Genomic DNA, 72,089 nt, shown 5'->3' on the forward strand with positions numbered 1-72,089 from the left:
TCTGGATTTAAATTTCAGCTCTGCTACTTTCTGACTGTCTGATCTTCAGTGATCCATAAACATCAGAGTTGGTTTTTTTTAGGTTTTTGCAAGGCAAATGGGGTTCAGTGGCTTGCCCAAGGCCACACAGCTAGGTAATTATTAAGTGTCTGAGACCGGATTTGAACCCAGGTACTCCTGACTTCAAGGCCGGTGCTTTATCCACTACGCCACTTAGCCGCCCCTAACATCAGAGTTTTAAAGGACTTGGAGACCATTTAGACTAATCTCATCATTTTTACAAGAGAGGAAACTGAGTCCTACAGACATTTCAAGATGATTTCAGAAGGATAGTGGGGGGGAAATTCTGGTGATTTTATAAAAGACATTAATAAAGTTTTATTAGAAATAAATATATTTAATATATTTTAATATATTTATTATTTTTTTAGACATCCCATCCTAAATCTTTGCAGAGGTAGAAGACATGGTTTATATTTTCAGACTTTTTTCATCGGTTTCATGAGTTTTTCTTTCTAGAAGATAACAAAAATCTTGTTGTAAAGTAGTTTGGAATCTCTGTAATATTTCATTTGGTTAATATATTGGTTTACCATGTATATTCTCTATAGCCCTGCTCATAGTCACTGGCTAGGTTGGACACCCCTGACAAAAGATGGCAGAACTGGAATCAATGTGAAGAAGCAGAATTTATCTTCCCCAACCCTATTTTCAGTTTCTCAAGTTGAGATGGAGTTTCAGAAAGCCAAACATATTCCCATTTTCCTAACTGAGAGGAAAATATTCAGATTACAATGTTGTCGACCTTTAGAAGAGGTTCCAAACATTTTCAGACCAGAGATTAAGAGCCATCATTTATTGACTCAAAGGATGTTGCATAGGCTAAAGAGCTCTGCAGGTCTGGTTTTTTGGGGGGGAGGGGGTTGCAAAGCAGTGAGGTTAATGTGCCCAAGGTCACACAGCTAGGTAACTATTAAGTATCTGAGGTGAGATTTGAACTCAGATCCTCCTGACTCCAGGGCTGGTGCTCTATCCACTGAGCTACCTAGTTGCCCAGAGCTTTGCAGATCTTAAAGAAATTTATAAATGCTAGTATTACTATTATTTGAAGAATGAAATTATTTAAGGGGAATGAGTTTCTGAACTTCAGACTGAATTCCTGGCAGTCTTCCAGGTAGATCTGAAGTCATGACCTAAGAGATTATATATTATGTTATACTTTGGGGTATAATTCCATTATACTCTGCCTGATCTGAGTCGCCCCCCCCCCACTACTTGGTGTAGTTTTAGGATCACCATTTTAGGAAGAACGTAGGCAAACAGGGTCACATTTAGAAGAAGGAAATCCACATGACAAGAAGATTAGAAAACTAGCCAAATGTGGATGTCCAGAAAGAATGGGCAGAGATTATTCTGGGGAATAAAAAAAAAATGAATGGAATCTCAATAGCAGTCTTCAGGTATTTGGAAGAATGTTCCATGATTAGACTCATTTTTCCTTCGTCCCAGAGAATAAAACTTTGAGTCAAAGGTGGACGATTCAGAGATTTTGGGTCAATGTAGAGGGAAATTTCCTACTATTTAACACTTACAAAGGGGGACCGAGATGTCTTGGAAGGCAGAAAATCTCCCTCAGTAGGAGTCTTTAAGGAAAGACTTGGTGCTCAATGGTGTAGATAGGATCTTTGCTCAGAAGTGGTTCTGGTGGCCTCTGAGTTGTTTGTAAGTTTGAGATTTTTTGATTCTGAGAGTATTTGGTAGAGACACATCATAGCTCTAGGACTGGAAGGGACCCCATAGGGCAGGAGGAATCCATTAGTCAGTTCCAGAATCGTGGAATATTTTAGATGGAAGGGGTTTCAGATGCCATCTTGTCAAGCCCTGTCTTTTTACAGAGGAGGAAACTGAGGCACAAGGTAAGTGACTTGCTTAGAGTTGCAGAGGTAGTAAGTTGTCAGGAATGGAATTGGAACCAAAGTCCACTGACTCCAAAGCCAGAACTCATTTTGACTCAATAGAAGGACAAGCTTCTTAATGATTAAGAGAGTTGACCCAAAATGCAATGGACTATCTCAAGAGGTGAGAAGTACCCCCCCACCAGATGTTGGGAATGCTTATATGTGGCCTCCATTATTCTTTAGTTGTCCAATGGACAGTTGGGAAAAGGAAGTACTCTCATTCAATTGACTAAGATGAGCTAATTCAGCAGTCACATTTAGGAATTTTTGTGTCTGAGCAATCTCTCTGTACCTTCATTTGGGTGGGAGTAGGGGTTCTATGTTGAGGAAGGAATAATAGCATTGCCAGCACTCCCTAAATGCAACATACTGGGCAATGTTCTAACCACCCAGTCCTAGCTTATTTTCAGGTTATTAATTAGCTGCACTTTTGCTTCTTGAAGCCTCAAAATAAACAAATCAGGTTGCCCCCTCTTGGTTATATACTATCAACCATGTCCAAATTTATTGTCTACTGAGTTTAATATTTTTGAATTGCAAGAGGGCAGGTTTGTCATCTCCCTCCCTTCTTTGAACAGGTGAGGGACTGTGGGTATGGAACAATGTATACGCTGTTGGACTTGGTGGATATGTTATTGATTCGTTCTCTAAACCTCTTTTTCCTCTTTCTTTAGAATTTTTTAAATTTAATTTGAATTTTTATAAAGATGGCACTCTGAAGAGAGAGGGGCATATCAAGAAACCAAGGTCTTAAAAATAAGAAATTGATAATTAAAAAATATTAATCAGAGATTCATTCAACTAATGGGAATTTGACCTTTAAATCAGGAGTTTTAAACTGGAGCCCAGTAATTTTTTTTTAATTTTGAGAACTATTTCTATATAATTGATTTTCTTTGTATCTCAGGTAGATTATTTTATGCAAATAAAACATTGTTCTATGAAGGGGTTCCCCTTACTATCTACCCAAGGGCAAAATTTTTAAGCACCCTTAAGATAAAACATTTCATGGATTTACCCGAAGCACACAGTTCAGTCTACCCAGTATTGAGCAGCTTTGAATTTCCTTTTGAAAATTATCGAATTCATTCTTTATTCCCCAACCAACATTCTTTAATCATCTATTAAATACCATTCAGTCTGCCAGACCATGAAGCAGATACAAAGATGGATAAGAACAGTTTCCGCTCTTAAGAAACTTCAAATACCAGCATATTTTAAGATTAAAGAGCTAGTTATATAGTGCCTTTGAAACCATAGGGTTCTTATTTTATAGATAAGGAAACTGAGGTCCAGTGACTTACCTAAGGTCACACAAGTAATAAACAAGAGGGATGATATTTGAACCCAATCCCTCTCACACCAGAGGGGTGGGATGGTTATATTATTCTCTATATTTCTGCAGCTTTTAAAGTGCTAAGAGATCAGAAAGGGGAGACACAGCTTCTGGGATTTATCTAAAAAAAACAAACAATTCAGAGTTGTTGTAACAACCTCTATAGCCTCCTAATTTGGATTAGACTCACATGCACACATAAACTCAGTGTAGTTCATGATAACCCTAGAAGGGGGGAAACCATTGGAGGTAGAGGGAAGGGATTAACGAATAGCCAAAGCAGAGAGATTACCCAAGATCACACAGAAATCCACAGCAGAGCCCGAAGAAAAGTCATGATGTTTTGACTCCAAGTTCAAAATTCCTTTCTTCTAGACTTTGCTATTCTTTACCCAGCCCTGTAAGAAGGGAAAGGCAAGGTAGGCACCTTCTAAGGGTGCAAACTGCATATCCAGGAGTGGAGCAAAGTTATAATTGTTAATATATTACTTTTAGTGCATATATCTTTTTTTTAAATGTTATGGACATCTTTGGCTTTTATATCATCTTCTTCTCCCAATACGTTCTTGCAACAAAGAATAAAAAAGAAAGTAAAAAAAAATTCAGTAAAAACAAAATAATGAATCAACCAAAGTGGACAGTACCTGCATTGTCCCCTACCCTTTTACAGAAGTGGGGGGTGGGGCAGGTTTAAGCACTTCTTTTTAAAACCAAGAAATTCTACCTTCAGTGATCTTCAGGTACCTATTCTAAGAGAAAGGAGAGAAAATGGTAAGGAAGGTTGAGAGAGAGAGAGAGAGAGAGAGAGAGAGAGAGAGAGAGAGAGAGAGAGTAGAAAGAAAAAGAAAGAAGGAAGGAAGGGAGGAAGGGAGGGAGGAAAGAAAGAAAGAAAGAAAGGAAGGAAGGAAGGAAGGAAGGAAGGAAGGAAGGAAGGAAGGAAGGAAGGAAGGAAGGAAGGAAGGAAGGAAGAAGAAAGAAAGAAAGAAAGAAAGAAAGAAAGAAAGAAAGAAAGAAAGAAAGAAAGAAAGAAAAGAAAGAAAGAAAGAAAGAAAGAAAGAAAGAAAGAAAGAAAGAAAGAAAGAAAGAAAGAAAGAAAGAAAGAAAGAAAGAAAGAAAGAAAGAAAGAAGGGAGGGAGGGAGGGAGGGAGGGAAGAGAGAGAGGAGAAATAAAGAGAGAGATAATGAGAGAGGGGAAAGAGAAATAGAAAGAAAAGAGAGAAAGAGGAAAAGGAGAAAAGAGAGAAAGAAAGGGAAAAGAGAGAAGAAATAGAGTGTAAGAGAGAGAGTGAGAGCTCCATGTGTCCACCAAAGGTTTGAGGTCTGAGAGTAGAACACATTTAGGAGTAGTTGGTAGGAAGAAAGGAGACAACTTTCAAATCTTGCCCACAGGCTCCAGTGTCCTGTCCCAACCTTGTTCTCATCTTTAGGACGATAAGAATGTGTTCATCTCATTGGGGGTTCCAGTTCACCCGAGAGTCAAAAGCCTCTTTTTGAATCCTGTTACCTTCTCTCTCTCTCTGGGACTCAGTTTCTCATATGTAAAAATGAGAGAGAGAAACTTTGTGAACAGATCTTCATTCTTCAGATCCCCTCCAGCTCTAAATCCCATAATCCTATAAATAATTCAATTTGATTCCATTACCTTGTGTTTATTTTAGATAAAGTGATTTGTGTATAATTTCTAGAATGGAAGGCAGCAGTTTAAAGACCCTTTTGTCTCTTCTCCAGAAGTCTGGCACCAGATTTTGTCCCGACTAGATGTGCAATTTCACTAACACAAGGTCTCATGGCCAGAAACTCTCTACCAATGCAATGTGGATTGCAATTGATGGTCTTAACAAACTGCCTGGGATGCTAAGGGGACTTGCCCAGGCTCAAATACACATCTAGAAAAGGTGCCTGGTATTGGACGTGAACCCAGCTCTTCCTGATTGAGAGGCTGGCTCTCTAGCCTCCACTGTGCTGCCATGATAATGTTGACAGATCATTGCTTCAACATTTATTAAGCATCTCCTAGATATGGATGAGAATGATGATGGTGGTGGTGGTGGTGGTGGTGGTGGATGGTGGTGATGATGACATTTATAGGAGGAATAAGGAAATAAGCATCTATTAAGCACCTGTTACATTCCAGCCTCTGGGATAAGCATTTATCATTATGCTAGATATTTTCATGTTAAGATAGATATGATTCTCATCCTCATAGAATTATAATCTAGGAGGGGAGTAAATCATATCCACAGATATCTGTAAGAAACAAAGAAGTGTGATCAGCTCATCAGAGAGGTTGGTCTGAGAGATATTACCAGTGGCAGGGCCATTAGGAAGGAGTGACTTTTAAATTAGACTTTAAAGAATGAGTAGAAATTTAATAGATAATATTAGCATGTTCTGGAAGATAAAGTGGGTAGGAGGGCAGTGGTTATTGTCAGTGATCTAATGGAGGTACTACCCCTCACGTATTCCCCATTTAAGCATGTATGTTTAAAATTAAAGTGGGGGGGGGCAGTTAGATGGCAGCTAGGTGGCACAATGCCTAGAGTGCCAACCCTGAAATCAGGAGGAGCTGAGTTCGAATTCAGCCTCAAACACTTCACATTCCACTAACTGTGTGACCCTAGGCAAGGTACTTGGATTCTGAATGCCTCCCAAATAAATAAAATAAAAGTAGCAAATATGGGTCTTAGCTTTGATGTTATGTTGGCTCACCCACTCTACCATGGAGGAATAGATGTTTGTTATAGAAGAGGAAATGTGAGGTGAGACACTTTTTTTGTGACTGAGCAGCACTGTTCAGAGATCTAATGGACTGAATGGTTTTCCTTGTTTGCTGATGCCTGTCTTTTTCTACATGGAGGATGATACTGGGTAAACTTTGCATATTGGGTTGAGTTGTGAACTGTTGGAGGATTTAGACCCAGAGAATACCTAAGGACTAGTCAGTGATGACGCACTTGGTTAAAACAACTCTTTCTGTGACAACACCTCCTGAACCCTTCTCTTATTTCTTGGGCATGACTGGAAGTTGTGAGACCCTTAAAATATAACATATTAGTCCATTGACCCCCCCAATTTCCATAATCCAAGAACCTCTGTTCATAAACTTATCTGTGTCACTGATAAGGTCTAGTGATCCCTTTCAAAAATCTTTCTTTTAAAATTTTATTATTAAAAAAATTCATTTAAAGAAATGCTAAATTTCTCTTAGAAATAAGAGCAAGGGACAGCTAGGTGACTCAGTGGATTGAGCACAGCCTTGAAGTCAGGAGGACCTGGATTCAGATTTGCCCTCAGACACTTAATAATTACCTAGCTGTGTGACTTTGGGCAAGTCATTTAACCCCATTGCCTTAAATAAAAAAGAAAAAAAAGTAAGAGCAAATACAAATTTGATTCTTTTTCAACTCCAATCATGGAATTTATCAATGGACCTGTGGAAGTCCATTGATTTTAGGTTAATAATCCCTGTCCTAGAGAATCAAATACAATAATCTATAGATGCAACAAGTGATCATTCTCACTATGATGCCACAAAAATATCCCATGAAAATAAAAATGAAAAATGACTCTCAACAATAACAGCATACATATGAGTCACTCTGTCTCTCTTTTTCTCTCTCACTCCCTAGCCCCCAGTCTTCACCTCTCTCCTTTCTCCTCTCTCCCATCCCCTTTCTCAATCTCAGTTTTTCTCTTGCTTCCTCCGTTGCCTCTAATTGTGGGAAAAGAACACAACAATGGAAATTCTGCTTACCCAGCCAGTTATTCCTGTGTTACGTGTGGACTTAGCAAAAGTTTTTTTTCTCATGTGTTGTCTTATGTATATTATATATCATAATTTTTGACTGTGATGATTCTCTCATCGACAATGTCAACTGTGTCTAAGACAGTACCTACTGAAACTTTCTCTGTTCTCTTACATGTCAGAAATCATAGGACTCCCACAGACGCATTTGTGGGACACAAGGACTAAAGAAAAGAAAAAGGAATCTTCCATAGAAAAGAATGTGAACAGAGGTCAGAGAAGAAGGAAAGTATAAGGTGAGTTTAGGATCCATTGCTTAGGGAGGAGCAAAATGAGAGGTCAGAAAGATGTGGTGACTAGATTATGGAGAGCACTGAACATAAGGCAAAGGAAATGAACTTTACTCAGTAGACACCGGAAAGTCATGAAATATATATATATATATTTAAGCAAAGAAATCACATTCATATACAAGGAAGATGAATTGTGGACCATAAAGAAGGAGAGATTGGGAGAGGGAGAAAATAGGAGAACTTAGAAGAACTTTGCAATGGTCTAGGCAGATGATAATAGGTGACTGTCCCAGATGGTAGCAGAGGGCATTGAAAGAAGAGGATTAATGCAGGAGATGGGGTGGAGGAAAATCAATTGAAATGAGTAACTATTTCATAATCATCCCATCCATTGAGTTTTAGGTAAAAATACAAAGCTGTGATTTTTTTTTCAGGCTACTGCTCTGGCCCCCAGATTGCTGGGTCCCAACGTTACTGCTTACAGATCTTTCTGGCACACACTCAGCAGGTCAGATTCCAGGACCTCTCCTCTGATGATAGACAGAACAGGTGAATCCTAGCCCCTGCCAGGTACCAGGAGAGAAAAGACTCTCTTATTCACATAGATTACCAGCTGTGAATTCTGTAACTGCTGGGGAAAGAGGAGAGAGGGAAAAGGGAAGGCAGAGGGCATGTTTGGGGCAAACTTTACCTGAAGAAATCAGTCTAATGTTCATTCTCAGTAATAAATAAGGAAAATTTGTTTTAGTATTATAAAAATACAATATAATGCTATATATGATATGATACTGTATGATATGACATGATACGATAAGATAAGATATATAAATCAGCCTCTCTGGGCCTCATTTTCTTCAGCTGTACAATCAGTCAGAGCAGTGAAGAGAATATAGGATTGAAATCAGGAAGACATGAGTTCAAATCCCACCTCAGATACTTACCAGCAAATCACTTAATCTCATTGTACCTTGGTTTCCTTATCTTCGAAATGAAGAGGGCTGGACTTTGATGACCTCTTAAGGTTCCTCCTAACTCAAAATCTATGGTTTTACTTTGATTCAATCTATCAATGAGCTTTGGTCAAAAGTTGGTGTGTAAAAAGGAATAAGGTGAAAGAAATAAGGCTGGAAATGATGGATTGAAGTCAGATTGTGAGGAGGGCAGAGGTTGGGGTGGGGATGGGGAAGGCACAGAGATAATAAGTGTGGTCTTTGCTCTCAAAGATCTTCAAGTAAGTCCAGAGAAATAAGACACGTGTGTACCTAATCAGAACACAAAACAATGTTTACTGAGGAAGGTGAGACCAGGGGAATGGAGAGATCACAGAGGAAAGAATCAGGTAAGGCTTCATGGAAAGGCCATTAAGTGAGCTCGGCCTTTGAAGATAGATAGGATTTGCACAGGCAGAGAATATGAGGAAATCATTGTATGATCAAAGGTACAAAAATGGGAAACCCTAGGATAGATTCAATGAATGATGAGTAATCCAACTTGGCTATACTCAGAAGACAATGTAAGGGATTCCTTTTGGTGTGGGAAAGCAGGAGAAAAGACTGGGAAAGTGAGATGAAAGTTTGTGGAGGGCCTTGAATGCCAGATGAAGAACTATCTTACACTTTAATGAAGTTGAAAGAGCACTGAATTTGGAGTCAGAGAACTGGGTTCAAATTCTGCTTCTACTCCTTGCAACCTATTGTGACTTTGAGCAAAACGCATCACAAATCTCTGAACCTCAGTTTCCTCTTCTGTAAGAAGATGATTTCTAAGGTTGCATCCAGGTCCAAGTCCTATGACCCCAGTAAGGAGTTAGCCATGGTTGCTGACTAGGGAACATTACATCTGGAAGATGAAGATTACCTGGGGGCACTTAGGTGGTGCCGTGGGGTGGTTACGTGGTGCAGTGGAAAGAGCACTGGCCCTGGAATCAGGAGGATCTGAGTTCAAATTTGACCTCAGATGCTTAATAATTGCCTAGTTGTGTGACCTTGGGGAAGTATTTAACCCCATTGCCTCAAATTAAAAAAAAAGTTTACCTGACCACTGTATGGACCATAGAAGGGCAGGGACAGAGGCTGAATGGACAACTACATAAAGGAAGGAAAGAAAATCGGCATCCTGGAATTTGTTTTCATTTAGGCAAAAAAGGCAACCAGGTCTCTATTTGGCAAGTGGTTTCAAATACATTTGACATGGCTGGGATGGTTTCAGAAGAGCCTCTCAGTTCCTCAAAGACCGCCACAAACACTGATGATTCAGGGGCACTGTTGCCATGATCCTCTTTACTTCGACAATCCTGAGAATCTGCTGGAGGCAGAGAGGATTCACCCCATTTTAAAAATAAGGAAACTAAGTCAGGGAGTGGGGTAGGATTGGATGAGTAGTCCTTGAACTCATGCAAGACCTCCCAACAATTCAGTGGTGGGCTCAGTCACCAATGAGACTACTCCACTGAGTCTCATCCTAAACTCTGCCCCAAGCCCAACATATGATTTTGAAAAATACTGCGCCATGTCCCAAAGGAAGGAGAACCACTAAGGAGAGCTGACACTAGGGAGAAAAGTAAGATGCCGCTCTGCAGGCCATCCCCTCCAACACAGCTGCTCAGCTCTCACTGGGATAGTCACAGATTTGGAGCTGGGACGGCGTTTAGAAGGCGGCTAATCCAGCTGCCCTTCCTGTTCTAGAATGAGAGGAAAGCTTGAAGAGAGTGTTTCTCCAAAGGAGACACAACTAGGAGGTAGCAGAGTGGGGATCTGAAGCCTGACCCCTGATTCCATAGGCCATATGCTGCCACTACAATGGGAAGGAATTATTTTTAAAAGGAAATAAAGGGGGGCGGCTAGGTGGCGTAGTGGATAGAGCACCGGCCCTAGAGTCAGGAGGACCTGAGTTCAAATCTGATCTTAGACACTTAATAATGACCTAGCTGTGTGGCCTTGGGCAGGTCACTTAACCCCATTTGCCCTGCAAAATCCTAAAAAAAAAAGGAAATAAAGGGAGGAAATGGAAGAAGGAAGGAAGGAAGGAAGGAAGGAAGGAAGGAAGGAAGGAAGGAAGGAAGGAAGGAAGGAAGGATGGATAAAGTTGCTTTGAATAGCTCTTCATTGCCTAAGGAATAAACTCTAAATTGCTTAGCCCCACAGTCAAGATTTGGAGTTGAAGACGTGGTTTCAAGTCCTCGTTCACCATTTGTGTATGGCCTGCAAGACTTAGACTGATGCCCTTGAGCTCCATGGGTCTCAGGTTTCTCCTCTATAGAATGGTGTAGAGGGTTGGACAAGACTATCTCTGAATTTCCCTCCCATCCTATGGTTCCTATAGAAATATGAAGGATAAGAATCAAGGAGCTACAGCCTTCAGAAAGTTTGCTTCTGTTGTTATATGGGTGATGACCACTAGAGGGAGGAAGTTATATGAATTCAACCATCTGTGACCTGAGAAGGTCTCTTCTGAGAACCTCAAGGCTGTATATAAAGACACTTGAACTGGAGCAGCCTCCTCATCTTTACATCTCAATGAGGAAATTGAGGCCTAGGGGATGATATCATTTCCTCAGTCATAAGCTCCAAAACTGGGATTTGAACCCAGACCCCTTGACTCCAGAGTCAGTGCTCTTTCCACTTTCTCCCTGGTAGAATTGTCCTAGATTCTGTGGAATCTGTGTAAGCCTGCCAATGAATCCACAAGCAAAAGATTCATTGAATTTCTCTCTCTCTTCCTGGATCATGGTTCATTTTGGCACTGGGACAGTGTCTAACTCCTTTCAGTGAGACAGGGCAGCACTGGGGTGACTTTCTGAGAGACTGGCATTTCCTGCCACACACCACAGATTCTCCCCTCCTCCCTCCAACCTGATCTCCTTCTTCCTCCCTTTTCTTCTTCCCTCTTTCCTCTTATTTCCTTCTTCTCCCTTCCCTCCCTTTGTTCCACTCTGCCTTCCCCTCCACTCTTTCCCCCCCACAGGCCTTCCCCTTTCCACTCTTTCCTTTCCTTCTTCCCTCTCCCCTCTTCATCCTTCTCTTTCCTTCCATTTCCCCTCTCCTTTCCCTTTTCTTCTCCCCTTCTTCCTTTCCCTTCCCCTTCCCTCTCTTTTCTTCTTCCCTCCCCCTGTACTTCCCTCTCTTTCCTTCTACTCTCCTCCCTTCCTCTCTCCTCTCCCCTTCTTCTTTTCTCTTTCCTTTCCCCACTTTCCTTTCCTTCTTCCCTCTCCTCTCTCCTTCCCTCTCTTTCCTTCTACTCTCCCTCTCTCTTCCTCTTTCTTCTCCCTCTCTTTCCCTTCTCTCTCTTGTTCTTTCTCTTCCCTTTGTTCTCCTTTCCACTTCAGACTCAGAATCAGGAGATGTAAGGGTCAAGATCTGGTTCTAAGAATTCCTACCTGTGTGACCTTGGGGGAATTTCTTTATAGTCCCCCTATCTAAGTCTCAGTTTCCTCAATAGTAAAATAGAAACTAGCTATCTCAAATGTTAATGATGCAATTATGTTGTAAACTTTGTGGCATAGTACAAAGAATGCTACCTTGGTTGTCAAAGGACCTCACTTCAATTCCTTCAAATGTTATGCCTACTACTTGTGTGATCCAAGTCAAGTTACTTCCTGCAAAAATGATGGGGTTCAGTCAGATGGTTTCTAAGGTCCCTTCTAACCCTAAATCTAGCCATCCTCCAGGAGAAGAGAGGATGATGGGTATAGCATGCACCTCTCCCATGTGTTTTAGAATGCTTCCCTTGAGGATACATAGGGATTGTAAAAGCTGGAGACAAGAGTGAATGCATTCCAGACAGGAGTCAGGCTTCAGATCCCAACTCTGCCACTTCCTAGCTCTATCTCCTTTGGAGACATGGTACTGACTGAGTCCATTTCAATGTAGGCTTCATCACCTCGATTGGGCGCTCACTACTGCAAGGCAATCCACTCCCCCCCCTACTCTCCACAGAAACTCTTTCAAGCCTTTTCATTCCTCCTCAAATCTCCTATGCCCCCCCCACCAAGCACCCACTCATTTGAGAACTTTGCCTTATATGTTATTGAAAAGAATCAAAGTCATTCACGAAGAAATTCTTCCCTTCCTCCTCATCTCCAGATACATCTCATAGCCCAGATACCGTCTGCACGTTCTCTGGGTGACTCTTCTTGGAAAGGCAGATCTCTCTACATGTAAAAGTGAACCCATTTCATTCCATTTTCTCCAGCAGGATCCCTACTCTCTCAGTCTACTGGATACTTCCCTACTGTCTACCTAAACACTTCATCCTCAAAAAACTCACTTGATCCATTCATCCCTACTGGTTATCATCTTATATCTCTCCTCCCTTTTGTGGCTGAGAAGGCTATCTACAATCAGCTTTCTATTTCCTTTCCCCTTTCTCTTGAACACTCTACAGTCTGACTGCAGATCTCATCATTCAACCAAATCTACTCTCTCCAAAATGATTAATGAACTCTTAATTGCCAAATCTCATGATCTTTTCTCAATCTTCATTCTTTTTGTCCTTCACACTGTTGATTACCTTCTCCTTGATTCTCTCTTTTCAGTCTCCTTTGGTATTTTTTTTTATCCAGGTCATGTCCTCTAGTCATAGGCATCTGCCCTCTAGGTTCTTCTCTTCTACCTCTATTCTACTCATCTCAGCAGATCCCATAGATTCAACTTTCAGCTCTATGCTGATGATTCTCAAATTTACTTTTCCAGCTCTAAGCTAGATCTCTACTTTCCCATTTCTGGGAAAGATCTGGGCATCTCAAATTGAATGCCCCATAGGCATCTTAAACATGCTTTAAACTAAACTCATTGTCTCTTTTTAAAAGATTTTATTTATTTCAAGTTTTACAATTTCCTCCTAATCTTACTTCCCTCCCCACACTCCCCACAGAAGGCAATTTGCCAGTCTTTACATTGTTTCCATGGTATACACTGATCCAAACTGAATGTGATGAGAGAGAAATCACATCCTTAAGGAAGAAACATAAAGCATAAAAGATAGCAAGATCAGATGATAAGATATCAGTTTTCCCCCCCTAAATTAAAGGTAATAGTCTTTGGTCTTTGTTCTTTCTCTGCATACAGATGGTATTCTCCATCACAGACAGCCCAAAATTGTCCCTGATTGTTGCACTGATGGAATGAGCAAGTCCATCAAGGTGGATCATCACCCCCATGTTGCTGTTAGGGTGTACAGTGTTTTTCTGGTTCTGCTCATCTCACTCAGCATCAGTTCATGCAAATCCCTCCAGGCTTCCCTGAATTCCCATCCCTCCTGGTTTCTAATAGAACAATAGTGTTCCATGACATACATATACCATAGTTTGCTAAGCCATTCCCCAATTGAAGGACATTTACTTGATTTCTAATTTTTTGCTACCACAAACAGGGCTGCTATAAATATTTTTGTACAAGTGATGTTTTTACCCTTTTTCATCATCTCTTCAGGGTATAGACCCAGTGGTGGTATTGCTGGATCAAAGAGTATACACATTTTTGTTGCCCTTTGGGTGTATAAACTCATTGTCTTTTCCCCCAAACCATCCCCCCCTCCAAATTTTTCTGTTATTACTGAGGGGACCACCATCTTCCCAGCCCAAGGCTTATAACACAGATGTCATGCTTGATTCATCATTCTCCTTTAATCCCATATTCAATCTGTTGCCAAAGCCTGCCAATTTTCCTTTCATAATATTTTCCATATATATGCTCCCTTCTTTCCTCTGACACTGCCTCCACCCCCTCTAGGCCCTCATTACATTGTGCTTGGGCTATTGCAATAATTTGCTAGTTTGTCTCGCTGGTACAAGTCTCCCTCCACAACAAGGCTGCCAAAGTGATCTTCCTAAAGTTCAAGTCAGGTCATGTCACACCCCTACTCAATAACCTGCAAATGGTTCCCTATTACCTCAAGGATCAAATATGAAGTCCTCTGAATGACATTCAAAGCATTTCCTAATTCACCTTTCCTTTCCAGTCCTTTTACACCTTATACAGCTCCTCCCTCACCCCCATATTCGGTGCTCTAGTGACACTCCCCTGCTGTTTCTCCAGTAATACAATCCATTTCCCAACTTTGGGCATTTTTTCTGGCTGCACCCCCCCCCCCCAAGTCTGAAATGGTTACTCTCCTTATCTCTGCCTCCTGGCTTCTGTAAAGCTCCAGCTCAAATCCCATTTTCTACAAGAAGCCTTTTCTGGTGCCCCTTTATTCCAAAACCTTCCTCCTGTGGACTATTTCCTGTTTGTAGTTTGTTTATACATAGACATTTGCACATGTTTTCCCCATTAGACTGGAAGTGTCTTGAGAGCAGGGTATGTTTTTTTTTAACCTTTCCTTGTATTCCCAGCAGTTAGCGTGATACATTGCAATTAATAAACACGTATTATTTGAAATAATTCTGTTTGACAAGACTAGCTTGAATGTTCAGTCTGTAAAGGGAAGCTTAATAAATGTTTATCAAATTGAATTCAATGACTTCAATTTTATACCTGATGCTCAGGGAAAGCTTTCACAAACCCGGATGATTATGCTTTGGAACTTGGAGAAGTCACGCACATTCTTCCTTTCCTTATCTATAGAGCAAAAGAGCAGGCCTCTGTGGCCTCCGGCATTTTTCTAACTCTTGGTATCTGACAAACCATTTCCTTGTTTGTAAAAGGAAAAGATTTAAACTAAATCCTCTCTTGATATAATTAAAAAGACAACTGATCTTGAGTCAGAGGAGCTGGGTTCAAATCCTGTCTCTGAGGTATACTCATTGCATAACCTTAGGTGTGTTGTTTCATTTCCATGGGCCTCAGTTTCTTCATCTGGAAAATGAGAGGGTTGGACTAGATAGTGTTTGAGATTGTTTTAAGCTTTGCTTAAGATTCTGTGACCTCCTTGGATAAGTACAAGAAGTAGGCTAGGGATAAAATCTGGGCTATATATCCCTTCCTCACCTCTGCCTCTTAAGAGTTCCTGGTGTTCAGGGGCCGCTAGGTGGCGCAGTGGATAGAGCACTGGCCCTGGAGTCAGGAGTACCTGGGTTCAAATCCGGCCTCAAACACTTAATAATTGCCTAGCTGTGTGGCCTTGGGCAAGCCACTTAACCCCATTTGCCTTGCAAAAAAAAAAAAAAACCCTTAAAAAAAAAAGAGTTCCTGGTGTTCTCTAAGGGTCAGCTCAAGAACTATCCCAAATATGAAGCCTTTCCTGACCTTCCCCGACCAATAGCAGCTTCTTCTAAATCTGAGGTTATATATTACATCACATACAAGTCATCTATGCATAATGCATACATTATCACATACATAGTCTATGTGTGTCTGTATATCTATACACATGGACCCATATATATATATATACACATGCATAGACATGCATGTTCATATATATAAACACACATACCTTTCAGTAATCTAGCTAATAGTCTAAAATTCTAAATTGCAGGGAAGGGACTGACCTTCCTTGGTAGAGAGAATTTATTTCCTCATTTGGAAATTCTCCAAGTCAGTGATCAGTCCCTTGTACCAATATACTAGGGTCATACCCCAATTGGCATCTGCCCATGTAAAGAGGCTGGGGAGAACCCAATTTCAGAAGAACCATGATGGTGCTTATTGGAAATTCCTTGGAGAGATGTTGGAATATATGCAGATAGTAACTTGTTCTGGCTGGCTATTGATGTGGTAAAGGGAAGCCTCTTTGACTATAGAGGCATCCACCTCAGTCATGTGCTCTTAAGGAGGCGCTCATGGGGAGACTCTCATAGAGAGCCCCACTGATTCCTTTGCTCAGGACACCTGGCAGGATAATTTCTGTAAGGGGAGAAGCTTTGAGGTCATCTCCGCTTTGAGGCTATGTGGCTCCTTGAAAGCCAGTCTTGATCCTTGGTCCTTAGTCTGTGCTTTTGCTATTTTCAGTCCTTGGTGAAGGGAGTTTTGAAACAGCAGCTGGATACGCTGACATCCCAGCATTCCGTATTCTGGTTTTGCAACTGGTATGGGTCAAGTGACCCACCTTTCATGGAAGCTGAGATTAGGACTCCTCTGGCAACAATTCCCCATTTAGATGTGAACATGGTGAGACAAATGGTGAAGGAATTGGGATGAGTTGGAGCCTATTATCTTCAAAGTCAATGTCCCCTTGTAAATGCTATTTGATGGTATTGATGTTGGTGCTTCAATGGAACAGAGATCCTAATCACTGGCACCCAACCATAGGGGGCAGGGAGACTCAGCTTATTGGGGTTAGACCCAATTGTAGCAATAGAGAAAGGACATTCTTTTTTACTATTGTTAATTTTATTGGTTTATTTATTTGATATTATTACAATAATCCTGTTATAAGAGGAAATATAACCCCCCCCAAGAAGATGAGAAACCTCAAGAATATAGTGAGAAAGAGAAAAAAAATGTACTTCAGTCTGTGTTCAGATTCCAATGACTCTGTCTCTGGGATGAGTTGTCTTCTTTATAAGTCCACCAGAGAAGTTGCTTCAATATTTCTCCCACAGTTGCTATATTACAAGCTGTATTTCCCTCCACTCTGTTCCTCCCCACTCTCATTTATTCTATTTTCTCTCTTTCCTTTCACCCTGGCCCTGTCCAAAAGTGTGTTGTATCTGAGTACCCTCTCCCACAAACTTCCCTCTCTTCTATCACCCACTCCCCTTCCTTCCCCGGTCCCTTTCTTCTCGTTTTTCTCTAGGGTAAGAGAGATTTCTATACCCTACTAAGTGTGTCTGTTATCTCTGAGAGTGGACATTCTTACACATACCCCAGGATGCTCTACAATCCTTAAAGGGCAGATGGCACCTGGGAGGGTGAGTTGGAGCATATCTATATGCTGGCTCTCCTGCGAACTATAAACTCCCTGAGAGTAGGAGCTATTTCATTTCTGCCTTTATCTCTCTATTGTTGAGCTCATAGCAGGGACTTAAATCTTTATTAACGGACTGAAAGACAAGGTACTGGATAAATTCTGCCAAATGAAATCAGTTCTGTAGCTGTCATGTCCTCAGATCATTCCCCACCTGGCTACAAGACTCCATCATTCCCCCAAGTCCGGGGCGGGTGTCTCCCCGCTTAGGTTGATAGCTCTCTAGGGGCAAGGTTTGTCTTACTCTTTTCTTTGCAGTCCCAGCCCTTGGCACAGGGTCAGGAACATAGGAAGGGAACCGGTGGGTATTGACTATTGACTATTTCTTCAAGGTTCCCATCCTGGATGTTGGACCAGTCGGATCTGCCCCCCTCCCAGGAAGTAAGGTAGGGGCAGGCTAAAGGTGGGCATCTTGAATTACTCTGAAGGGTGGGTGTATATGTAAATCATGTTTTCATTTGTAATAAGAACTAGTAGAATTCTGGGTGGAGCCAACCCTCGGAAGGGAGACTGTTTCTGTTCCAAGACTGAGAGTTGGACTCAATACCCTTTCTTCCCATAACTCCACCCTCTCCTCCCTTCCTCTCTGTCTCTCTGTCTCCATGTGTCTCTCTTTCTTTGTCTCTGTGTCCCTCTGTTTCTCTGTGTGTGTGTCTGTCTCTGTCTGCCTGTCTATCTTTCTGTTTCTCTCTCTCACACACACACACACAAACACCTCCACCTACCCTCCACTCCCCCCCACTCCCACACACACCCTTTAGGCAAGCCTCAACTTCTCTAACCTTCCATTTCCTCATCCTTATAAATGCACATAGTCAGGAAATCCAAAATTCAGCCTCTCATTCAAGGTCCTGTGTCTCCATTTCCTTTTTTATGAAAATGCATCATTGGGGGGCAGTTAGGTGGCACAGTGGATAGAACATCAGCTCTGGAATCAGGTGGAACTAAGTTAAAATCTGACCTTAGACATTTAATAATGACCTAGCTGTGTGACCTTGGGCAAATCATTTAACTCCATTGCCTTGCAAAAACTAAAAACAAAAACAAAAACAAAAACAAAAACAAAAACAAAAAAAAATGCATTATTGGACTTAGAGTCAGAAAGATCTGAATTCAAACCCTGCCTTAGGCACATCTATAGGACCCTAATGTGAGACACCCTCTCTGAACTTCAGTTTCTTCATCTTTAAAATGAAGGAATTTTAACTCAATGGCTCTTTCGGCTCTAAATCTATGATCACAAAATTTAATGATCTCCAAAAGCATCTTTACCTCCAATATTGAATGATTCTGTGACACAGAGGCCAGTCCATTGACTTCTTCCTCTACAACTCTTCCCAATGTGTCATTAGAGGCAGCAGATGGCATGATGGATAGAACTTTGGGCCTGGCATCAGGAAGATTTGAATTCAAATCCAGCCTCAGACACTAGCTTTTTGACCATGGGCAAGTCACTTAATTTCAGCTTCAGTTCTCCTAACCACATTAATGGAATTAATATACCAATTATCTCACAGGGTTATTGTGAATATTAAATGAGATACTATGTGAAAAGTACTTAGTAGAGTGACTGGTAAAAAAACAACAACCCATTAACAAATGCTTATTTCATTCCCCTTTTAATCTTCCAAGATGATGCCTCTTAGATTGGGAGAAAAAGTCATGAGGCCCCAAACAGAATCTAATGGAAGTCATTGGCAAGGGACTTTAGGCTATAGCTCTTCCGAGTAGCCTCTGCCCTTCAGGGAAGTAGGCAAGAGTTTGGCAGTGGGACACCACCTTCCCCATCCCCATTCTTAGTCTCTCATTGCTCACCGGTCATCGGGTAAGAGCAATCATGCTTCAGAGGAAGCCCCCAAATAAGAGGAGACAAAGAAAATAGGGTGGAGTTAAAATGGAGATAGCATATGTGTGTGCTCTAAGATGGATTGAAAGGGGAAAAGACGGAGACATTTCTGAGGAAATTTGCTCTTTTTGTAAATGTGAAGCTTTCATATATTTTGCTAAGGCAACAAGCATAGCAAACTCTCATTTCCCGTCAGCCTTGTCTTGTCCTTCTTGTCACCTTGTGTGACATGTCCCTTCTACTGAAGCCTGCGGGAAGCCAGGATGATGTCACTTCACTGTCCAGTGAGGTCTGGACGGGCCACGTCTGGCAACCAAATCATCGACAACTAATTCCACATCTAGAACTGGATGTCTCACTGACATTTCAAACTCCACATTCTCAAAATGATACTCATGTCCCCCCAAAAAACCTTTCCTGTCATGCAGACTTCCCTATAAATATTGGGGAATAAAAGGCACTCATTGTCCAAGTTACCCATGCTCACAATCCTAGTGTAGTCTTTGAGGCCTCATGCACTCACCTCACATATCCAATCTGTTGCCACCTCTGAATCTCTTCTTTATGTACCCATTTTCCCATTCATAGCTGCCACCCCAGTGCAGGCTCTCATCATCTAACTCCTAGATTATTGGAAGAGCCTTCTTGGTGGCCTGTTTGCCTCAAGCACTCTCCCTACTCTAATCCATTCTCGTTAAGGGGCCAAAGTAGTTTTCCTAAAGTGCACGTAGTACTGGCTTCCCTCCTTCCTCAATGAACTTATTACCACTAGGGTCAACCTTTATGTTTTCCTACCTTTCTGATCTTATGCCTCAGTCTCTTTCACATACCCTATAATCCAAATGGCCTCTTTCTGCTTCCTCTCACAGGATACGCCACCTCCTGATTCTTCAGCTTTGCACGACTTGTTCCCTATGCCTGGAATGGTCTCATTCCTTTCTTCTACCTCCTGACTTTCCTGGAGTGTGTCCCTCTCCCTTCCTCTGTCCCTGCTTCCCCCTCCAGCATTACTTCTCAAATTACCTCCCATCAGCTCTGTCTTTATCGTGTATGAATTGTCATCTCCTCTACCAGAATATATACTTCCTGAGGTCTGGAGATCTATTTTTTACTCTCTTTGCATCTCCATTACTTAGTACAGCACCTCCCTCATATGGGTCAGCAAATTCAACATACGTATCCACAAAGTTTGTAGTTGTCACTAAGATAGAGCACTAAGCCTGGAGTCAAAAAGACCTGAGTTCAAATTTGACCTCAAGCACTAGCTGTGTGACCTTGGGCAAGTCACTTCCCCCTTTCCTCACCTGAATCATTGACTACTAATTGCACATTTAGAACTGAATGTCTCAGGGCAGCTAGGTGGCGAAGTGGATAGAGCACTGGCCCTGGAGCAGGAGTCCCTGAGTTCAAATGCGGTCTCAGATACTTAATAATTACCTAGCTGTGTGACCTTGGGCAAGACACTTAACCCCATTGCCTTGCAAAAACCTAAAAAAAAAAAAAACCCAAACAAAAAACTGGATGTCTCCCTGGCATTGCAAATGGGTTAGAGAAGGAAATGGCAAACCAGTCTGGTACCTTTCCCCAAGGCATCCCCAACTGGGGTCATAGAGAATTGGACATAACTGAAATGATAGAACAACAAAATCAAATTATTGCCTGAAAGAAGGATTATTCAACATTCCCTGCTTTATCCTTCTACGACCACTCTCCCTTAACATTCTCTTCACCCCTACCCCCTTTTCTTTTTCCTCTCTTTAGATTCATGGAAGCTTCCATTTATCACTTTAGCCTTACCTCAGTGCTACATCATTGACAAAGTCTAAGAGCCCAATACCAAAGAACATAAGACCCAGAAGCAGTTGATGATACTTGAGGTCATTTGGCCTAAAATAGTCTCTTCAATCTGAAAAACTTCTAAAGGACAGAAGCTAACAGAGAGCGTTTCAATCAATCAATCAATAATCAGTAAGGTAGGGAAGGGAACAAGGATTTTTTAAAAACTTTTTAATTGATATTTTATTTTATTTTTTTCCAATTACATGCTATGAAAGTTTTTCAATATTCATCCACCTGCATATTTATAAATTACACATTTTTCCACCATCTACCCTTCCCACCCCCCTCCCATTGGCACCAAACAGTATGGTACATTTGTGTTTAATATATTTGCATATTAGTCATTTTTAATTAAGACTAAGGAAAAAGAAAGAAAACCATGGAATAGGAAGGAAAAACATAAGAGAAAATTTTTAAAAAGTGAACATGGTATATATTCAGATTCTGTGGGCTTTTTGTTTTTTCCTCTAGGTGTGGATGGCATCACCCCTAACAGGTCTCTCAGTGTTGTCCTAGATCTCAAAATTGCTGAGAGGAGCTGCATTCATCATAATGGATCAACTCATAATATTGTTGTTAATGTATACAATGTTCTCTTGGTTCTGCCCTCTTCGTTCAGCATCAGTTTATATAATTTGATCCATGCTTCTCTAAAGTCTGACCATGACTGCTTATAGAACAATAGTATCCGTAACATTCAGTCATTCCCCAATTGATGAGCATTCCCAATCTTTGCCACTCTAAAAAGAGCTGCTATAAATATATTTAAACATGTGAGATTTTTTCCCATTTTTTATGATTTCTTTTGGATATAAGCCTAGTGTTGGCATTGCTGGGTCAAAGGGTATAATCAGTTTTATTGGCCTTTGGCCATAGTTCCAGAGGAACAAGGATTTTTTAAGTACCTACTATATGCTAAGTGCTTTACAATTATCATTTCACGGGATCATCACAACAACCCTGCTGTTATTAATATTCCCCTTTTACAGTTGAAGAAACTGAGAGAGAGGTTAAGTGACCTGTCTAGTCATTAGTATGTGAGTATTAAGTTAGTAAGTGAGGGGCAGTTAGGTGTTGCAGTGGATAGAGCACCAGCCCTGGAGTCAGGAGGACCTCAGTTCAAATCTGACCTCAGACACTTGATACTTGCTATGTGACCTTGAGCAAGTCACTTAACCACATTGCCTTACACACACACACACACACACACACACACACACACACACACACACACACACACACACACACACACAGAATAAATTAATAAGTGTCTGAGACTAATTTTTAAATTTGAGCCTCGTGGGCAAGAAAGAATGATGATGGTTCTCTTGCTATCTTTGCCAAGTTCCTGGATCTTGGAGCTGCCACTGCTGCCGTGTTCAGCTGCCTAGTGGCTGGAGAGCTGGTGCAGCAAGTAACAGAGGATAAACTTGTCTTAGACTTACCTGATTATCAATGTATTGACCATGTCATGGTATTTATGCTGGGAATAGGTCCATTTCCTGATGATACGGGAGGATCTTCTGTTTTTTCATATCCCAATTCAAGTAGAATGCCAACAAATGGAAAACCAAGTGCCATCTTGAAAATTTCAGATCTTTGTTTGCTGCAATGGGGAAGGTGGTAGAAAAATATGAAACTCATAAATGTGCGGATGGATGAATGTGGAAAAACTCCCCTTATGTGCAATTGGAAAAAAATAAAATAAAATTTCAATTAAAGAAAAAGAAAAGAAAATTTCAGGTCTTAAATCTGGAGAAAGCAGTCTGATGCTTTGGAGTTCTGATTACCCAAACTCCAACTCTTGCACAAATTAGCTGTTCAGTGGAATTATTGAATAATCTGGCCCAACTGACTCCTGTGGGTAGTGCTACTGTATCACCAGTTGATGCATTCATTCAGATTATGCAAAAGATGCTGGGCAACTTGTATAATTTTGCTTCATTATTTGCTATGTCTCAGATCCAGATGATACCACATGCATCTGAAGTTTTCATTCTATCAAATGCTTTTTGAAAAGCTATGAAAACTTTCAAAGGTGACTATCTTTTTGGAAAATATCATTTAAATGGAAAAAACTTTAAAGGGTAAAAATAAAAATTCAAGTTTCCTGATTCCGGTACTAGAGCCCTAACCACTGCACACTATAGCTGCTTCTAAGACACTTATTAAATGCCTGCTAAATAGCAGGCATAGAACTACAAAGACAAAAAACTTGGAAATACAAAGTCATGAATAAAACAGTAATTTGTCGTGAAGAAACTTAAATTCCATTAGGGAAGATAACATTCATGTCCTATAACATGCTTCAACATACATGTTACAATATGTAATGTTTGTCCTTCGTTCTCAAAGAAGACCATGACATCAGAGAGGTGATGCCATGACAAGCACATGAATTGGTTTTGGGGAGGGGAGGGCTGTGCTAAGTCCTCAGCCTCACTTTCTCCTCCAGAATCATTTGAGTCCAGTGGACAGACATGAATCAGGATGACTGGAGATGGCCCTGGATGTGAGGCAAGCAGGGTTACGTGCCTTGCTGAAGGTCTCGCACCTAGTAAGTGGCAAGTATCTGAAGCTGGATTCAAACTCCCGGCCTCCCCACTCCAAGGTCAGTGCTCTCTCCACTGCACCACCTAGCTGCCCTAATATGTATACAATGGTGGGAAGTACCATTTTTGTGCAAACCGGGCTGACTTCCCTTTACAGGGCAGTGCCACCATCTTGGCATAGGGTTGGCTCTGGGAGCTAGGGATGAGATCCTTGTTTTGCCTGCCATGACCCCAGCACAGAGGTCCTGCCTCTGGGGAGTTGATGATGGGAGGGCTGTTGCAGAATTTCCATGCCCTGCCAGTATGGAGTGTTGCTGATTGGTGGGTGAATGTGGAGTGGAAGGGTATGGCAGGACATTTGAATTCAAATAGGAATTGTATCTTTTCAAATCATATCACAAATAGAATTGTTTTTATTATATTCTATGGTCCACAGGTGCTTCCTTGTATTGTATTCTAATCCTAGGACTGAATCACTGCACTGGCATGAGCTTGACCTGGACTTGACCTGGACTCATACACACATGTATTCATATGTACATGGCTACTGTGCTTTGTAGATATGCATGGTCTGTATATAGACACGTCAATGTATCTCTGTGTGTCCATACAAAACTGATACAAAATGGAAATGGGAGCAAGATTCAAAAAGGCTTTAAATGTATTTGATTTGAGCCTTGAAGGAAACCAGAGACTCTTGGGGTTAAACGTGAGACACTTGCAAGCATGAGAGACGGTCAGATGGAGGACCCGTAAGAGAGGAAATTTGACTATTCTGAGGTATTTGTGAAAAGGTGCCATGAGGGACAGCTAGGTGATGCAGTAGATAGAGCACCAGCCCTAGAGTCAGGAGGACTTGAGTTCAAATCCAGTTTCAAACACTTAATAGTTACCTAGCTGTGTGACCTTGGGCAAGTCACTTAACCCCATTGCCTTGCCAAAAAAAAAAAAAGATACCATGAATAGTGAGACTGGAAGGGAGATTCTAGTTTTCTTTCTTTGGGGGCAGGGGTGTTGTGAGGCAATCAGGGTTAAGTGATTTGCCCAGGGTCATATTGCTGGTGTCAAGTGTCTTAGGTTAGATTTAAAGTCAGGTCCATCTTGAGTGGGATAAAGTCTGAGATTTCTTCAGTAGAATATTATAGATTAGAAAATAGTTGAACTATGTGTGTCCCCCCCCCCTGCAACAAACAACCTCTGGGATATTGGTGAAGAGTCAACTGACCCCGTCTTATCTGTTGAAGTCCAGCTGTCCATTCAATTCCTGAGACTGAAGGGATAATTCTGTTTCTGTTTGAATTATATGCTTTTTTCCTTAGATTAATTTACGAGTTTAGATTGTGAAGACCACAGTCCTCATTAATGAGGATGGGTCAGTGGGGCGGGGTGGAATCACATTAGGATAAATGTGACCCTTGGGTCTTTTCCCTTTGCCTCAGTCTCTGTAAATGATTGGGGCTGGTCTCTGAAAAATGAATAAAACTTTCTCTTTATGACTTGAGAGATCTCGGAAATTTATTTAAGTGGCATTCATCCCACAATTTCCAGGCCCAGTGCTCCATCCACTGTGCTACCTAGCTGCCCCTGGAAGGTAGATTCTGGATCCTCACAGACCCCATAGCCCATCTTCTCTGCAATAGACTTCTTTCCCAAGCCAGTTCTGGGCTGTTGTGGCCTTCCTCGGTTCATGTGTGGAAATGGAAGATCTTGAGACCCAAAGAACTCACTCCAGGTATGTTCAGGAGCTCTCTTCTAGCCCTGCAGCCTCTCTCTGCCAAAGTCACCAGAAAAGCTTGGGAGGTGTTGATCTCCCTTCCCTCTGCCAGCATGCCTTCCTTCAGGTCTATGGGCTCTCCAGTCCTTGGTGATGCCAAATGACCTGAGTCATTGTGAGTGATCATAGGCGATCAAAGCAACATAATAGAGTGGAAAGAATGATGACTTCAGTCACTAAACCTGGGTTTAACTCCTGGGGCAGCCAAGTCCTATTTGGGTAACTGGGAACATAATCTAAATTCTCTGGGACTTAGTTTCTTTATCTTTAAAAGGAGAGTATTGTATCTGGGTCCTTTCCAGATCTTGTGATGGGAAAAGCTCATTGTACATTGGAAGGCATGCCACTGGACTTGGATTCAAAAAGACCCGGGTTTTAGCCTCAGTTTCCTCTTCTGTAAAAGAGGGATGATGATAAAATGTATAGTAGAGCTTTATTGTAAGGATGTGTAAATCATATAAGGTTCTATACAAACATGAGCTGTTTTGATCTCAGAGTGAACCACCTTAAAAATCAGACCTCAGAATCCTAGATCTAGGGCTGGAGAGGACCTCAGAAATCTTCTCCAACTCCATCATTGAGGAAATTGGAGCCAGGTAAACTAAGGGATTTACCCAAACCCTAATCAAATAAGGCAATGATAGTGGAGTCATTTTCCAGCCCAGTTAGTGGTGTGGGTTGCCCTGCTATAGAGAACAGGGAAAGAGAGCAGTCATCAGGGAACAGAAAGGGGAGTGATCCTTCTGGCATGAAATTAGAGGGCTGTGGCAAATCTGTGCCATCACTTAAACAGGAAAATCCCCATGGCCTTTGGAAGGAGGAAGAAGAGAGAGGGCCAGTGCTGTCCCTGGGGCTCAACTGGTTGAAGTCAGTTTGGGACAGCAATTCATCTTGATCACAAGCATACAGCAATTGATTTCTTTCTCTCCTTTTTTAAAATTTTAATTAATTTTTTAATTAACAGACATTTATTTCTTTTCCCATCTACCCCCAAATTGGAAAAAAGAAAAAAAGAAAAACAAAACCCTTTTACACAATAGTATGCAAGCAAAAACTAATTTCCACCTTAGCTATATCTAAATTGTGTAATCTGAGTTCATCATCTTCCATGTAGGAGGTAGATAGCATGTCTTATCAATTCTCTGGGACGGAAATTGGTCATTGCGCTAATCAGAGTTCTTACGTCTTTAAGAGTTTTTTTTTTAAATAATATTGTTGTTAATGTAGAAATAGCCTTCCTGATACTACTTCCCTTGTCCTTTTATTGATACTTTCTGCTCAGACATCACAGTCATTTTCCAATACGTTCTCCTTCTCTCATAAAATGCAGCCCCACTTCCTGGCCAGGTCTAAACATTGTCATATCCTAAAATAAATCAAATAAGTGGAGGAATAAAATATTTTTAATTGAGAAAACAGAATAGCCTTCTGCCACCTGGGGGAAGTTCTACAAGAAAAGTCCTTATGGTTTTGGGTTTTTTGTCAAGGAAATGGGGTTAAGTGACTTGCCCAAGGTCACACAGCTAAGTAAATATTAAGAGTCTGAGGTCAGATTTGAACTCAGGTCCTCCTGACTCTAGGGCCGGTGCTCTATCCACTGCGCCCCCAGTTGCCCTAGTTCTTAGGAGAGCAGGGGTTGCATTAAGTAGCAAGATCTGGTCATGAGATGCCAGCCATCCTTGGAAATCTGAGCAAGGAAAACCATTCCATTGTGGTTGTTTTGCCCTTCATGACATGAATCTCAATGGAAGAGAGTAAGGACATCAGAGGTTGGTCTGGCTTTGTTTACAAGGAAAGGTGACTAGATGGGGAACTTAGGGCGTGTCAAATCAACCTAAAGGAGAGTAGTAGGAAGACAGACTTCACTGGAATTCTGATATTACTAGCATCATTAAGGGGAAGTGGCAGATAATGCTACAATTGATATTAATAAAATATTTCTGTCCTTATAGTAACAATTTTTCTGTCCTCTTTTAGGCCTTGATTTGCACAATCTGTCATCAACATGGACCTTGGGGGGGTGGGGGGCAGATAGGTGGTGCAGTGGATAAAGCACCAGCCCTGGAGTCAGAAGTACCTGGGTTCAAATCCAGTCTCAGACACTTAATAATTACCTAACTGTGTGGCCTTAGGCAAGCCACTGAACCCCATTTGCCTTGCAAAAAAAAAAAAAAAACCTTTAAAAAAAAACATGGACCTTGGGAAATCCTTAACTTTGGCATCAGACTGCCACCTCTCACTAGTGTTAGTTAACCATTTATAAATTGAGATGCTTTTAGTTGTCTCCTTCAGTTATGAACCTATGCTACTGTGCATTTCCAATAACAATAAAGTTATGATCTTTGGACATCAAGATTAATCATTATTTTGAGCTGAAACCTTTCATATTTTGTTTCCTTTACATCCCTGTGATCATTTTATAAATTGTTTTTTCTGGTTCCGCTTACTTGTCTCTATATCAAGTCATAATTCTCCCCAAGTTGCTATGAATTCTTCATATTCATCACAGCTTACAATGACTACCATTACTTTCCAAAATCTAGATGACAACATTGAAGGTTGCTCCAGGACCTGAAGATATGAATAAAGTGTTTCTGAAATTAATTTGATCATGAAACACTTTGGGGCTAATGCAGCATCTAGATGGGACAATGGGGAGAGCACTGGAGATAGAATCATAAAGACCTAAGTCAAATCCAGTCATAGATACTTCCAAGTTGTGTGACTTGGGTAAGTCTAATCACCACACCTCAGTTTGCTCATATGTAAAATGGGAATAAAAAAAACAGCATTTAATTTCCAGGGGGTTATAAATATAAAAGGGGAAAATATGTGTAAAGATCTTTACAAACTTTATAGTTCTATATATGTGCTCACTATTTGAAATGAATAGGTTTGAAGCCAAAATTATTGGGTGGGGAGTGTTATGAGAACTACTTAGAACATTCCTTGGATGAAAAGGGATCAGGAAAAATCTAGAACAAAGCAGAAGAAAAGGTCAATTTTCAAACCAAAAAGTAGTCACAAATAATGTTTTGGATACATACATGCATACATACATGCATACAATTTCATACTGAGTATTTCAGAAGAGAAGTATTTTGAGAATGAGAAATTTTCTCATGGAAATCCCATACATAAGATCCAGAGATGAAAAGGGTTTTGGAGATCATCTAGGTCACTCACTGCTCTTTATAAATAAAGAAACTGAGCTCCAGAAAAGTGACTTGTCCAAGGTCTTATAGATAGTAACTAGCAGAGCCAGGATTCAAAAATAGGTCTTTTCACTCTCAGTCTTTCCACCATCCCTCAGGTGTCTCTGTCACTCAAGTCATGTAGAGCACCAGATAGCTGCAGAGCATGGTTTAGGAAACTCAACCCTAAATAATCAGTGGAAGTGTTTTTGGAAAATGAGCTCCATTTTCTCATTTCAAAAGGTATATGAAGTTAGCTCAGTAGAATTGAATGGGGAACAGAGGTACCATAAATATCCAATTTATTTATTATAAATATGCCCACTGTGGTTTCAGTCAGTGGTTTCCAAACCTTTTGATTATATACCCCATCAGTACCAAAAATAATTGGGCACAAATATTTCATATGTATTTCCATACTCTCACATATTCTCTTTTTGCCTTTCTTTGTAACATTGGTCCTTAACACAGAGCTGGCATGTAGTAATCTCAACAGATTCTCATTGTTTATTTAGTTGATTGATCGATTCACTGAACTGTCCTAAACTAAACTCGGCCCAGAAAAATCTCAGGATATTCTGGTGTTTCTATGAATAGGATCAATAATCCAACAAATATGCTTTATTATTTTTGGTTCATTCATCTGTAGGATTGAAGCTTGATGGAAGAAGGGAGAGGAAAGATGGGAAAGAGTGAGCAATTTCCCATAATTTGCATGTGATTAGGGAATGATAGTAGTTAGCATAATTCTTGCAACAAAACAGTCTTTAGAGGAACAGCAATTTCTTCTACATACCCCTACAAATAAGGGTTGTTCCTTCCAGGTATTTTCATGACTCAGTTTCTACAACAGAGCCCCAACTCCCACAATGTACTAGATACCCAGCATCTCATGTTTAGACATAAAGGGTAAGCATGGAAAGAAGAAAAGTAAGACAAAAAACTACCTCTTTATGCATTAACATATCTTTCATCCTCATATATGCTTTGCAGAACTTCCCCTTAGTTTCTGTCAGTCAAGAGCAAATCTGAAAACTAAAATGGTTTTTGAAAGAATTTTATTAAGTTGGTTCAGCAGAGAGGAGAACTAGCTTCGCCTGAATCTGTGCAGGTCTCCCATTATTTAGAATTCTAAAAAGGGTACCAGCTCGAGACCTACTCATAGACAGTTTCCAAAATAGGCTGTTTGAGATGTACCTTGGTAGGTAAATATAAACATTCAATAAAATTTGGGTGAAACTGTAACACAAAATTTAGGTGAGTCCCAACCATTCCTTGCTGTAATCTTAGGCTTCCCTGGAGGGTCTCTAGGGTCAGCATGACTTTCACATAAGCAATATCTCACTATACAAAGCTAAGTTCAAACAATATTTAAAAAATAATATTTTGCCCACACTTCCCCCATAACTCAGGAGCCACTTCTTCCTTGAAGCCATCTTGAAATAATTTTGTACATGCATTTTCTCCCTCTTCAAATACCTTTTTGTTTGTTCCATAATTCATTTCTGTTTTATTTTCTTGCCTATATGATATGTCTCCCACAGGAGAAGGTAAATTCCTCAGACACAGCGATTTTTATTTATCTATATCTTGGCATCTCCAACACCTAACAGAGTGCCTCACCCATTGCTGTTGTTATTCAGTCATTTCATTTGTGTCTGATTCTTACTGATCCCATTTGGGATTTTCTTGGCAAAGTGGTTTGCCATTTCCTTCGCCAGATCATTGAAAACTAAATCAACAAGGTTAAGTGATTTGACCAGAGTCACTCAGTTAGTAAGTATCTGAAGTCAGATTTGAACTCAGGAAGATGAGTCTTCCTGACTCCAGGCTGGGTCTCCTATCCACTAGATTAATTGAATTTAAATTAGATAGTTCAGAGGTCTGGAAGGAGAGAGAAGAATGAAAGCAATTCTATTTCTCTGTCTTCCAGATGCCCTTCAGAATCAAGACTTGAGTTTATAATGAATCAGATTTAAAATATTTGCTCCTTTCTTTGGGCCTTGAACTCCAGTCTACCCCTTAGTTGACGTTTCCTAAAATAGTATAGGCAATAATAGGCAGTTGAGTCAACGTATAAGGTAAGCTACCATATCCTGATGAAGAAAAGAGTGGAACAATATCAACCTTGAAGAAAATTGAGCTGAGGAACTCTGGAGAAAGGGGAGCAGGCAGGGTTAAACTGTGAAATACCTATCTGTAAGCACTCCCTAATAATATGGAAGATAGCCTTCATTTTATTCTATAAATGAAAGTAAAACCGTTTAAATCCATGATGAAAGAAGGCAATGTTAGTAGGCCACCCCAACAAGAATGAGAAGACTATGAGGAAATGGATTGGAGAGAATTATCCTGGCTACTTTACCAGAGTTCTGAAGAAGGAAACAAGAAATAAATTGGGGGGCTTTAATTGAGGACAAATTAAAATTATTTTATCTTATGTTTCAGGGAAAATAAAATATAGAAAAGTTATTTTCTATAAAATGACACATTATAAAAAGTCCTTGACTGGAAGTCCAAGAGGTTTGGGTTTTAGTCCTACTTCCACATCTGGAGTGACCAGGCAAAGAGCCCAATAGGACTGTCACCTTCCTCTTACACAAATGCCACACATCCATTAACTTAGCCAAATTCCTCACTCAGTTACCCTCCACTTGGTTTAACCTACCTGCCAAAATGGTTTACTGGGGTGTTGCCACCATGCACACTACAGCTTCTTGGAGCCACAGGTGAGAGGTCGATCAAGTGGATATCAAAGGTGGAAAGCGGCCCTGAAAACAGCTCAGCAGTCCTCACACAAAGGTACCAGTCTTCTTTGAACAAACCCTACACCCCACTGTCCATCTCTATAAAGGCAAAGGGAATAGGTTGTCCTGTAACAGTCACAGGGGGTATTTCTCTTTTAGTCATTGCTGATACGATTCTTGCCAGAGTCCTTCACCTGGAACAATTTGGCTTCAGAAAGGGTAGAGGAGCATTTGATATGGTGTTTGCTGCCCGACAGAAAAAATGCCAGGAACAGAACAGAGGTCTGTATGCAACATTTGCAGATCTGTCCAAGACCTTTGATTTGATCAGTTGTAAGGGTTTATGAAAAATTTTGTCAAAATTTGGTTGCCCAGAGTTTATCAGTATGGTACATCAGTTTCATGATGTCATGCTTTCCTGGGTTCTGGAGAGTGGATGATGCCCTCGAGATTTCCCAATCACCAATGAAATGAAACAAGGATGTGTCCTTGCTCTCATACTTTTTAGCATGATGTCTTCAGCGATGTTATCAAATGCCTTCCCTGAAGATGAATACAGCATTCAGGTCAGCTATCATACTGATGGCAAATTCTTCAACTTGTAAAGGCTACAAGCCAAGACCAAAGTGGAGGGACTGTTGGTGTGTGATCTTCTATTTGCAGATGATTGTACACTCAATGCAGCCTCTGAAGCTGAGATGAAACAACGTATGGATCAATTCTCTGCTGCTTGTGCTCATTTTGGTCTAACAATGAAAACCAAGAAAACCCAGGTTCTCCATCAGCCAGTGCCACACCATCCGTATGTGGAACCATTGATTACAGCAAATGAAGATTGTGGACAAGTTCACTTACTTGGCAGTGTCCTTTCCAGGGAGGTCCATATTGACAGTGAGGTTAACACACACACATTGCCAGAGTTAGCTTAGTATTTGGGAGGCTCCAAAAGAAAGTGTGGGAGAAAAGAAGTATTAGACTGACTACCATACTGAAGGTCTACAGAGCTGTTGTTTTGACCACATTGCTATATGCCTATGAAACCCTGACAGTCTATCAGCGCCATGTCAAGAAACTGAATCACTTCCATTTAAATTGTCTTAGGAAGATTCTGAAGCTCACCTGGCAGGAGAAGATACCAGACACTGAGGTCCTTTCTCAAGCTAAACTGCCAACCATTCCAACATTACTACAGAGAGTACAACTCAGATGGGCTGGACCCGTTGTTAGAATGCCAGACGTATCCTGGCCAAAAAGACTATTTTTATGAAGAACTCACACAGGGCAAGTGCTCACAAATGGATCAGAAGAAGCAATACCGAGACACCCTGAAGGTCTCATTAGAGAACTTTAGAATTGATTGTATAGTATAGGAGACACTGGTCCAGCATGGTGTGCCCTCATCAGTGAGTGTTATACACTCTACGAAGAAGGTAGAATTGAGGCAGCTCAAAGGAAACATAACTTACATAATTTTAGAATACCCCTCCTAGGTGTTCGTATGGACTATTTGTGCCCAACCTGTGATAGGGCATTCTGAGCTCATATTAGTCTGATCAGTCACAGTAGGACACACTGTAATTTGTCTCAAACATAGTAAGTCGTTTTGGTCTTCTTTGATAATGAAGGACAAGAACCAGCCAATCTAGCTAAAAATGGAATCAGCCTCCTTGACTGTCATGGCACATTGTTGATTCATTTGGAGCACCTAGTCCTCAATTTCTCTCTCCTTTAAGATAAAAGGATTGGACTAGATCACATATCTCGTTGACTAGATTATCAATTTATTGATGATTGATATAATTGACTAGGTCATAGAATCACAGAACATTAGAGTTGAAGAGTAGGACTCATGGGTCATTTAATCCAAATTCTCCTTTCTTTTGTGGGTGAGTCTTACCCAAGAATTCATCATCAGGGACCTAACTTCTTTGGTTGTCTAAAACTGTTCTGTCATTGTAGAACCCATCTGAAACTGCCTTTTGCTAGGCCAGCTCCAGAGAATCCAGGGTCACTTGCATTCCATGAGGAGGTATGAAGATGGAAATATTTCAGTTTTCGCATACCCAATGAATGAAGGCAGAAAGGAAGACAATCAGAATCAATTGACTAGATGACTGGGTAGAGTTCTGAACCTGAGTTCAAATCCAGCCTTAGATGGTACTTGATTTAATTATTCTGTTATCTCTTGATGCTGACTCTATGGTTTGTTCTTTGGTCAACTTTCTTTACTTTGCAACATTTTATCAAAGTCTTCCTATGTTTCTCTGAATTCTTCACATTTATCAATGCTTACAGTTGAGATATTTTCCACAATTTATTTGACTATTTCTCATATATCAGAGATATAATTTGCCCCCAGCTTTTTGTTCTCACAAATATTAGCTGTAGGCAAGTCATTTAACCTCTGTTGATCTCAGTTTCCTCATCTGTAAAACAGGGACAATAATATCATCTGTAAAATGGGGTTTTGAGAATCAAATGAGCATCAAATATTTGCAAAGTATTTAGTGCAGGGCCTTGTATGTAATAGTTGCTACTATCATTATTATTATTGTAATTATTGCATAATTAATACAATTACAAAAACTTTTTTTTAAGGACTGAAGGAAAGACACTGACAAGCTAGAATATGTTCAAAGGAATTTAAACAGGGTGACAAGGAGCCTTAGAATCATGGGATGTAAAGAATAGCTGAAGGAACTGGGGATGTTTCTCCTAAAGAAGGAAAGATTTAGGGGCGGCTAGGTGGTGTAGTGGATAAAGCACCGGCCCTGGAGTCAGGAGTACCTCGGTTCAAATCCGGTCTCAGACACTTAATAATTACCTAGCTGTGTGGCCTTGGGCAAGCCACTTAACCCCGTTTGCCTTACAAAAAAACCTAAAAAAAAAAAAAAGAAGGAAAGATTTGGGTGGAGGAGGAGTGAACAAAATAACCAACCTCAGATATTGGAAATATTGCCATATAAAATAGGAATAGGTAAATATTTCTTGGTTCCAGAGGGCAGGGGTAGGGAGAAAGTTGAACAGAAGAAAGTTTCAGTGTGAGATAAGGAAGAATTTTCTAATAATGAAAATTGTCCAAAAATAGAGTGGATGACCTTAGGAGTTTAGTGAGTCCCTAATCACTAGGGGTAAAGTTTTTTTTTTAGATTTTTTTTTTTTGCAAGGCAAACGGGGTTAAGTGGCTTGCCCAAGGCCACACAGCTAGGTAATTATTAAGTGTCTGAGACCGGATTTGAACCCAGGTACTCCTGACTCCAGGGTCGGTGCTTTATCTACTGCATCACCTAGCTGCCCAAGAGGTAAACTTTGATTGAGTGAAGACTGCATGGACTATTTTTTTTTTAGTTTTTGCAAGGCAATGGGGTTAAGTGACTTGCCCAAGGCCACACAGCTAGGTAATTATTAAGTGTCTGAGGCCAGATTTGAACTCAGATACTCCTGTCTCCAGGGCCCATGCACTATCCACTGCACCACCTAGCCACCCTCAATGGATTGTATTTTGTCAAGAAAGAAAACATTCACTGCATCAATATTTGTGAGAACAAAAGTCTAGAAATAAAATATCTCCAGTGTATGATGAATAGTCAAATACCAAATTTGGTACTTGAATGAAAGGGAAGATTTCTCATTGTTACCATTTATAAATATGAGGAATTTAGACAAACATAGGAAGACTTCTATGAAGTGATAGGGAGTGAAAAAAGTGGAACCCGAAGAACAGAATACTTACTTTCTTCACCAATGTAGTCAGTAGGTATAGGTAATAGAATAGTTGGATCCAGTATGATAGACAAATATAAATATCCAAGTTGGGGTTTTGATGCCTTCAAGGAATGTTCTTTGTGAGTGGGCTTTTGTTGAGAAGTATTGGGTATGCTAAAACTGAAATATTTCCATCTTCATACCTCCTCATGGAATGCAAGTGACCCTGAATTCTCTGGAGCTGGCCTAGCAAAAGGCAGTTTCAGATGGGTTCTACAATGATAGAACAGCTTTAGACAACCAAAGAAGTTAGGTCGCTGATGATGAATTCTTGGGTAAGACTCACCCACAAAAGAAAGGAGAATTTGGACTAAATGACCTATGAGTCCTACTCTTCAACTCTAATGTTCTGTGATTCTATGACCTAGTCAATTATATCAGTCATCCAGTCAGGAATCATGTCAGGTGTTGGGAACACAAAAACAAAAAATGAAATAATCCCTTCCTTTATGGATCTTACATTTATTGAGAAGAAACAATATGTTTAGGTAAAAACCAATTAATACAAAGTAAATAAGAAGTAATAGGGGCAGGGAGGACAACACTAACTGACTGTTGGGATCAAAATAGATCTTGTGTAAGACAGCACTTGAACAGGAAGTGGGGGAGCCACAGCCTGGGCAAAGACACGGAGATGGAGGATAAAATATCACATACAAGTAAATAGATCAATAGCTCCTTAAATTGAACCCAATATCCCAATTAGGATCAGACTAGAACAAGGTACAATTGATTCTGATTGTCTTCCTTCCTTCCTTCTTTCCTTTTCTGCCTTTCTGCCTTCTTTCCATCCTTCCCTCCTTCCTTCCCCCTTCCCTCCTTCTTTCCTTTCCTCTTTTTTTAATTGAAAATTTTTAATTTAATTTTTCCAATCACATGTAAAGGTAGTTTTCAACATTTATCCATTTGCATGTTTTTTAGTTCCACATTTTACTACCACCCTCCTTTCCCTCCCACCTCCCCATGGCAGTGAACAATCTGGTAAAAGTTGTATATGCATAATCATGTTTAATATATTTCCATTTAAATCATGTTGTGTCTTTCCTCCTTCCTTCCTTCCAATACTTCTTGCAGTCCATTAATGTTTCTATGCTGTTTCAGATAAACTGTTGTCTAGTCATATATTCTTCATACTCTGATTGTGCAGTTGATGATAATGATTTGATTTGGCCTTGTCCTAAGAAACTTAATTCTATCTTCCAACATATTAGCTATGTATCCAGCAACAAATCACGTAAAAATTCCATGCATGATTGATTAAATGTACATTTATTGTTATATGAGATTTCTGCAATGATGGTTGTGTTAATTCTTTTTGTTGTTGCTGCTGCTGCTGCTATAAGGGAGTTTTCAATTGTTAAATAGTAGTGGAAACAAAGATCCTGGATTCAGAGGACTTCCCATGCTATGTGATCTCTATGATCCTGGCCAAGACCTCAGGTTCTTCATCTGTAAAACGAAAGAGTTGGATGACATAATTTCTGAGCTCTTCCAGTTCTAACTCTATACTGTTAAGAGGCTGTAAAGCCAAAGGGCATAAATAAAACATATTTTTAAATACAAATTTCTTTAAAAGCATTACTGAATTCAGAGTAGGTAGCTTTAATAATATTTTAATAAGCAGGTTCAAATATAACAATTATTTTCTGGTGGAGAATCTATAAAACTTTGAGGTTTTAAAGTGGAATTCTCTTTCATGAAAAAGTAAGTAATAACCTCTCTTGAAATATTCTCTCTCTAATAGAATGTAAGCTTCCTGAGGTCAGAGATGTCTCAGTTTTTTATCTGCAGACCTAGCACCAAGGAACAAAGGAGGGGGTTGTCAGTTGATAGATTGTTACTGCTTAGTTTAGGAGCACCCTAGCATAACAGAAAGAACAGCAGCTCTTGAGAGGAGTGCAAACCCTACCTTTGTTTCATATGAAAAAGATATTATTGATGTTTTAGACGAGTTAAAAGAATGAGTCTATGTATCATCCAATGCAGTTGGCCAGTTAAAGACTCAATTTATGATAGAAGGTGCAATAAGCAACAAGAAACAATTGGTTTTTCTAAGAATTCACAAGGATTAAGGGACAAGCTCTCATACTGTCCATCTTTGAAGAATGGGGGGGGGTTCAATTTAAATTGAAAAACAATGTCCTGAGTTCTTTATAAACTAGAGAACCTGAATTAAAATTCTAACACATTTATTACGTGACATGAGGAAAAATTTAAACATTTCTGGACCTCAGTTTCCTTATGTGGTCACTTCTAACTCCAAATCTATGATTCTGTGATGCTTGATGCCTGTGTGAGTAGGCTAAGTCACTTAAACGTGCTGACCTTGATTTTCTTATCAGGAAAATGACTACATGTTGGACTACATGTCAGAGAGAGGAATCAAGTCCTTCTCTGGGTTCCCAAATCTTTCGTTCTTCTCACTTGGCCATATTTGCCCTCACATCTCTAAGATAGACCATTGACCCAATGGCCAATAGCTCTAGCCTGCATTCAACTTACAGACTTTTAGAATTAAAACTTTGGTTCCCAGACCATGATCAGTACAATATAACCACATCCTTAATAAGGGAGTGAGTAGAATACTGGAATCTAGAAGACCTGGATTTGGATTCCATTTCTGACTTCTCATGGGCAAGAGCTCTTTTTGACCTCAGAATTCCCATTTCTAAAATTGTGACAATAACTCTTGAAGACCCTTACTCACTAAGACTGCTGTGAGGCTCAAACAAGATGCTTTATGTAACTCACTGTGCAAACCAGTTGCTATATTTTTAATCATTGCATGACTAAAATGCCAAATGCCTCCTGACAAGAGAGGGCTGGGCTGACCTGAGTGATTCTCTCCTATACCTATGAGCTGGTGGAAGTGACTTCTTTTGGGTTCCTAGCCAGGGCTGGTGATGACAGCTCATTTGCTTATCCAAACTAAAAATCCTCCCCACAGTGTTTTGATTAAGGGTGAACTGTAGCAGAACTAACCCTGCCCTAAAGCAATTTGCCTTCTGACTAGGAAATCTATAATCCCAAACCAGATAAACAACTAAGTCTGTGGAAGAGCACATTGGTTGCCAAAAGTTGATTTGAAAGACAACATGAGATAGTTGAAAAAGCATAGAGACACTCAGGAGCTCAGCTCTTGCCCCTGGCTCACCTAGCTCTAATGACTATGGGAAAGATATGACCTCAGTTTCCTCATCTATAAAATGGGGATGTTAATACCCATGGTAACTAATTCAAAGTAGTGTCAGATTGAGGACTGTAAGGGATCTTAGAGAGATATGGGAAAGTATGGTATAGGGAGAGAGGCATTAAACTCAGATTTACAAGAGACCTGACTTTGACTCCCATCTCTGACACTGCCCCTCCAGTCATGGGCAAATCATTTAACTTCTCTTGACCCCAATTTCTTACTTGTTTTTCAGTTGTTGTTTTTTTTTTGCAAGGCAGTGGGGTTAAGTGGCTTGCCCAAGGCCACACAGCTAGGTAATTATTAAGTGTCTGAAACCAGATTTGAACCCAGGTACTCCTGACTCCAGGGCTGGTGCTTTATCCACTGCACCACCTAGCCGCCCCCACTCCAATTTCTTAATCTGTAAAATGGGATTCATGGTATCATGGAAAAGACCTAAGAGGTTATCTGGTTCAACATCCTCAGTTTACAGATGGGGAAACTGAAACCTAGAGAGACAAATTGACTTGTTCAAGGTTCCACAAGTAGTACATCTTGGGATCATGCCTTTATACCTGGACGAGTTCAACTCCTCAATTTTATAGATGAAAAAACTTGTCAAGTAATTTATAAGATCGTAGATGAAGAGCCAAAAGGAAATTTAGGGGTCACAGAGTCTGACTCACTTAATTTTACAGATGGGAGAACTGAGGCTTAGAGAGGCAAAATGTCTTATAGGATATAACTCTAGAACTGGTAGGATATAAGGGTGTCTCTAGACCAATCCTTCATTTTATAGAGGAGGAAATTGAGTCCCAGAGAAATGAAGTTAAGTGATTTATTTGTTTGACATACCTCTAGTAGTAGAGGTATGAATTGAACCCTAGTCCTTTGATTTTAAAGTCAATTCTCTTTCCAGTATACCCATTGTTGTAAGGAGATAAAGGTTTTGCAGATAGACCTTAAAGTGCTAAATGTCAGTCATTATCCTTATTATCATTACCTTTGGTTTATATATAATTTTTAAAAAACCCTGGAAAGAATCAGATTTAAACAAGGGTGCTAAGGAAGCACATCTTTATTCTAATTATTACCTTGGTACATCCCCTGAAGATGGGTATCGCACATCCAAGGGATATTTAATAAGGCTTGGTGACTTCATATCTGGGACTTGTTCCTGAGTCAAAATAACCCAAAGGATGGATAATTAAGTATCTTGGAATTTGATTTTCTTCATATTTGCTCCCTACCTCAAATCAACCAGCTTTCACAGGCTCATCCCTATGAATTTGGAATGGGAGAGTAGATCAGATATAGGTTTTTGGAGTTTATGATGCCTAGGATTCCATTCTATGACTTGGTGATTTATTATTCCCTCTATATAAAATATATAATATACCCTCTATATAAAATATACCCTCTATATAAAATATACCCTCTATATAAAACCCTCACTAATTGCACTGCTAATATAGGAAATGGAGTCACAGCCTTCAGATGAGGCACAATTAAGAAAGAGTTTGATACTTCAAAATGATATTCCAAGGGACAAAAGCCTCCATTTCATTTTAAGGGAGCAGGAACCAGGAAATACAGGTTTGGTTAGAATGAAATCAAAGTAACTGGATGAGAAGTACTGTATTTCCATTTCCTTATGGGAAAGAGTGCTGGCTAAGGTTAAAATCTCAAATGTATAGATACTGTTAATACTCCTGCTTACATGAAATTTCCCTGATTAAATGTCAGTTTCTTTGGGGGAGGGGGATTTTACATTTTTGTCTTTAGATTACCATCACATTTTAGATTGATCAAGCCATCGGTCTTCTGACTTTCACAGATCTTTCCTCCATTTCAACCACAATGAATCTTAAATCTTCAAAGACTGAGAAGTATCTGTCTTCCTCTCAGAATTCCCCAAGGAAAGTTAATTCCCCTGTTGAACTATTCCAGGGTTTGGATGGCTTTGTAGTAAGGAAGCTTTCTTCCTGTCTAACCTAAATCCTTCCTCTTGTAATTTGCCTCCTGTACTCTATGAAAATAGAGAAGAATGGGTCCACACCCTTGAAAGGTTTTTACATATTTGAAAACAGTTATTAAGCTATCTATCTCTCAACTTCTCTTTCCCAGGCTGTCCACACCTAGTTCCCTTCAATGCACATACTACCTTCTATCCATTTAATTGTTGCTTTCCTTCCTCTAAAAATCTTCTCTGCTTCATTCCTAACTTTGACTCCCATCAATGACACTGCCCCTCCAGTCATGGGCAAATCATTTAACTTCTCTTGACCTCAATTTCTTAATCTGTGAAATGGGATTCATGGTATCATGGAAAAGACCTAAGAGGTTGTCTGGTTCAACATCCTCATTTTACAGATGGGGAAACTGAAGCCAAGAGAGACCTGACTTCTCTTCTCACCCCGCCACTACATCTAGACCTTGATGAACTTCTCTGACTACAGATTTAGGTGGCATATATTCTCCCAGGGAGCAGGTCCTAAAGAATTCAGGGATCTGATTTCACAGATCTCTGAAGATAAGAAGCATCTGATTTGAAGGAAAAGAGAAGGGGTGCTAGGGATGTGGACACCGATGGCCACCAGAAGGTGCCTATGATAAGGTTAGAAGAAGAGTTCTTAACCAAGCAGAGGTGGAAGAATCATAAAAGAAAAAATGTCCTTCAATTATCTAACAAAATTATCTGCAATAATGTGAAATTGAAAAGCTTCTGCCCAAAGTCCAATCAAAATAGCTAAATTGAAAAGATAAGGTGTTTATTGGAAAAGAACAGTTGCATCCAGTCTCTGGTAAAGGTCTCATATCCAGTATAGACAGGAAATGAACCAAAATTGATACGGCCATGACCACTACATAAGCAAATGATTCTCAGAAGAAGAACTGCTGGCTATTAACAAGTGAATTGTTGCTCCAAATCACTAGTAAATTGTATAAGAGAAATGCAAATCAAGAGAATTTACCTAACAAATTGATAATGACTCAAGATGGAAACAGTCAATATTGGAGATACAAAGGAAAATTAATAACACTGCCAGTAGAATTGTCAATTAATCCAACATTCTGAAAATTTGCAATTATGCTCTAAAATCCAATCAAAATGTTTATACCCTTTGTGTGAAAGGCATATATCCTAAAGGTGGTAAAGGACAGAAAGAAAGGTGCCAAATACACACGAACATTCATAGTAGCACATTTTGTAGTAGCTGGGTGACCCTGGGTCAGTCACTTCACCCTCTTTGTCTCAATTTCTTCATCTGTCAAATGAGTTAGAGAAGAAAATGGCAAACCACTCTAGTTTCTTTACAAGAAAACTCTGAATGGGCTCATGAAGAGTCAGACACAAGTGAAACAACAAAAACGTGGAAATAAAGACTGTACTTCTCAACTGGGAAATGGCTAGGCAAATTATTGTACATGAAACAATGTCTATAAGCAACGTCTATAAAGAATTCAGGAAAACATGGGAAGACTTATGTGTATTGATGTAGAGTAAGTAAGCAATTATATGACTATAACAGTGTACATGGAAAAACAAACACGAAGAAATTGAAGACTGGGGAAGATATACTGACCAAGCTAGGCCCTAAAGAACAGGCAAGCTACCTGGAAAAGTTGCTGCTGGGAAACATACCTGATCCCTTCAATGACTTTATAATGTCTGTGGAATAAAAAACAAAATCCTTACCTTGGCATTCAAGACCCTTTACAATCTTTATGCCTGTCTGCCTTTTGAGTCTCATCTCATGCAGAAGGAATGAGCTGTCTTTCAGTGAACCAATATTTGCCTCAGTTTCCTTGACTGTAAAATATCAGATAATATCAGTGCCTACATCATAGGGTTGTTGTGAGCATTAAATGAAATGAAATGTTATGGCACAGTTAATGAGTGCGTGTTTCTTTTCTTCCTCTAGGGCCCCGTCCAACTCTGAATCTATAATCCTTCCCTGACCCAGGCAGACAATCAAAAAACTGAACAACAGCAAAAAAGGAAAGTAGATACACACACACACACACACACACACACACACACACACAAATACACATATGTATTCATATGTATATACATACTTATAGATGTACACATGTTCATGCTTACATATCTATGTATTTATATCTAGAGATATGAAAGATAGATAGATGATAGATAGACAGATACATGATAGGATAGATAGATGATAGATGATGATGATGATAGATAGATAGATAGATAGATAGATAGATAGATAGTAGATGAATAAAATAAGCCTTTTGTAAATAACTTGGAATCTGATAACAAAAATGTCTGACCTGGTTGCTTGATGAGGTTTTGTAATAGCATAAAACAATGAATTTGTAATCCAAAGACCTGGGTTCAGATTCCAATTTAACTAGGATCCTCAAATGATCTTGTGTGAGACTTTGAACAAGTCAACCTTTTGGGGCCTCAATTTTTTTTCATCTATAATGTGAGGGATTGAGCTGATAGGTTCATAGAATTAGAGTTGGCAGGTCATCTGGTGTGGACCTCATCTTGCAGATGACCCAGAAAGGTGACTTGCTCATGGTCTCAGAGACTATAAGTCTTGGAGTCCGAATTTGAACTGGAATCTCCAAATCCAACACTCAGATATCTTGTAGCTGTCATTCCTAGGATCCTATATTCTACCTTACATTCTAGGATTCTATACCCTAGCTTGTTTCCAGATGTAAATAACGGTAACACACAGGAGATGTGATCTTAGGCATGGTCCCTCTAAGAGAACACTGTGCTCTCCTCTGTGTTTCAGTTCATAACAAGAGGAATTTGGGGAATGAGAGGCAGAAGGAAGTATGAATGACTAAGAAAAGAGATGACTGGACATTGATGGTTTTGGAAAATCAAAGAGATGGGCTTGAGGAAGGACGTCCATTCAAAGGAGACTGGGAAAGCAGCCTGCTGAGCCCGCTAAAACTGGAGGGGAGTCGTGTCTTTGCTTCACCCTGTCTAACCACCAAATAACCCCAATGCCTCTAGGATAAAATGTATAATCCTCAACTTGTCACTTAAGACCCTTTATAGATTATAGATTACTTTTTCAAAATTAATTTACATTCTGTATTCCAGTTAAACTGGCTGATTTGTTATTCCCTGATCTGGAATTCCATCTCTTACCTCCAGACCTTTGGCTCATGACTGGGATGCTCTCCTTCCTGACTTTGACTCTTAAAGTCCTTAACTTCCTTCAGGATTCAGTTCAGGTGCCTCTCCTACTGGGAACATTTTCTGGTGCTTCTCATTGGTATTTCTTCTTAGTGTAGTCCTCTTTCCCTCCTCAATTGATCTGCTTCTTACTTTCCCCTGTAATTCTCTATAGAATGTGAACTCTTTGAAAGGAAGGCTTCCTTTCATTTTGTTTTTCATCTCCTGACACAATACCTTTGCTTAATTAAAATTTAACAAATGTTTGTAGAAGGAAGGAAGGGATGGAGGGAGGGAGTGAATGAAAAGGGAAAGAAGAAAGAAAGGAAAGGAGAAATGAAGGAGGGAAGGAAGGAAGGAAGGGAGAAAGGAAGCCAGGAAGAAAGGAGGGAAGGAATGAAGAAACACACTGCTGAACACTGAAGATGTTGAATCTCTGAACAGGAGAGTATTAGGTGCCCTCTAACCTTACGCTACAGTAACTGTCAGAATGCATGCTCTGGCAAAAGAAAAAAATGCAAAGGAAGATCATGATAACGATGCATATTTATAAGGCACTTTGGGGTTATTAATTATAAAATCTAGCATTTATCTAGCCTTGTAAGATTTTGCAAAGCACTTTACATACAATAACTCATTTAATTCTCAGGACAATCCAGGTGCTATTTATTAACCCCATTTTACAGGTGAAGAAACTCATGCACAGAGAAGTGACTTGTCCAGGGACACAAAATCTGGACGTATATGAGCTAAGATTTGAACTCAAGTCTTCCTGACTGCAAGTCCCACTCTCCATTCATTTGCAGGTTTACAAAGAATTTTCCTCACATCAGTTTTTGAGATGCAAGTTAGTTCCCCCATTTTTATCCCCATTTAAATTTCTCCATTTTTATTATGCCCATTTTACAGATGAAGACATTGAAGTTCAATGTCTGAATTTCCATGTTAATAATTGTCCAAGCAAGTATCCTTGTGGTTGGGATCTTTCCATGATCCTATCTGAACATCCCGGATTTGGAACTGAGAGGGATCTCAGAGGCCATTGAATCTACCCCCTTCATCTTACTGATGAGAAACTGAAGTTGCAACTTGCCTGGTATGTATAATCCCAGTTTTCTGCTTCTCAGAGGGAGAATAAAATGAGTAAGTGTGAAGATAATTGATACTGATGAAGTGTTTTAAAGATTACAAACACTTTACCTATGCTATTTCATTTGAAGCTCACAACCATCCCACAAGGCAAGTGTGGCCCACATCTTTATTATCTCCATTTTGTGGATGGAGAAACTGAGTCTCAGTGAGTTGAAGGGACTTCCTAGTAACATATCTTTCCACCACCTGTTTTCATTTTGAGTTTTCTCTCTTCAGAGTCTGATGCACTGAAGATATTGCTTACTTTTCAACTCCTTATCTGATCTACTCAGTGATTGATGTGTTCGTAGGTCTCAGTAGAGTCTATTTCCCCCCAACTCCATAGGTCAGTCGATTGGTCAGCAAGCAAGTGCTGAGCATGTACCTGGGATCACACTAAGCCAATCCTTTGTAAGAGGCCCCACTTTCCTTCATCTACCTTAGCAAAGGGGCAGTTAGGTGGCACAGTGGATAGAGCACCACTACTGGAGTCAGGAAGACCTGAGTTCAAAGCTGATCTCAAACACATAATAATTACCTAGCTGCATGACCTTGGGCAAGTCATTTAATCCCATTGCCTTGCAAAAACAAAAAAACAAACCAAAAAAACCCATCTACCTTAACAGAAGAGTCCAAAGACCTAACCTCCCCAGGTTAATCCCAAGAAAGCTAATGACCTGGGGACCATCAGGTATCCTGATTCATCCATCAGAATCAGACCAGTACTGAGGTCCATAATAGTGACATACTTCTGACCTTAGTATGGTACAGCACAAAGAGCTCTGCCTTTGGAGGCAGAGGATCCGGATTCACAACCCTCCCCAGATAATTAATACCTGTGTGATCTTGAGCACATTGTATTTGGAGTCTATTTTTTTACTTCCTTGGGTCTCTGTAAAATGAGGGTGTTGAGCTAGCAGACTACTGAGCTCCCTTTCAGCTCTAGATGTATGATCCTATAAATCAGCGAGTTACTTGGGCCTCAGCTTCCCCATCTGTAAAATGAGGGAAATGGGCTTGATGGCTTCATTCATCTAGGTTACCCATCTGAGCATGAGGTTCTGTCTCTGTACCATAACCACAAACGCCAGAATAAGAAGCTGATCAGTTCAGGGAAAACTGAAAGCTTCCAAGAAATCATTCCTTGGGCAACTGTGTCTGGTCCATAGTCATATTTTCACTTTCACATCCATTTTTCTTCTTGAATATGCTCCTGGCAGACTCTAGTTGGAAGAAAAGAAAACAGAAATAAGCAGCCAGGCCTTCAGCAGCAGGAAGGGACCTTCCGAAATCAAAGCTGGTCATTGTGCCAAGGGAAAGTCCCTGTTCTTTTTTAAGAGACGGGATTATTTACTTTTGTGGATGAAAATGAAGGTGTTACCAAAAGACAGACTCAGTACAGACTGGACTTTGGGCTCATCCTTCCCAGATGGCTGCTAGCTCATTCCCATTGGGAAATCTATCTCTACCTTCTATCTGAACCCTATTGAGCCCTCTATTTACAGACAGAAAAGGGAGGATGGTCTATTCTGAACAGTGGTGATACTCAGACTTACTCAAGAGGAGGAAGCAGGAAGGTTTCTTTTCCCTTATTTCACTGTGAGGGGAATTTTTTATGTTGTAGTCAACAAATATTTAGTTGGAGAGTCTGCTATGTACCTGTGCTGAGGGCTGGGAATCCAGAAAGGCAAAAGACAGTCCCTTGCCTTCAAGGAGCTGCTAGTCTAATGGGGGGAGACAATAAGCAACAATTATGTACAAAGTTTATCTAAACAATCAACACAGGGAAGACAATACAATGAAAAGAAACTGGGAAAGACTTCTGTAGAAGTGAGATTTTAGCTGGGACTTGAAAGAAGCCAGGAGATAGAAATTAGAAGAGGAAAGATTTGAGCTGGTTAAAATGTGCAATTTGGAGATGAGTATCTTAACAGAGGAATGATCAGGATTCTAGTGTCATTCATGGGATGAGGTGTAGCGATAGAAGTCTGGAAAGTTATGGATGATTATGATGATAAAGGAATCTGAATGCCAAACAGAAGATTTCTAGATTTGATGTTGGAGGAGATAGGAAATCATCAGAATTTCTGGAGTAGGGTGACATGGGTAGACCTGCACTTTAGAAAAATCATTTTGATCAATGAGTGAAGAATGACCTGTAGTGGAGAAGAGACTTGTGACAGGGAGATAGTCTACTAATTCTCATTGTCTCATTGAATTTTCAAGTTTTCTTTCCTCCATTATTTTTATGGGCATCCAGTACATTGTTAATGTTCCCTGGTTTCTCTTCTAAGCTGTCTCACTTCTGATTTGTTTCTTCAGTTCTGTTATTAGACCTTGCAATCATCTGAAAGCCTTTGTGGTCATTTTATACTCTTTCTTGGGCTTTTATTTGTAGTGGATTATTTATTCTTTTTAGAATTTTGTCCTGAAATTCTTTTACTCCATTGTCTTAGGAGTTTGCCATTGTTTCAACATTTCCTCAGTTTCTCCACTGGTTCTTCCCTCTCCTATAGGGGCTTAATTCCAGAACCTGTGAAGGACTCTGGTTAAATTTTTGCCAAGGAAAGACTCTTCTAGGGACAGTTAGTGAAAGTGTTTGGTGTTTATTCACTCTACTTGCAATGAGAGTCAAATTTTCTTTGACTTTATAGTTTCTATTGTCACTTCCAACAAAGAGCAGAAAGCTAGGGTGGATGGGTAGAGCAGCAAGCTGGTTTCTATGATAGACTCTGAATTGATTTTAATGTCTTTGGTGATTTTCCAATCCACCCATAGCAAACTTTAAATTTCCCTTGGCTCAGAAACTGCTCTAGTCCTTTTGAGTCCAAAGGACTGGGTATGAGCCAGATTGAGTCATTTGGAGCAGAAACTGAACCTTTTGTCATTTGGGTTATTTGGTTTTAGCATGCTGTTATAGCTATTACTTTTCAGGAATGTCTTTCCTTTTAATTATTCTTTCTACATTTCCTTTGCTCATTTCTGAGGGGGAGAGAGAGACAGAGACAGAGACAGACAGAGAGGCAGAGACAGAAATAGAGTGAGAGAAACAGACTGAGACAGAAAGAGAGAGAAAAAGAGACTGAGAAAGACAGAGAGCTGCTATTGGAGGATCTGAGTTTGGTCAGAATTTTTTATTCATCTATTTTCCTGTAAGTATAGTCTAGATATTTTAGGAGGAAAAGTTCAGAATTTGGTATATTCCACCACTGTCTTCTCATCACAAGTTGTGCCACTGAGCTGGATGATGTCCTCCTAATAGTTGTGCCAGAACGTTTGATGGAAATTCTGATGTGTCCTAAGAGGGATTTTCCAACCAACTGAAGCTTCTGTTTAGTTCAGGAAAACACAGGTTTTGGTTAAAATTGGACAGGAATCCAGGAATCCTGTGGCTCTTTCCTTTGCCATAAATTCATTATAAAAGATATTTTCATCTTAATGTTAAAACTCTAAAAACAATTCAAATATTGATTTAAAAAACATTTTTCTTACTTTTCCTCTACTTATAGGCCATAAATCATTATTTGTCTTGGATGAGAAAAGTCATCTCGGGATTGCTAGTAAAGGTACTTGGCGACTGTTGACCCCACCTGCAATTAGTTTCAAATTTTCTTTATCTTAGTAGTTTCCATAGTCTTTCCCAGCAAAGAGTTCAAACCCAGGGTTGGGATAAAGGGTGGGGTGAATGGGTAGAGCAGAGAGCTAGAGTTTATGATAGACTCTAAGTTGATTTTAAAGGTCCTTGGTATTTCTCACCCCACCTACTGCAAACTTCAAATTTTCCTTGACTCAGTATGGACATGTGGCGTCATTGGGGACAGAAAGTGAAACCTTTGCCATTTGATTATTTATTTTAAAATGTTGTTATAGCTATCATTTTTCAGGAACTTCTAGAAATTGTTCAGAATTGGGATATTCTTCCACTATTTCCTCATCGCAAACCATGCCACTGAAATGGAAGCTGCCCTAGCTGTTGTGCAGCTGTTGTACAAATAGGTGGAAATCCTAATCTGTTCTAAAAGAGCCTTTCCCACCAACTCAAATCTATGTTTAGTTCAGAAAAGCACAGGTTTTGGTTAAGTTAGGCAAGAATGCTATGGTTCTTTCCTGTGCCTTAAATTGATTATAAGATGTTATTATCTTAATGTTAAACTTTGAAATTTTTTAAAATTTATCATATTGATGGAAAAAATCAAATAAACTCACTTTTCTGACTTTTCCTTTACTCTTTGGTTATAAAGCAATACTTGGGAGAGTCAATGAGTGAGACATTATGAATATTATTTGTAATCAGTATGATTTGTCTATAGGACAGCTAGGTAGTTCAATGAATAAAGTACCAGGAAGATCTAAGTTCAAATCCAGCTTTAGACATTGGCTATGTGACTCTGGACAAGTCAGTTAACCCCTATATGTCTCAGTTCCTCATCTGTAAAATGGTTAATTGGTTGGTTGACTGGTTCTTGTCCGTCATTATCGAAGAAGACCAAAATGGCATTACCATGTTTGAAACAAATGACCGTGTCCGACTGTGGCTGATCAGACTAACATGAGCTCTACCACAGGTTGGGGACAAATAGTGTGAACCCCTGGGGTGGGTATTCTAAACTTACAGATGGCACGTTTCCTTTGAGCTGCTTCAATTCCACCTCCTTCATAGAGTATATCACACTCATTGATGCTGGGTGGTCCTGTGCCAGTGTCTCCCATACTGTACAATCAATTCTTTAATGAGACCATCGGGGTGTCTCGGTATCGCTTCTACTGACCTTGTGAGTGTTTGCCCTGTGTGAGTTCTCCATAAAATAAATGTTGGGTGTTGTTTTTTTTTGACAAGCGTATGACTGGCATTCTAACACCGTGTCCAACCCATCATAGTTGCCCTCTCTGTTAGTAATCTTGTAAAACAGGGACACATTGGAGAAGGAAATGACAAACCTTTCCAGAATCTTTGCCAAGAAAATCCCATGGAGAACTTCCTTGGAGTCATTTCGAGTTGGACATGACTGAGCAATTGAACAAAGTATTTGTCTGTACTAGATATTTTTAACCTGATGTCTGTGGACTTATTTTTAAAAATTCTGATAAATACACTCTAATGTAGATGGTTTCCTTTATAATCCTATATATTATTTTATGCATTTAAAAACATAATTCTGAGAAGGGGATTGTGGAATTCACCTGACTGTGCCAAAGGAGAAAAGTCCTTAGTCTAGACAAATATTTCAAAAGATCTGTGAATTCACTGATATGGTTATTCCCTTCAGTAGTACCTATAACAATCTATTCATTTCTTCCCATTTTTGTGCATTCATATCTGTCTTTTCCCATATAGCTCTATAGGGAATCTATATGATATAAATGATGCCTACTTTTAGGTCTTTCAACATTCCATCACTAATAGCATAGCACTCAAGTGATCTACCTTCTATTCCTTTCTCATAATTTATACCTAGACCACCTCCTTTCCCAATTAAGCATTTCCCAGATGATATCTTTTTAATACCTCTTGTGTCCATGCTATCATAGGTAATATGTTGATAACATGCCACAGCATATTTACACAAACGATGTAACTCTCCATTACTGTTTTTTTTAGTTTTTGCAAGGCAATGGGGTTAAGTGGCTTGCCCAAGGTCACACAGCTAGGTAATTATTAAGTGTCTGAGGCCAGATTTGAACTCAGGTCCTCCTGACTCCAGGGCCAGTGCTCTATCCACTGTGCCACCTAGCTGCCCCTCTCCATTACTTTTTGAGTGAACCACAATATTGATCCTTCAGTGATTCACATTCAATCAAATAGTGATATTGGGAAAATATTGTCATTAAAAGGACAGAATTTTTATGATGTATGGAGATTTAGATGAATGGTTTATTAATTGAACTTATGCAAATAGCAATAAAATGGAAATAATCATTATTATGTATAATTAGTAATAGACTAGAAATAAAATAATTGAATAGAAAAGAAGGCCAGTCTGTTCTCAAGGAGCTGCAGTTCTATTGGAAGATACAACACATAGAGAAACACAAATGATTTCAAGTCAAGGGTCTTCAATGCTTTTTGCAAAACCAAGATGAAACCAATTCATGGTTAGGAGTCTACATGCTTTCCTTTGTCTTACTTGAAGAAATCATTTTATTTTAGTTTGGTTTTTTTTTTTGCAAGGCAATGGGGTTGCATTGCATTGCTTGCCCAAGGTCACACAGCTAGGTAATCATTAAGTGTCTGTGGTAGGATTTGAACTCAGGTCCTCCTGACTCCAGAGCTGTTGCTCTATCCACTGCGCCACCTAGACACCCCGAAGAAATTATTTTTAAAAAGATTTTTTTAATAAAGTTTTTAAATGGTATTATGCTGTCTCAATCATTTGAGTATTTGTGATAAAGATGAAGTTGCATTATCTTACACCTTTCTGACACAAAATCTGGGGTCTTTCTAGGACCTTGAGCTGTCCACCTCTTCTAAGGAAGATCTATTCACTGGAGAAAGCTGACCTAGGATGGCTGTTTCTTGGCTTTCTCTGGAAAAAAAAGGCAGATGGTAAAATAGCTGGCATTTGCATTGATCAACCCTTTCCAAAGCCAAGAGAAATCAAGTTAACATGAAATAAACAAAACTCTTGGTTTCAAGAAATTTCTGCTACCACCCCCCAACTTGGAGCTTCCCAATATGAACATGTAGAAAATTAATGATTCCCAAAATATTATTTAAGAGACTTAAAGAGCACTGAAGTAATCATTGGTTTTCTGTTCATTATGGGAATTAGGCTGTACAATTTGCATCACAACATTATGATTTTCTTAACTCTATAGAGTTGTATAAAGAAGGGGCCATTAAGGTGGGTAGTATAGGTCCAACATCTTGGGTTCTAATCCTGACTCTGCTATTCCATAGTGTTGTAACCTTGGCAGATCATGACCTTCATGGTATTCTCTCTTGTATAATAAAAGGGGTGTAATGGATGGTCTCTCAAGTCCCTTTTGGCATTTACATTTTATAAATCTATGAAATAGCCCTTCACCAAAGTTCTTCTCTGATGGCTCATTGTGGCATTATGATAATGAGAAAATTGAGACCCAGGAAGGTTCATAGCATCATAGTCTTGGGATTGATAGGGCATTAGGTGATGATGATGATGATGATGTTTGTCCTTTGTTCTCGAAGAAGACCACAACATCAGGGAGGTGATGCCATGACAAGGACATGAACTGGATTTGAGTGATGGGGGGAGGGTTGTGCTAAGCTACCAGCCTCACTTTCTTATCCAGGTCCAGGTGACCAGATAGGAATCAGGATGACTGGAGATGGTGCCACCTAAAAATGAGTTCCAGAAAGGTTAAGTATGATGCTTTTTTGGGGGGAGGGAGGCAATTGGGATTAAGTGATTTGACCAGTGTCACATAGCTAATAAATATCAGAGGTGACTCCAGAGTCAGAGGTCTATCTATAGCATTACCAATCTGTCCCAGTATAGGGTTTTTTTAAGGTCTGCCAAATACCCTACACACATTATCTCATTTTATGTCATATAGTAGAAAGACTCTGGTGTCAAGATGTGGGTTCGAATTTCACCTCTGATACTAGCTATGACTTGGAATAAATCACTTAACCTTTCTGAGCCTTAGTTTCCTCCCTCGTCTGTAAAAAGAATAGATTATGCTAGATGGCCTCTAAGGTCCCTTTTTTGTGGGGATGAGACCATGGGGTCAAGTAATTTTTCCCAAGGTCACAAAGCTAGTTAAGTGCCTGAGACTGGATTTGAACTCATGTACTCCTTACCCCAGGGTCAGTGCTCTATCCACTGCACCATATAGCTACCCCCCTCTACAATCCTTTCTAATTCTGAGATTATAATCCTATGAACCTCTGGTTTCCTCATCTGTAAAATGAGGTAGTTGGTCTAATGTACTCTAAAATCTCTTCCCACTTCTAGATAGTTCTATGAGTCTTTGATCCTAGGGATATGAATGACATGAGCCTATATTTTTGTAGTGAGGCTTGGACTCACTCGCCTAAAGGAAGTTGCCTCCCTTAGAATCTATAGGTATTTGTGAGGGACAAGAATCATTCTCTACTGGGATCATCTCTAGTTATTCTTCTGATATGTTTTCACTATTAACTGCAGGTGATTAGCAGCTCAGTTGAATATAAATCAATTAAAATCAATCAATTTTGATGAAGTGAGAATTACTACAAGAATATATAGCAAGAATTGAAGTTCAAATATTCCATTCCACACCCAAATACTTTGGGGTACATTCTCTCTAATTCTACCAGAAAGAATGGGCTCAAATTAAAGCAATTTTTCTAAAGCTTGTGATCCTACCAAGTTTACTTCCACATGCATGGTGCTTGGATGCCATGGATGAATGGAAGACGAATGAATGGATAGATGAGTATGCATTGGGGAGGCATCTTCATTTCTCGCCTTTGAGCATCCATCCTGGTCTCCAGTTCTAGGACTTCTGGAAGCTTACTCTCCTGATATTTTAAAGCTGAAAAAGTCCTAGATACCTCTAATCTCCTTCCCTTAAAAGCAGAAACTGAAGCCATAACAGGTCTATGTACTCATGTCTTTAATGGGAGATAAAAAAAAAAGAGCTCTCTCTCTCTCTCTCTCTCTCTCTCTCTCAACCAGAGGCTTAGTCCTGGTCTCCTCTTGAACACAGCCAAACAGGAAAGAGGTCAGAGCAACTGCCCTTTTGAATGTACTTTACTTTGAGCTCTATAGTTAATAGCAATTTGTCTCTTCATCACAAGATTAGGAGACTACCACGAGCTACACTGTGCTCCACCTTTGGGGAGGAAGGATACTTTTATTCTACATCATCATGTATTTTTAAAAGGATACTCTTGAGAAGTGCCTTAGCCAGGTATGTTTCATAAACTCCCCTGCTCTCCTATTAGTCTGTTGAAGGCAGAACATAAACTCTGATGATCTTGAATGAGGTCCTAGGGACAGACAGTAAGTTTTATAGTCAAAGGATCAGCCTTGCTTCCCAAGTTGGACAAGAGATCACCAACCTGGCAACAGGATAATAAAATTGTCCCCACAGTAACTCTCAAATACTATTAAAGAAGGGCTGAGCCCATTCTGGCAAATGCCATTCAAATGTGTCATTCAAATCAAAAAGGTATTGGGATAGAAAAAGGTGGGGAGACTGGGGAATCAAAGAAACCTTTTAATATTTAACAGGCACATTCTCTGAGAAGAATTTAGTTTGGGCCTTTTTTTTAGAGCAAGGTAACCCCCTCAACAAAGCTTGAGATGCTTACAGTACTGTGGTGATGAAAATTGTCCCACTAGAATAAGAGACTGAGGCAGAGTTCTGAACTCTTCCTTAAAGCGTTCAGAACCATGGCCACCACCAATGAAGGAGACCTCAGACCTTCCTCATAATCTGAGATGCTGTCTCCCTCCAGGGCCCAGTTTTTATAGACCCCAACATCTCAAACATGGAACAATTTCATTGGTTGACATATAACACATAGCCTAGAATAAGCAAAATAATATGTTGGCAGGGTCACAAGTTGGGCAAGGCAAAAATATCTCCCTTTTTTCTTTTTTAAGAGATAGGGTTATTTACTTTTGTGGATTAACATGAAGGTATTACCAAAGGACAGACTTAGTACAGACTGGGGGGGGGGGGGCATACTTCTCAGATGACTGTTGGCTAATTCCCATTGAGAAATCTAATCTCTACTTTTTTTCTGAGCCCCATTGAACCCTCTACTTATATATACAGAAAAGGGAGGAGAATAGTATATCATTCTGGGCTATTGTGAACAGTGGTGATACTCAGACTTACTCAAGAGGAGGAAGCAGGAAGGTTTCTATTTTCCTATTTCACTGTGATGGGGATTTTTATGTTGCAGTCAACAAACAAAATTAAGTGCTCATAAGAAGGATGAATTCTGTCTTAGATTAGACAGGAGGAAATGGTAGGGACTATACAAACTGACTAGGTGGTCATAAGATGGACACAAGATGATCATAAGATGAACAAAAGATGTCTGGAGGTATAAAAATAATGTTTTCATATAGTGGAATCACCTTTACCACACTGGATTTTGTTACCAATACAAGAAAAACCAAAGGCGAAGGACTTCTAGCTAACTTCCTATGATTGTACAAGTGATCTTACCATCTGCACTTCAAGCTCTGGGTCTATAATCTGGACTTTATAATCATATTAATTGATACTGATTATAATTTGAGTAGAGGTCCTCATTCATTCAATCAACTTTCTCAATTAAGATGATGCAATGTGAAATCTCTAAGCTGATATGATCTGGCTGGGCCTTTAGGATGTGAAGCCTGAGGCCCTTGACCATCTCAATTCAAGGATCAAACCTTGACCTCAGTCTAGTATCAGTACAGTTGCTTCATAACTAGAGATCCACGATTTCTTTGCCTGGGACTCTGAATCCAATGATGTGAAGCAAAATCCTCAAACTCCACTTCTAGCTTAGTACTTGGTCCTTCTTCCAGTGTCTTCTGGCTGCCTTCATCACCAAATCTCATGTGCCCTAGAAGCTTGTATGAAAGCCTCTCCACTGGTCCTCTGGTCCTTGCTCTGACTGTTCAAATCAGTATCTGTTGAGGACCACAGGTGAGTAGAACTCTGTCCAGGATGGTTGAATAAACCCTCTTGGTGGAAGGAACCTGCTCCCTATGCCTGGATTGGTTCCCCATCCCAGGAAGCTTAAGTGGTTACTTTCTAAGCACATGTTCATGGAAGATAAGCAGTTATGTGGTTATGATGCACTTGATATGCCAGTACATAGAGCATGGCCTGAGAACAAGGGAAGTATTCAGTGTTCTCGGGGGATTAGATAAAGATGGGACCTTGTGGTTTTTGCATTATATAAGCTTGTGCATGGCTCAATAAATCAGACTCTCTTTTCCATCTTGTCGGAGTCCCGTCACTTCCTTTATCAGAAAACCTTCAATCACGTAACTCTTTCCTTGCTCCACCACGGGTTGGCAGGGCCTCCAACAAGTATCCTATAGTCCTAGGATCATAGACTGGCCATCACGGAGTCTGACTTTGGCCAATTGCTATTTAGGACATTGAGTCTTCTGTCTCTATATCTGGCCCCAACATCAAAGAAGTGATGCCTTGACAAAGCACACGAATTGGATTTGAGTGAGGGGGTGCTGTGTTAAGTCACCAGCCTCACTTTCTCCTCCAGAACCATCTGAGTCCCATGGTTAGATATGATTCAGAACAACTGGAGATGGTCCTGGGGCAATCAGAGTTAAGTGACTTGCCCAAGGTCACATTTAGTAAGTATCAAATGTCTGAGGTTGGACATGCCTGGAATGTACAGCATCTTCACTCCCCACCTCCAAGCAGCTTGTACTAGGTGGTCTCTGAAGTCTCTTCTTATTTAGAGGAAACCAATCAGGGAGAGGCAAAGTCTTTAGACTCATGATCCTTGGCTTTCCGGGAGATTAGAAAGCTCTACCTCCTTAGTTTCTTTTAGAGTTGAACACAGGTGCCCCAGGTCTTAATGCTGTCCCCCAATGAAACCACTTGGTATTTACTTGGGATGCAGTTAATAATTATATACCAATGCAGCTATATTTATCTGTGTATATGTCATATCTACCAGAAATTCCTGGATGGCAAGAACTAGTTTCTATTTTCTCTTTGAATCCCCAGTGTCCAAAGCATTTTCTAGCCCATAGTGGGTACTTCAAGAGTGTTTGTTGACTTTAATTCCCCATTCCCCACTCTCTGTCTCAATGTGAGACCAATGTCCAGAATTCAAATACAACCCTTCTCATTTTGCAGATGAGGAAACTGAGGCTCATAGAGATTGTGTCTTCCTGAGATCACACAGTAGTAAGTGTCTGAGGTGGAATCCAAACCAGGGTCTTCTTGACTCCAAGCCCAAGCCACTCTCCACTATATTATCTTGCTCTCTCCAGGGCTAGAGAGACCTTCATTCATCTGCTCTCATAAGAGTAGCATAGATTTTCATGGTGAATGATAGAAATGCAATATAAAGAATGAGGGAAGTAGTAGTCCTTTTATACCATGACATGATCTATAAAGTATAGTATTAGGCTCACTTCTGTGTACTACTTTTTAAGAAGGTTGTCAATAAACTGGAGTGTGTCCAGAGGAACGTGATCAGATTCAAATAAGCAGAGCTGAAGGTGTATCATATGAAGAGTGGTTGAAGGGAACAGGGATTGGTTAGAATGGAGAAGAGAAAATTTAAAAGGGGGTGCAATAACTGTCTTCATGAATTTGAATGACTATCACATGTAATAAAAATTAGACTTAGTCCCTTTGGTCCCAGAGAAAGAAATCAGGAGCAATGGGTAGAAGAATGGGTAATTTTTTTTTATTTTATATAAAATATAAATATTGGAGTTTATTTTGGGGGAAAGGAAAAGTGCTAACAACTAGATAAGAATAAGGAGACGCTTTGTATAGAAAGTGTACCTCTATATTACACTGAGGACAGCAGGGTGGCACAGTGGCTAGAGTTCCAGACTTGGATTCAGGAAGTTTTGAGTTCAAATCCAGTCTTAGACACTGACTAATTGTGTGACCTTCAGTAAGCTCTTGGGGGTAGTTAAGATTCAACTCTAAGGAAACATATCCATGTTTCTAGACCAAACTCCATCCAGAGCCCAATTCTGGCACCAGTTGTTTTTCTGTAGTCCTGATCTTCAAGCACCCAGGAACATTGGACATTCCCAAGTGTGTAGTTGGATCTTGTTTTCAGTGGCCAGGTGTGGTTTCAAAATGATTTCATATCCATAATTAACTAGACTTCTGGACATCAGAACATACAGTGAAAACATGCTGCAAGCAGCAATCTCTTCCCATTGAAGAGGACCACAAGGAAAACTCACTGCTTTCTTTTTCAGTTGATGGCTCAATAGTTTATTTACCCAGGCATGAAGCTGTGGAAAGCCAGAAAAAGCAATCCCTAGGAGGCCCAACCTATTCAGCCCCAAGGAATCACTCCTGAACCAGATGAAGGCTTATGTTTAGAAACTCCCTATTATGATCCAGAGCACAGGCATCTTTAATAGTCTTAAAAAAGGAGACAGATCCAGAAGCATTCCATAATGATGGAAAATACAGTGGGCATATTATTCATGCTAATCCTACCCTTGACTGTGGGATGATTATCTCAAGTCTGGGCTTTTCCCCCACCCCCAACCTGGATAACTGGGGATTTCCTCATAAAGAGTCAATATTGATCTAATGATACTCTATATTTAACACATTAGCTCAACCACCATGACTCTTCTTTCATAGAGTGGATCATTGGCTCTAGAACTGGCAAGGATTATAGGATCAGAGTCCACCACCTCCTTTTACATAAGAGAAACTGAGGCACCAAGTAGGGAGAATAACTTGTCTATGGTTGGATATGCAATAAATGGCAGAATCAAAATATGATTAATTTCTCCTTTAATCTTTAGAATTTCTAATTTGGTATTTAATTGGGGATTTTTTATTTGTTCTTTCTCTAATTTTTTTAGTTGCATATTTAGTTCATTGATTTCTTCTTCCTCTAATTTATTCATTTAAGCATTTAAAAATATAATATATCCCCTGACAGCTGCCTTGAGTGTATCCCATAGGTTTTGGTATGTTGTATCATTATTGTCATTATCTAGGATGAAATAATTAATTCTTTCTATAATTTGTTGCTTGATCCACTCATTCTTTTAAATTAAATTATTTAGTTTCCAATTAATTCTGGGTCTATATCTCCCTGGCCCAGTATTGCATATGATTTTTATTGCATTATGATCTGAGAAAAATGTATTCACTATGTCTGCCTTTCTTTCAGTTCAGTTTTTATGCCCCAGTACATGGTCAATTTTTGTGTGTCTTGTACTGAAGGGAAAAAAAAGTATATTCCTTTCTATCCCCATTCAGTTTCCTCCATAGGTCTATCAAATCTAGGTTTTCTAACAATCTATTTACCTCCTTAACTTCCCTCTTGTTTATTTTATGATTTGATTTATCTAAATCTGAGAGCGGGAGGTTGAGGTCTCCCACTAGTAGAGTTTTGTTGTCTATGTCTTTCTGTGGCTCTTTCAACTTCTCTAAGAATTTGCATGCTGTCCCATTGGGTACACACATATTTAGTATTGAAATTACTTTATTGTCTATGGTACCTTTTAGGAGGATATAGTTTCCTTCCTTATTGCTTTTAACACTATCTATTTTTGCAGCTGCTTTGTCTGAGATAAGGATTGTTACCCCTGCTTTTTTCACTTTAGCTGAAGCAAGATATATTTTACTCCAACCTTTTACCTTTACTCTATATGTATCTCTCTGCTTCAGTTGAGTTTCCTGTAAGCAGCATATTGTAGGACAGAATCAAGATTTGAAGCCAAGGCTGTCTCAGAGCCATTTAGTTCAATCCCATCATTTTATAGATGAAGAAACTGAGGACTATGGGAATCAAGTGACTTGCCCAAGGTCATGTGGGCAGTGAGTGAAAGAGATGGGATTGGAACCCAGGTCTTCTGAGACTCCAGAACCAGTGCTCTGTCTACTGTACCACAAAGCTTTATCTCTTGATATCTTTAACACAAATCGATTCTCAATTCTGTGAGGCAGGATTGCATTTGCATTTCATTGCATTTTGACAAATCCATTTTACAGATGAGAAGAATCTTTTTCTCTCACTCCAATCCATCCTACATTCAGTTGTCAAAATGATATTTCTAATCACAGGCCAAAACATATCACTCCTTTCACAATAAACTTCAGTTATTCCCTCTTACTTCTAGGATCAAATATAAAATACCCTGGTTATCTTTCAATAATTGCCATTATTTAGATAATGCTTAGAGGTTTACAAAAAGCTTTAAAGATGCATATGATCCTAACTACAATCCTTGCAGGTATGTGCCATGAATATCCTCATTTTATAGTTGACGAAACTGAGGCAGACCGAGATGAAGTGACTTGCCCAGGGTCACACATTTAGGAAATGTCTGAGGCCAGATATGAATTCAGTTCTTCCCAATCATAGATCTATAGTTATGCCCACTATACCCCCTGGCTTGTTTATATATCATGTTTTCTCCCCATCAGAATGGGATCTCTCTGAGAGCAAGGAATGTTCATTCTTTAAAAATCATTATTAAATTTTATTTTTAATTCATGGAACAAAACAAGCATTTCCATCACATAGTACAATAAAAAATTGCACATGAAACTGCATATATTCTATGCACAGCTTGCTATTCCTTTAAAATATACAACAAAGTTGTCATTGAATTCTGTTTTTGCTTTCTTTGTATCTCCAGCAATAGCATAGCACTTAGAGCAGAGAAGATTCATAATAAATATTATAGATAGGCTGTCTAACTGATGACTCTTACCTGATCCTCTAATTGCAAGTCAGTTGATCTGGGCTAGTCTTCAGATGGAGAATAGAGCTAAATACCCCTCCCCCCAACAAATGAGTGGCACAGCAGTTAGAGTATTGGATCGGGCGCCATGAAAATTAGAGTTAAAGTGGGGCTCAGAATCTTCCTAGTTTTGTGACTCAGGGTAAGATACTTAAACCTTAGTTTCTTCATCTGTATATTGGAATAATAATATCACTTATCTCCCAGGGTGGCGGCACTTTACAGATTTTAAAATATATTATTATTATGATTATGATTATGATTATTATAGTATGCATAAGGTATATTATAATTTTATGTAGGAGCATTCTCATCAGGGAGAAATGGGCTATGGGACCCAAATTCTTTATCATTCCCTCAATAACTTAAACTCCAATCTCTGTTCAGAATTCTTCATTTTTTAAACTGTTTATGTTAAACTTTCAGCTTCAAAATTCTATTGATTACTACATGTAATTAGATGTAGAATTTGCAAGAGACCCTTCCTTTTGTGACTTTCTTCTCACCTTTCCTTTCATCCCCATTTAAAAAAAACATTTAATTGACTATGAACTTTTCTCTCATAGTAATATAATGAGAAAGAAGGCAAATTTCAGGTGAAATACCAATTGTCCACAGGGTAGAAACTGTGACTAATAGATTGGTCAGAATGACTGTGAATCGTGTGCCAGTGTAGATGGCCAAGGTGATGATCCAACTTGGCAGGTCCAGATTTGGAATTGGAGTTGGTCACTTTGATGGCCAGAGGTCAAGCATTATGGGAATTGAATCCCATGGATCAGGAAACAAACTTTTTCAATTTACCCAGAGCATCAGAATACCAAATTAATAGATGTGTCATCCTATTACTCAAGCATGACATTTTTGCCTTGGGTTTTCCACACTATGCTGAGACAGGTCATGCAACTCTCTGGCACTTTCCTTTCCTGACTTTAGATCATAAACTAAAGCACTATATTACCAGAAATGGGCAATTTCCCATCACTAGTAGACAGTGGGATGGTTTGGGCAGAGGAATGATCTGAAGAAACCGAAAGAGAAAATGCTTGTATTACGTTCTCCTCCTCACTTGTTCCAAGAGGTCAATGATGAGAAGAATATATTCTGGGTTAGGAAACTCTGTCTGGTTCTAAAAGTACATGTCTGACTGCACCTGTTTCCCCACCATCCCACCAAAACTGAATTTTATCCTTTTAATCTATTTTTGCTAATTGAATTAGCATAAAATCTTACCTATAACTATTTTCATTTCCATTTCTTTAATTATTGATGAGGGCAAGCTATGTTCCTCATGTATTATTTAATACAGTATATTTGGAGGAATTTCTCTGCTTTGTACTTCTAAACAAGATGATATCTATTTAATAAAAAAAGTATAATACTGTCAACAGAGTCAACTTGCTCCTTGAATACTCTATATTCTCTACAAAAATGTTGGTGAATTTGGGGAAAACACTGAAGATAGTCATCAGGAACCAAAGTTTTGTATGGTTAAAATATATAATAGGGCCATATTTTTTAAAGTTCAATAAAAATCTAGCCATAATGGTGGCTCTGTGAATCAGTCCAGCAAAAAAAGTGAATAAAATGCTTATATCCTTTTACCACTGCTAGACATATACCCCAAGGAGGACAAAGAGAAGGAGAAAGATCTTGTATACATCAAAATATTCATAGCACAGTTTTGTAATAGCAAAGAATTGCAGAAGAAAAAAATCATATACCCACTGAGAACTGGCTAAACCCATTGTAGCACATTATTGCATGCTCCATAAATAATGAGTATGTTGAGTATAAATAAACTTAGAAAGATAATATTAAGAACTGATACAGCAGAGCCATGAAACTGAGATATACCTAGAGAATTGAATAGTGCATTATCAAACTACTCTTCCACTTCTGGCCAACCTCAAGTGTGTGACTCAGCAATGAAGGGGGTTTAGATGAATGGTACTCTTTGGATGGCAAAGAAATTCCCTCATTGACCACTGAGTCAGAAGAGACAATGACCCAGTGGCCCTTTAGAAAAGAGTGATGCCATCTCTGGCTTTCCCTTGCCCTGTTCTCTTTGTGGTTTGGATTATTCCAGGACCATTTGGAAACATTTCCTGTGAGGTGAGGAAATAAGATAGTGTACTTTATCCTCATTCTGATCACCTTGGAGCTTTGAGCACAGAGCTGCTAAAACCTGCATCTTATCTAGGGGATCCTGATGAGGAGCTTGCATCCATCTCTTCTGAGTTCATAATCTTAAGTGAATGAAAATAAGTCTCAAAATAGATATGTAAGTGTTAGTGGAGCTGTGAACTCATCCAACCTTTCTGGAGAGCCATTTGTGATTATGCCCAAAGGACAGCAAAAATGTGCATACCCTTTGACCAGCAATACCACTACTGGGTCTATACCCTGAAGAAATGATGAAAAAGGGGTAAAAACATCACTTGTACAAAAATATTCACAGCAGCCCTGTTTGTGGTGGCAAAGAAATGGAAATCAAGTAAATGTCCTTCAGTTGGGGAATGGCTAAATAAACTGTTGGTATATGTATGTCATGGAACACTATTGTTCTATTAGAAACCAGGAGGGATGGGAATTCAGGGAAGCCTGGAGGGATTTGCATGAACTGATGCTGAGCGAAATGAGCAGAACTAGAAAAACATTGTACACACTAACAGCAACATGGGAGTGATGATCAACCTTGATGGACTTGCTCATCCCTTCAGTGCAACAACCAGGGACAATTTTGAGCTATCTGCAATGGAGAATGCCATCTGTATCCAGAGAAAGAATTATGGACTTTGAACAAAGACCAAAGACTATTACCATCAAATTAGAAAAAAACCCATTATATTATAATGTAATTTTATTATCTCACACTTTTCTCTGTCTTCACATTTAACTGAGATCAATGTATAACATGGAACCAATGTAAAGACTAACAGACTGCCTTCTGTGGGGGGAGAGAAGCAAGAACAGGGAAAAATTGTAAAACTCAAACTAAATAAAATCTTTCTTCAGAATAGATATATAAGAATTGAAGTACCCATCTTAACAGTTACAGAGGTTCAGGGGTCCTAGGTCCTTTGATTAGAACTGACTGGCAGCTGTCCCTAAAAACCTACTTCAACACTTCAAGGAGAAGGGGACCACTAGTAAGACAATGAATCCCATTGCTGACCCTGTCTGCCATAAGACGGTACAGAGCCAAAGTGAAATGTGAAATGACTATTTAGTAGTCCTACAAACTGCTTCCTGTGCTGATATATATGCTGATATATATATGCCAACCTCTCAACAAACTATATTTGTGACATTACTGATTACTTAAGTTTTGTCAATTCATGCCATGTCTTTAGGGACTTTTAGCACTTCAGTGGTATTTAGGAAATAAATAGCTGTCCCATACATAATTCATATTACACATCGAGTTCATTTCTACTCCCCTTTTTGGTTATGGAACTGACTAATAACCAGAAAGACTTGTGCTCAAGACTAGCTTGTGACACATCCTGGCTGTGCCAACTTGGGTACATCACTTGACTTCTCCTTGACCCAGGCAAATCTCTAAGAGTATACATTGCAGTTCCAGTGCTAATTTTCATCAAAAAAGGAAGCTTCCTTAGCAGGAGTTCTCTAATCCAGTGAAATCATATGTCTAATCCTAAGGGATAGAGATGTAGTTAAATAGATAGAAACTGATAGAGATGGAGATGGCGATAGAGATAGATGTAGATCTAGACACAGATATAGATACAGACACAGATATAAATATAGATATAGACATAGGGATAATAGCATTGCATAAAATATCACATAGAATCTATCAATATAGCATCTTAACATTCATAAAGTTCTGTGAAAAGTTTATTTCATATGGTCCTCACCATAACTCTATAGGTGCTAGAATTGTAATGCCCATTTTATGGACAAGGAAACTAAAGCTGAAAGAGATTATGACTTGCCCAATATCACACAACTAGCAAGTATATGAGATGAACTTTGAACTCAGTTCTGCTTGACTTCAAGTTCAAACCAATTAACCAACTGTACCACCTAGGTGCCATATAGAAGTAAATATAGATATACAGAGATATCAATACATTATTATTATTATTCTTCAGTTTAAATCATAGATTTATAGATCTGATAAGAGAAACATTGCAAGGTATTCAAAATAAATACAATCTATTCTCCCACACACTCTTTTCCAGTAGAACTGGGAAATCCTTTGTGTGACAGAATTCTACTCCCAGTGGGGATTTTAAGAAGATTACTTCCCTCTTCAGTAGTATTGCTGAGGCACACATTGATTACTCTTGGTTTATGAAGCTTCAGGACACAGGGTGATGCCAGATACTGCCAAAGATTTCCCTCCACCAAAACCAAGACTACCAGGATTCATTGTTTGGAATTGTCAAGAAAACAAATGACTCCTTTGGAGTCGTCAGTCTGGTCCCAGCCAGTTCAGTCGCCTGATGGTTAGATTAGAAGTAGCAATCCTGTTTGTTGTTTCCTGTTGGAAAACATAGTGCAGAGGCTAAAGGAACTACTTAGTAGAGGCCACTGCAGCAAGTTATCCATACCATATCATATTCATATCCGTACCTACCCTAGCTTCAATCTAATGATTATGATTTGCCTGGGTTTTGTCCAAATTCGCAATAGGGGAATTAGGTTCTTCTAGTCTCACATTCATTGCTTCATCAAATCCCTACTTTTTTTTTTACTGGGAGGGCAATTCTCCTTTTGACTCTAGTCTACAGTTTCCCCCAAGGTGGGGGATAAATGAAATATACAGTGTACACTATGAATTAGGTAGAGGACAGGAGATGAATTCCTACTCAAATGAAGCAGCATTAAGTATAAGAGAATCAAAGGATTTATTAACAGAATGATTTAAAGAGGATTCAGTATCTTAACTAAAGACTAGTATTTAGTTAAATAAATAGAATACTATAAATAAATACTTTATAGAATACTATAAAATAATCATGAATACTAACATCTAAGTTTTGTCAGGACATTTTTCATGACTGAAAATTAACCATATTACATTTCACTTCTTTTGGCACTATCTAAACAAACAGTCAAAGACCAAATAGGTCTTTCTGATGTAGAAAACACATCTTGTCCTCTACAGAGCTGCTTCCAAGAGGTCCACCATCTAGAAGTTCCAGCTCTGTTGGTACTTCATATCATCAACTCTTCTGGCTCAATGACTAATCAGGAGCCTCTCAGAGAAGAATGGTTGGAAGCCATCTCTAGTTAATCAGAGGTCTCAAATCATCCACCAAGCAGATTGTGAATATCTGTGTAACAGGAGAGAAGGGTCTGTTATATATGAAATAAGAAGATGATCATTATAGACACAGTGCCTCTGTTCACAAATGACTGATTCCCAAACACCAAGTAACTCCTAAATGAGATCCATGATTCCTCAAAACAGTTCAGTCTAAGGAATCACAATGGGGATCTAAATGAATGATGACCGTTGTTCCAGACCATGATATGCAATCGGATGAACAACCCATACAGCCCTTCCATTTTGATCTTGTAGATTCTATGTATTAGACCCAAAAATGACTAGAAGGAGGAGAGTGAGTCACGTGACCTTTTGGAAGGCATATAGATGCCACACAGCTGCCAAATATTTGTGCATATATACATATATGTGTGTCTGTGTGTGTAAGTCTGAGTGTAAAACACAGGTCCATTCAACCATATCACTCTCCAGCTCAATAAAACTCAATGGCTTCCTATTTCCCTGAGGATCAAATCCAACTCCAATGTAGGCTTAACCACATGGCTCCCATTTAACCTTTGTGCACTCTGTAGTAAACTGACTTTCTGGCTGATTTTCTTCAGAAATACCATTACATCTTCTATCTTTCTACATTTACAGAAATTTTTCTCTCATCCCCAGAATGCATTCCCTCCTCAACCTTGTCTCTGAGAATCCCTCATTTCCTTCAATACTCAACTTTAATCCTTATTCTGCAAGACACCTTTTCTGCTCCTTGTATATCTCATATATCCCTATACATTTATGTTGTTTTCCATATTAGAAGGCAAGCTCCTTGAGGGCAGGAGCTGCTTAGCTTTTGTCTTTTTATCCCAAGGACCTAGCATAGTGTCTGGTATATCAGAAGAAGAAGAAGAAGAAGAAGAAGAAGAAGAAGAAGAAGAAGAAGAAGAAGAAGAAGAAGAAGAAGAAGAAGAAGGTCAATAAATAATAATTGGTTGATGGTTGGCATGACTCCAGATTTATCTCTGAAGCAAAGTTTCATGCTTAAACATTCATATTTATCTGGTGATGGTAGGAGGTTGTGAGTCAGTCTCAGATGAATTTAAATTGTAAGTCACACAAAGGGCAATGGAGAGGAGTAAGGAAGCTTTGAATAGATGGCAAATATTATCAATGAAGCTTACGCAGGAGAAACAACATAAAGGATCATAGATTCAGAGTTTGAAAAGTGCCTCCTCATTTTGGGGTGTGGAATGAGGCATAGATGGGTTAACTGACTTGCTTAGAATCATAGAGCTATTAAATATCTAAGGTGGGATTTGAACCCAAATCTTCCTAACTCCAATTCTAGTGCTCTATCCTTTACAATCGAGGCAAAGAGCCTCCAATATGAGGGCCATGTAGGTCTGGCATTGCCAAGGCAATAAATTCAATAAATTTAGGAGCTTTTCAGGGGTGACTTAATTAAACATTTCACCAAATAGAACCTGCAAATGATATTATAAATATCCATATGACCCTAGGCAGAAAAAAGATTCCCCACCCTTGCTATACCATGTTGCCTCATATTAGCAGAGAAATGATAAGAAAGTGGGCTGGAAAAGAAGAGGAGCCAGTCTTGAGAGAATAATAGATATCAACAGGCAGCCTGTTTGTTGCCCTAGTATCCAGATAATGTCAACAGATCAAGAAGAAATTTTTCAAGTCAGTCCCCCTTTGGACGAATTCTGGAAGGACATAGACAAGAAGGCACTAAGTGATTGTGATCTACACTGTTTTTGTATCCTCAATACCTAACAGCATATAGTGTATAGTAAGGCCTTAATTGTTTGTTAATTGACTGAATGGATAAATGACAAGTTCATCAAAGAAACAATAAGAAAAAAATATTTCTATGAGGTGGACTCAATGGTGCAAGATAAAGTAGTAACAAGAACAAATTAAGAGCCCAATGAAAAAAAATAAATTTTACATTTAAAATGTATAAGGAATTATTTAAAAATACACCCAAAGTACCACCTAGTCCCAAATGGTCAAAGGCCTTATATCATCATGTTTAAAAGATAGGACTTTCTTATTGAGATAATCCTGATACATTAAAACCCCTGTATAACTTTTCAATGTTAATCCAACTGGACTTTCTTCCTCCCAACAATTAGTGGTTTCATTGGCATTGTCCAACCACAAACTCCACACAGCAGATAATATATTAGAGAGAACACACAAATTGATAATATTTCAGAAAGATGTTCACCCTCACTAATAAGCATTGAAATGCACATCTGAAGTATTACCTTTCCCCCACAAAACTAACAACATTAAGTAATAATGAGCAGCAGAACTTGATGCTGGCCGGGCTTTTAGAGAGACAGAGATACTTCATAAATTTTGAGCTGAAAATCAAATTGGTGTGATCCTTTTTTTGAAAGCAATGTGGAATTATTCTGAAGAAGTAATATCATCTCATCCTTGGATTATTTCTGGTGGGTCTACCTGCCTCAAGTGTCTCCCCAATTCAATCCATCCTCCATTCACCCACCAAAGTGATTTTTTTTGGTTTCTGCAAGGCAAGGGGGGTTGCCGAAGGCCACACAACTAGGTAATTATTAAGTGTCTGAGGTTGAATTCGAACTCAGGTACTCCTGATTCCAGGGCTGCTGCTCTATCCACTGTGCCACCTAGCCGTCCCTCAAAGTGATTTTCCTTAAATATAAAAGGTCTGATCATGTTTGGACTCCTAACATTTTTATTTACTCAATATTTACTTTAAAAACTTCAGTGGTTCCCAATCATCTCCAGGATAAACATAAAACCTTCTATTTCACATTCAAAATCCTTCATAACCTAGCCCCCTCCTACCTTTCCAGTGTTCTTTCACCTCATTCTCTAACAAAGAGTCTTTGATTCAATGACACTGACTCCTGGCTGTTCTAAGAATAAGACCCTCCATCTCTCTGCTCAAGATATCTCTCTAGCTATCCAACTCTCCCTTCTCTGCTCCAATTACTGACTTCCCTGGATTCCTTTAAGTTCCAATGAAAATCTCCTTTTCCATGGGAAGCCTTCCCCCTCCTCTCTTAATGCCAGTACCTTTCTTTTGCTGTTTCCTATTTTTCATATGTAGATATAGATATAGATATAGATATAGATATAGATATAGATATAGATATAGATATAGATATAGATATAGATATAGATATAGATATAGATATAGATATGGATATGGATATGGATATGGATATGGATATGGATATAGATATGGATATGGATATGGATATGGATATAGATACACTTGATTTATACAGATTTGTTTGAATGTTGTGACTGTAAGCTTCTGGACTGGTTCTTGTCTTTCTTTTTATCTCCAGGCTAGGGAAGTCAAGTGGTACAGTGGATAGAGCACTGACCTTGGATTCAGGAGGACAGGAGTTTGAATCCAGCCTCAGACACTTGACTCTTACTATCTGTGTGATCTTGGGCAAGTCACTTAACCGATTGTCTCACAACTAGGGCCATTTCCAATCATCCTGATTCATATCTAGCTGCTGGTCCCAGATGGCTCTGGAGGAAAAAGTGAGGCTGGTGACTTAGCACAGCAACCCCCCTCACTCAAATCCAATTCATGTTTGTCATGGCATCATCTCCCTGATGTCATGGTCTTCATTGAAAATGAAGGACAGGGGCAACTAGGTGGCACAGTGGATAGAGCACCGACCCTGGAGTCAGGAGTACCTGGGTTCAAATCCAGTCTCAGACACTTAATGATTACTTAGCTGTGTGGCCTTGGGCGAGCCACTTAACCCCATTTGCCTTGCAAAAAAACCTAAAAAAAAAATGAAGGACAACTTTTTCACACATCCAGCCATCATGCTGGAAACTCGGCTGTCATCTCATCATCATGTCCTCTCATAAAACATTCAGAATCAAGAGGTTCCTGGCCAACAAACAGAAGTAGAATCGGCCCATTCCCCGTGGATTCAAATGAAAATTGACAATAAAATCAGGTACAACTCAAAGAGGAGACACTGGAGAAGGACCAAGCTCGGGTTATAAAGAATGGCCAGTGAAATGAAAGACATTCTACATCAAAACCACCTCTCCCCCCACCATTGCATCCATCCATCTATTCATTCATTCATCCATTCATCCATCTATCACTTAAATCACCTCATTGCTCCCAATAAGAAGTAACTACTACTGCTGCCTCTCCTATTTTGAAACCCTGTCTGCTAAAGTGCAGACCTCAAAGAAAAACCCCAGCAAACTATTGGAGTTGTCTTGCCCTTGGATGTCTTCATCTCTTGCATCCATCTGTTCAGTAAAATGTGTATCATGATATAGTTTAAATTACTGTTCTCTCCATCTCTGTGTGGCATTCCTATGTTTGAGGTTATGCTTAAGAGGCAGAGATCATCCCGCAACAAGTTATTCCTGCCAAGAAGAACCAAGCTCAAGCCCTGCCTCAAACAAGCCTTCACAATAACCTCTCTATGTTTTGTTTTGTGTTCTAAGGAGTTGGAAGAGAGCACCTACCTCACAGGGTTGTTGTGGGGATCTAAGATTTGCAAGCCTTCAGTGCTGCTAATCTGGAGCTGTCTCAGCCAGATTACACGTAGCTGACTGTTCATTTCTCTAATTCACAGTCAGAGAAGTAGCCTGTTTGACCCCCTGCTTATTTCACACAATAAGCCGTCTTCGTTCCTTGTTGGGAGGTGGTAAATTAAGTGTTGGCCACTTACTTAAAAGTTGTTGGTTATTTGTGTGTTTGGGAGAGCCCAACCTTTTTGTTAGGAACTAGACCTGGTCCAGGTGAATGGCTTCATAATTTTCTGAAGATGCAATTCTGCTAATAAAGGACTTCTACAAAAAAAAAAAAAAAGAAAATGAAGTACAAAAATAAAAGTGAAGTGAAAGGGATGAGTAGAATCTTTCAAAAAAAAAAAAAGAAAACAAAGGACAAACAGTATTATTATCTCCAGGCTGAGCAGAGAACCAAACCCATAGAACTGCTAGTTGATTGACTGATTGATTGGTAAGAGTTACGGGCAAGTTACTGCTCTGCATCAAAGGAGGGAATTTACCACACTGAGAATTTCTCCACCCTGATGAAACCACAGCTCCTAAGCCCCCATATTATTTATAGTAAACCATTTTAATAACCCCAAACACAAGTAATAATAGCCATTCCAGATATTATTTCTTCAAAGGTTCAATTTCATATGGATGCAATATTACAAAACTCCCATTTGACCATACAAAAAAGTTGGGGTATTGGGGCAGCTAGGTGGCACAGTGGATAGAACCAGCCCTGGAGTCAGGAGTCCCTGAGTTCAAATCCAGCCTCAGACACTTAATAATTACCTAGCTGTGTGGCCTTGGGCAAGCCACTTAACCCCACTGCCTTGCAAAAACATAAAAAAAAAAGTTGGGATATGATGTTCCAAGGAGACAAAAATTACAGGCTCCCGAACCAAGAATAACTCCCCTAACTAAACAGAGTATGATACAGCAAGTGGGGAAAATGGATAGTTAATGAAATGTGGGACTTGGAAGAAACCCTTATGAAAAGACCAGAGCTACAGAGAAACTTTGGATTCAAACACCAGAGTGAAGAGAAGCACTAAAGAATGAATGGTGAGGGGCAGCTAGGTGGCACAGTGGATAGAGGACCAGCCCTGGAGTCAGGAAGACCTGAGTTCAAACCCGACCTCAGACACTTAGTAATCGCCTAGTTGTGTGACCTTGGGCAAGTCATTTAAACCCATTGCCTTGTTTAAAAAAATAGTAAGAATGAATGGTGATAAAACACTAAGCAAGGATAAAGCACCCCCATTCCAATATGGGGAGATGATTACTTGTGTCTGCTCTGAACCCATCATCATCAGGGTTCATAGGGAGCATCTAATTAGGCAGAATCTGGGAGTGATTCTGTTATGTCTTGATCTTAAGAAAAGAATGAAAAGGGAAGAGGAATATACTGTAGGGAATGGTGCAGAGAAGAGAAAGGAAGGTCAGGGAAAATTATACCTGGAACTTGCTCTCATCTAAATTGGTTAAAAGAAGATGACACAATCACACATACACACAGCTGGATACAGAAATATATTTCTCACAACAGGAAAAATCAAAGGGAAAGGAGAGGAAATTAAAAGGAGGGCAGATTAAGGGAGGAAAAGTTAGGTAGCTCAGGAGTTCAAATCTGACCTCAGACACTTAGCTATGCGATCTTGGGCAAGTCACTTAACCCTGTTTGTCTCAGTTTCCTCATCTGTAAAATAAGCTGGAGAAGGAAATGGCAAAGTATCTTTGCCAAGAAAATCCCAATTGGAGTCACAAAGAGTTCACAACTGTAAAAGAAAGATTAATAGAGGAATTAGTCCTAAGCAAAACAAACTCTAATGATGCACAAAAATATTTATAGTTCTTTTTGAGATGGCAAAGAACTGGGGAATGGGTGAACAAGTTGTGGTATGCAAACGTGACAGAATACTGCTATGCTGAAATCTTATCAGTGTGATGACCAAATGGGATAATGATAAAGCATACTATTTACTTTCTGACAGAGGGGTGAAGGACTCCATGCAGAATGGGGCATTTATTTATTTGTTTGTTTGTTTGTTTATTTACTTGTTGGTATCTGGCTAAGGTAGAAATTTGTTTTGATTAGCTATACATGATTGCAATGGGTTGTGTTTTATTTCCATTCTCAATTGGGGCTAGAGGCAGAGAGAATGAAAGAAGGCAAGTCTTGATTGATTAAAACAAATAAAACATTTTCAAAAAATAGTTCTTTAATGTGCTATCACATTTCTGTTCACCCTAGGAAAACCTTCTTCCAAAGCATGAAGGGAAATGTTTCATCTCTATCATGAGAACTGTGGGAACATTTGAAAATCTTACACAAAGTTGTCCATGTCATCTGAAGAACTGCAACTGTGGAAGAAGCCCAGCCTCATAGGCTGGTACCCTGGGACAAAGCCACTATGGTCTTACTTTACTTACTGCTCTGCCAGAAAGTATTCTTTTCTATTCCCTAAATAAGGAAACTGAGTCTGAGAGT

The sequence above is a fragment of the Macrotis lagotis genome, chromosome 5 (assembly GCF_037893015.1).
Source record: "Macrotis lagotis isolate mMagLag1 chromosome 5, bilby.v1.9.chrom.fasta, whole genome shotgun sequence".
Taxonomy (NCBI): domain Eukaryota; kingdom Metazoa; phylum Chordata; class Mammalia; order Peramelemorphia; family Peramelidae; genus Macrotis; species Macrotis lagotis.